Source organism: Triticum aestivum, chromosome 2A (genome assembly GCF_018294505.1).
Source record: "Triticum aestivum cultivar Chinese Spring chromosome 2A, IWGSC CS RefSeq v2.1, whole genome shotgun sequence".
NCBI classification, from domain to species: Eukaryota; Viridiplantae; Streptophyta; class Magnoliopsida; order Poales; family Poaceae; genus Triticum; species Triticum aestivum.
In genome coordinates, this window is record NC_057797.1 from 328,212,714 (window position 1) to 328,284,802 (window position 72,089).

Here is a 72,089-nt window from a genome sequence, read left to right on the forward strand (position 1 = left end):
CCGGGAAAGAAAGACGAGCACTTGAAACCAAGAATTTAATCATCGTGAACAAACTCCGGAAGAAAAGATTAACATATGGATGAAAACAAGAATAAGAATTACATTATGCTTAACCTTCACCAATTTAATTGATGACAAGCAACAGATTTGGTATACTACTTATTCTCGTAGAAAGGATTAAGATAGATATAGCGCAAACTTGAGAAGGTCTTCAACGAACCACCGGAAGGATTGAAAACAACGAATAAATTGATATGATAACGAATGACGATAACTCTTGAACGAACCACCGTAAGAATTAAAAATGAACGAAGAGAAGATAAAGAAACACCGGGAAGAATTAGCAAATGGATGAAGATGCTTGAGAGAATTTAGATACAAGTGAACAAAGAGATCACGAGCTGATTAGAGAATATTTGATCAATGCATGGGTATGATTTGGAGAACAATAGCTGACAACTGAGGATGAATAACCCGAAATGGTAGCCTTCAGAGAATCAAATTGAAAAGAATCTTGAATTGCTTGGGATAGGTGAAAAGAATTCTGACAATCAAAACAATTATGAGAGGATGTCATAAGACTAGCACCATGAATCTTGAAGAGAATGGAGCAAGATATGGAGGAAAACTCTTCTTCGGTCTTCAAATGTTGAGAATGATGATGAGAAACACCACCATGAATTGTTGAGATACTCCAGGATGACAAATTTAAAGGTTGAGCCAACGGTGAAGAATTTGGAAGACCTTGGTGAAAGACATTTGACTGATGATAACTCATTCTTACGTCAAACTTCGAAAAGAATTTGAGAGTAACTCCATGGAAGATTAGAAGAGTCAGGTAAGATCCTGGGAAAAGACCTGTGGGTTAGGGCCCACTCAAAAGATACACCGTTGAAGGATTTCTTGAAAAGAGAGATTGCATCGGTTGAATTAAATGGCTTGAATAAGATAAGACCTCGAAATAGGTTGAGCGGATCTTGGATGACAAGACGAGCCTTCTGAGATATCTTCAGCACTTCGGAATAATTGAATAGTGAGAAATGGATGATTAAGAGGTTCACCGGCATGGTAATGAGGAAAAGGATATGATCAAGAAAGCTCGAATTGAAACCACGAAGAAGAAAAAGAACAAAGAATGATGAACTTGAGGCTCCGTTAGTATCTTCAAGAGAACCACCAGGTAAGAACATTGATTGAAAAGAATGAAGAGAGTTCTCATCAATAACATGATAGTTGATTAAGAAATTCGAATCCTTGAAGGAAAAGGGTGGGAGGGCGGGAAAAAAACAAAGGCAACTTGGGACGGATGAAATAAGCACCGATGAGAAGAACTGAGAATTGATCTCGCGAATGTAGGAATGATCGGAACCACTTGAAGAGAGACACACCAGTTGAAAAAGAATTGACATGACAATCTAGATTATCATGAAGGATTGGTATTCACATCGGAGTATGAGAACACCGTTTAGAGAAGGTATGGAGTCAACATTTGACTTCGAAGCAACTCGAATACCACAACCCAAAACAAAAACGAAGGATTGGCTTGGAAAATAAGCCGGAACAAACATATGATAGAGATTTCGTTCGAAGTTTTCATGATGGGGCCTACACGGGCTCGATCGTACAGCACCATCATGTACAAGGCAGTGCACATGACATACGAAGCGTCCCCGAGTCGGCATAGCCAAGGACTCTTTAAGACACAACGAGACCACTGTAAAAACCAACCGTGGATAGGCGGACCACTAGACGTCGAACCCCAATTTCATATCATACATCTGTCGGAAAGATATCCTAAGAACTACTTGAATTCCCACCTATGAAACTCCCGAACCTTTCCGGTTATGCAATCAGGTGTTGGGGATACATGGGAAGCATAATATCTCACCCAACACTAGCAAATCCTACATCCAGCTGTATCCATCCTTCAACACATAACCAAGAAACCTTCGGAAATCGTTTACCCCAACCTTCGAAAAGCATCCGTTATACGAGTTATGGCAATACTCCCGAACTCCCGCCCCAGTACTAGGTGGTGTCGAGGTTATCTCACCAACAACTGCATAAAAGAGTTTTTCGATGTCGGCGAAACTAAACTCATGTATTCTAGAACTGCAACGATAAAATTGTGACGACAACACCTCGGAGCTCAACTCCCCGGGACACTGCCACAACCCCTAAATGTCAGGAGGCACCAAGAACAATGTTCTCGTCACAAAACCATCGGAACGATTCCAAGATACCCGCGTGATCCTAAAAAAAATTTAGTGAAAATTTGAGAAGAGAAGAGTCAAAACTCTACGTCAGGATGCCTCACCAGAGCGACGAAGGGACTGAGGAGTAAAAAGAATCCTATTCTCTGATATATATAATCCTAAATGACTCAAAACATTTTTCTAGACTCAACAACGCCAACGATTCGATCAAGCAGGGGGCTCCTAAGGTCGGGGAAGGCTCTGATACCAACTTGTAATGCCCTCGATGCGGCTATATCTCCCACGTGTCGAAGCACGACTTGGAGGCATAACTGCATTGAAAGCAATGTCGCAAGTGAGGTAATCTTCACACAATCCATGTAATACATAAGGGAAAGAGATACATAGTAGGCTTACAATCGCCACTTCACACAATACATGAATAAAGCATTACATCAACCAGATACAATCAAGGTACGACTACAGAACCAAAATAAAAGAAGACTACCTCAAATGCTACACAGATCCCCGATCGTCCCAACTGGGCTCCACCACTGATCAACTGAAACGAAAACAACACAATGGACAAGATCTTCATTGAGCTCCTCCGGAGCTCAGTTGCGTCACCTGCACGGTATCATCGACACCTACAAACTGGTTTTGGAAGTATCTGTGAGTCACGGGGACTCAGCAATCTCACACCCTCGCGATCAAGACTATTTAAGCTTATAGGTAGGGTAAAAGGTATAAGGTGGAGCTGCAGCAAGCGACTAGCATATATGGTGGCTAAAACATGCACAAATGAGAGCAAGAAGAGAAGGCAAGGCACGGTCGATAAACTATGATCAAGAAGTGATCCTCTAACAACCTACGTCAAGCATAACTCCAACACCGTGTTCACTTCCCGGTCTCCGCCGAGAAGAGACCATCACGGTTACACACGCGGTTGATGTATTTTAATTAAGATCAACTTTAGGTTTTCTACAACCGGACATTAACAAATTCCCATCTGCCCATAACCGCGGGCATGGCTTTTGAAAGTTCAAATCCCTGTAGGGGTGTCCCAACTTAGCCCATCACAAGCTCTCACGGTCAACGAAGGATATTCCTTCTCCCAAGGCAATCCGATCAGACTCGGCATCCCGGTTACAAGACATCCTCGACAATGGTAAAACAAGTCCAGCAAGACCACCTGATGCACTGACATCCCGATAGGAGCTGCACATATCTCGTTCTTAGAGCAACACCGGATAAGCAATCCTTACAACTAAAACCAGCCCTCGAGTTTCCCCGAGGTGGCGCTGCAAGGGTCTCTAGTTTGGACCAACACTTAGACAAGCACTGGCCCGGGGGGGTTAAAATAAAGATTACCCTTGGGATGCGCGACTCCCAAGGGAAAAGGGCTAGGTGGCGAATGGTAAAACCAAGGTTGGGCCTTGCTGGAGGAGTTTTATTCAAAGCAAACTGTCAAGGGGTTCCCATTATAACCCAACCGTGTAAGAAACGCAAAATCCGGGAACATAATATCGATATGACGGAAACTAGGGCAGCAAGAGTGGAACAAAACACTAGGCATAAGGCCGAGCCTTCCACCCTTTACCAAGCATATAGATGCATTAATTAAATAAGAGATATTGTGATATCCCAACAAAATATCCATATTCCAACATGGAACAAGCTCCCATCTTCACCTGCAACTAACAACGCTATAAGAGGGGCTGAGCAAAGTGGTAACATAGCCAAACAACGGTTTGCTAGGACAAGGTGGGTTAGAGGCTTGGCTTAACAATATGGGAGGCATGATAAGCAAGTGGTAGGTAGCGTAGCATAGGCATATCAAAAGAGCGAGCATCTAGCAAGCAAAGATAGAAGTGATTTCGAGGGTATGGTCATCTTGCCTGAAATCCTGCAACAAAGAAGAACGGGTCCATGAGGAAGACAAATGGACGTAGCCAATGGATCCTCACAAACGCAACGTTACTGGATAACCGAGAAGAAGTACACCGGAAAGAAACACACAACATAGTAAACAACAAACACATAAACAAGGCATGATGCACAAGCAATTTTGATGCATGTCTGGTTTAATGAGGCAAGGCATGGCAAAAAGCACAAACAACCCTACAAATTAAGTGGAGCTCGATATGCAACTCTGTTGCATATTGAAGAAACACCACGTGACTTATTTAGTTCGATCTTGTTTATGTACCCAACAAGGTTAAATGTTGTTATCATGGCAAGAGGTGAAGCATTATGAAACTATCTAATCTAGGCAAGTTTAAATGAGGCCGGAACAACAAAACAACAAGTCTGGAAACTCCTCATTTGCATATTTTAGGTTTGGTACTGTTCTGCCCTAAACATAATTTTAGATTTGTTAAACACGCTAGATGTGTGCATCACATTAAACTAGGCATTTTCCACCCCATTTACATATAAAGTTTAATATTTGGAGCTACAGTTATTTCGTTATGAATTAAATCATTTTAGCATGGCATAGGAGTAAATTAATGCAAACAACAGTTTAAGCATTTTAAACATAGATGAAAGTTGCAAATTATGAAACTAGATGAAATTCTAGACACATTTCATATAAAGTTTGTTTTAAACCGATGCACGATTGGTGAGTTATGATATGCATGGAGCTAAGGGGTTTTTCTGCAAATCTGTAAACTCTAGAATAAAAGATAAACTCGCACGCAGGAAAAAAATGAGATGGACCGAAGCTGGGGGCTGGCCCAACAGAACAGAAGGGCTAGAGGGGATGCTCACATGGGCTAGCAAAACGCACGGAACTGGGCCGCGATCTAGAGAGGAAGCGACCCACGGGGGGCGCTAGAGGCTGCGATGTGGCCCATCCGGGCGGCCACGCACTGATGATCGAGCTGGCAAGCGAGCTCCTCTGCTCGTCAGGAAGCAGAGCAGCGACGACTCAAGCAAGTAAAGCAGGAGAGCGGCAGCGCGATGCAGAGGGCGCGTCGCAGCGACGAGGACCTGCCAGAACTGGCAAGACGGCAGGAGCGCGGGGACGGCGGAGCTTGGCACGAATCCAAGGCGGCGATGTCTACCTGCAGAGGGCGCCGTGGCAGGGTCAGAGAAAAGGCAAGCGGGAGGGGAGGAAAGGAGCAGGGGCTCGTCGACGGGACCTGCTGGCGAGGTCCGCCGTGGCGAGGCAGCGGAGCCGGGCGGAACCCGAGACGGAGGGAGTCAGCGGTGGAGAAACTCCAGGGCGGCGGCTTGGCGACTCCGGCGAAGAGCTATGGGAAGAAGACGGTGGCTTGCACGCTAGACACGCAGCTGTCGTGGAGCCCTGGGGTCTTGGGTCGGCGACTCTCGCCATGGCGTTGGGGCAGGACTCTTGGTCTGGCGATCGCCAAGCTGGAGGCGGGAGTGGTTCGTTGGCGCCGGGGTGGATCCGTATCGAGGGGGCTGCAACGGCTTCCGGGCGAGGGAAAGCAAGGGCAACGGTCACGGCAGCTCAGTTCCCGACGACGCCGAACGGCGATGGCGAAGAAAAGGCGTCCGGAGGAGCTTCTCTCCTCTTGAATCGAGCAAATCAGGGGCGCGGGGATGAGGGGCACGTCGTCGATCACATCCGGATCGAGCAGAAGTACTGCAGGTTGGAGGCCGAAGGAATTTTGGATCGAGGGCGCAGGCAGCTGGATTGATGAGTAGCAGTGGAGAGAGCTGGTTGGTGGGTGGAGGAAAATGAGGAGAAGGAGATCCCGAGGTGGATCGAGACCGGGTGGCGGCGGCGGGATGGGACTGATGGGACAACTCCCCTAGATTTTAGGGTTGCTCTATTTATATAGTAAGTAGGCTAGGTTTAGCGGTATTCGGTCCGTACGATCGTAATCGGGCGGTCGAGAAAAGAGGCTAGGGAGTTTAATGAACAAATCGAAGATGTTTTGTAGATGTTTGGGGATGATTCAGATCCAACAGTAACGACTGTCCGTGTCGCGTCCGGGGAAGTTTCGGACACGCACGCGAGGGGTCGGTTGGAACTAGTGGGCTGTGCAGAAGGGCTCGAGATGAGATAAGAGAAGAGAGAGAGGCCCGGCGTCTATTTCCAGAGACCGAAAACGTCCGACGTGTGGCCGACTATAATGCCGCTATAGTCTAGCGGTTGGGCTACCAAACAAACTCCGAATGCGATGAAACTTTACAAGCGGTCTATCTACACTATAATAAGACCACATGCCAACTTTCATCCCATTCCAAGAACATTTTTCGGCCACTTATAATACTATTTCGGACATGCCGCGAGCGCGTGCAAGTGTGTCTGGGCTCAGAACGGACAACGGACGGAACGAGGAGACCGGGACGGAAGCAAGTTTTTAAAGCATGATGATGCAATGCACATGATGACATTGTAAGATGCAACACGCAAGCAAATGGCATGACAAAGACAACGAATAACAGGAAGACACCTGGCACATCGGTCTCGAGGCGTCACAGTATGCACCACGGCAACCCGACGACAGGCGTCCGTATGGCGATGAGCGAAGGCATCCAATCAACCCTAGAGAACCTGGATTCGATGCAAGATTAATTTTGGTACATGGTCTCGTCGATCGGAACAGAGCTCATAGAGAAGGACAAGACAGAGATAGACCAGCGAGCAGTCAAGTGCATGTATCAGGGCATGAGTGTTTCAGCAGTTCCATCAGAGCCACAGAGATCCCTCCCAACTTTAGGTTGGCGACTGGGGTAAGTAAGTTTACTGGTGAATCCAAACCTGACACTTGGTTAGAGGATTACCGAGTGGCTATGCAGATTGGCGGCGGTAATGATGAGGTAGCCATGAAACACCTTCCTTTGATCCTGGAAGGGTCGGCCATGGCTTGGTTGAATCAGATGGCTCCTGGCAGCATATTCAATTGGGAAGAGTTGGCTCGAGTGTTTGTCAGAACATTTGAAGGCACTTGCAAGCGGCCTGCAGGACTGACAGAATTGCAACATTGCGTTCAAAAGCTGAATGAGATGCTGAGAGATTACATCCAGAGGTGGACCACTTTGCATCACACAGTGGAAAATGTGTCACCACACCAAGCAGTCTGCGCAGCGTTCGGTACTGAGAGTTGAACCTGAAATTCGGTCGGACAAGAGACATGACTATGACCTGAATGATGGAGATAGCCACTCGGTATGCCAACGGTGAAGAAGCAGACCAACTCCGTAGCGGAAAGAGCAAACCAGTTGCCCAAGAAGCCGGGGGAGGTAATTCCAATTGCACTACAAAAAAATACACTTCCGTGATGATACGTGTTTGTCACAGTAGGTCACTTTTTTTTGTCATGCATGTACATCCATGACAAATTTATGACAGAATCAAGATAGTCATACATGTGCTATCGTAGAATTGTTCCATGACATTACCAAAATTATCATCACGGAAGTGTCCACTTCCATGACGATAAATTGCGCGTCACAGAAGTGCTTTCGTCAATGGTGACCAACACGTGGCATCCACTGTAACGGAACGCCGTTAAGCTATCGGGTCAGGTTTTGGATCCGATAACCCATTAACAGCCCCGACCAATGGGAAATTTCCACATGTAAAATTCTTATTGGCCGGACGAAACACGTGTCAGCTTGTCAGTGGGTCAGATAGGAGCCTATGATACGTTGACACGTGGCACGGCCCAACAGAGGCCCATTCCTGTGAAAAGGCCGGCCCGTTTGACTTGGTCAAAAGGTGGCAGGCCGGCCCATGGAAAGCCTGTTAACGACCTATTCACATATAGCCCATTTGCAGCCTGCTAACCCAAGGCCCGTTATGCCCTATCCGAATTAGGCCCAGTAGCGTCATCTGGACCATCCAATATGATTCCAGCCCATTTTCACTTCTGGCCCATGTATGGCCCATGACGTCTTTCGGCCCATATGATCGAGGCCCTATGTAACTCTTGGCCTATTAACGACCCGTGGTGAAACTGGCCCATAATGAATAGTGTATCACTTTATACCCATTAACGACCCGTCATTCCGTTCGGCCGTTTCCAGCCCATGTTATCTTTCGGCCTTCTCAGAGCCCATTTATTCTTGGGCTCATTTCCGGCATTCGTTTACTTACTACCCATTACTGTCATTTTCTGCTTGTGGGCCAAATTCAGCCCGTGGTAACAGTCGGCCCGTTTGTGGTCCATTAATACGTTGGGCCGTTTTCATAGCGTCATCAAATATGGCCTATTAACGATGGCCCGTTACGGTCGGCCCATGAATGGATGATTCCAACTCTAGCCCGTTTACGGCCATAATGCGGCCTGTTATTGGCCCATGTTTGGCCAATCGATCATACGGCCCGTATAAGGCCCATTGATGATATGGCCCGTAGAAGGCCCATTGTTTCTACGACCCGTAGAAGGCCTACTGTTTCTACGGCCCGTAGAAGGCCCACTGTTTCTACAGCCCGTAGGAGGCCTAGTGTCACTATAGTAAATATTAGCCCATGGTTATTGTGGCCTAGTTTTAAAAAATAGGTTATTGCAGCCACTAGTTAACCGCGGAAAAAGAACTGCAATGACTACAAGCAAACAAATAAACAGGACAACAAGGAAATAAATAAGCAAGCAACTAACACTAGGCTATCACGGCTATTACACATATTACATCCAATGGGCATCAAAGTTCGCCACCAGTGCAAATATATGGAACAAAGCAGCATATCATATACATTGGCCGTCAAAATTGGCCACCAGTGCAAATAAATGCGGCAGCAAAACAAGAGCATAACTGAAACAACTTCAGAAGAGCTCAAGAAACATTATCCTGGGTATCCATCATGCTGGCAATAAGCTTAGCAAGTTGACTAGCTTTGTCCTGTTTGGCGCTAAAATCCTCCAACGCTTGTTGTTGCACCAGAAAGTATGCATCTGAATGCTCCAGGGACTTCCTCAGTCCTTCCGCTTCTTGTCGCAACACAGCTGAACGATGTCTTTCAGCTTGTAGTTGAGACTCAAGAAACCGAACTGATTCAGACAGTGAGTTTGTATAGCTTGTGCAAGCGGTAGTGCCCAGTAACTCCAACACTAAACCAAGACATGATGTGTCACTATCCTAAACCTTATCTGCATTACTTCCTTTACCGTTTCTTAATAAGGCACTCTTCCCCAATATTCTGTCAGCATTCTAAAAGAAGAAACAAGAAGACACATAACAAGGTTAGCATGTACTAGTATATGAAACTCATTCCGGTGAACCAGTTCATTAGTAAGGTGGACAGGATTAAACTACGAAGTCTTCTATTGCCAAGTACTAGTACATAATAAAAGCATCAAACAAACATATATCTATGTCCTATGGTAGCAATGGAATCTTAAATTAGAACAGTCGTTCTTCAGGTTTAGGCACTTGTTCTACATGAACAGAGTACAGTAAGACGCAAGAATATAATGCTTAAAAATAGAAAATGAGCTCATAGACCATACCACATTCTTGGTTCGGGACAAGTACAGAACAAGGCGTTCCCAGTCATCATCCAGTAAATGTGTCTCAGGACAACATAAGGGAATTTGATGAGTTTCTTTGCCGGTGAAGTACGTTTTCTTTAGGTAATTCCGATACTGCCACCAAGCATTCTTGAAGATAGCAAGGTATTAGCACAGGTTACCTCATCCCAAGTTTCCAAATCGGTCCTTCTCTATAGAGAAAAATGGGAAAATTTGCTGTATTATAACCATCATGGAGGTAGGATGTATGGGACGAAGCAAAGTAATTGCCATGAATAACATTACTTACACATAACTCCTGGACAAACACCTGCAACTGGCATTTTCCTTCATCTTCAGTATAATGTTTCCAAGATGGGAAGATACGCACATACGATTTAACAACATCAAATGCGATAGATGCTAAACTACGACTAGCTGGTTGTGCTTCCTCCACAGGAATAGGCGTACTAACGGGTGGAGTTGGGGTTCGCCGCGATAGTACTGGCCCTTTGGGCACTGGAGCTGCCTTACTAACTGCTCTTGTTTGGGAGCTCTGTGGTGGAGATGGTGTTGTGTCAACAGGAACTGGGTTACTATCGGCTGGGGTTGGGGTTAGATTTGGTGAAGCTGGTTCTCTGTCCATCGTAGTAGGGGTACAATTTGCGAGAGTTTGGGTTATGTGTGGTAGGGCTGGTTCTTGTGCATGTACAACCGGGGTGCTATCTCCACCAAGAGGTAGCACTGTTTTATTTGAAGACCTTGTTTTTAGTCCGCTAGATACTGGCATCACTCGCTCCAATTCAAATGGCTGATAAATAGGAAACATAGTTGAATGTACAGACATTGTATGAGAGACAGATGCAATAGATAGTGTGGAAAAAAGAGCGCATGAAATAGTTGACATGTATATTGTTTAACTAAAACGGATAGCATGACATAATTTCACATATATGATGTCTATTTAAACTGGATAGCATAGCATAACATAATTCAAAGATATGATGAATAACTAAACAGGATTGCATGACATAATTCACCTACATGTTATCTAAGTAATCAGGATCGCATCATTTAATTCACATATGTGATTTATATGCTAAACAGAGGGCATTCAATATGATGTCCGAACTAAGAACATGGTGTTTAATATTGTGTATATGATGTCTAAACTATGAAATGCAAGACACCGTATGCATGATATGAGCAGTATAACCGTGCCAAGTTAGAGCATACACCTCAGTGGGGGAATAGGACTGGTCATCTGTCTCTGAATCCATCTCTGAGGAGCTATCGGGACTCAACAAGAAATCTGCTTCGACAGGTAGCACTGTCTACTCTGGAGGCCTTGTTTTCACTCCAGATTTTTCCATCTCCCACCCAAATGGCTGATTCACAGGAAGAGTAGTTTAATGTACAAACATTGTCGACGAATGGAAATGTAATGAAGAAAAGGATGGGCAAGATATCATTCCAATATATGATGTCTGGTTAAACAGGATGGCATTACACATTTCACATATATTATGGCTGGATAAAAGACATGAGGCTGCATAATTCCCATATATGATATAGAAACTAAACAGGTGGCATTACAGAACATGTCTAAACTAAGCAGATGACATATATGATGTCAAAAGTAGGCACTGCAAGGCAACATATGCATGATATGACTAACATCATCATGCCAAGGTAGTGCAAACACCTTGGGGGTAAATAGGAGTGGTCAGCGGCATCCGAATCCGCCTCAGAACAGATATCTTCCTCTGGATTACAATCTGGAGAGGGATGGGGAGGTTTTGCCATTGAACCCACCATGGAGCGATGTCTGCATGACATTGTATTGCCGCGCAAAACTCTTCTCTTTTTCTCTACATGTTCAGCATGACTATGTACAATATCTGACATGCATACGAAAAAAATATGGTGAGATTATGTAAGGAGAGCATGCAGAAATTTAGAGTGATGGTAACAACCAGTGGATCGATGTTTTTCCGTTGAACCAAAATAGCCCTAATGGATTGACATGAATGTATAGTAATATGTGATGCAACAAGTGTACATCCTCTTTGTCGTAGCCGTGTCGACCTCAGCATCATTGGGTTGGTCGCTGAAGTAGTTGAGGCAGAGGTGGATGTCGGAGGTGTGGAGGAAGATCTGAGGAATCTGTAGACGACGTCCAGGGAACTGCTCTGTTGTGATGGATCGTTCTGTCGTTGGAGCAGCTCGGGTGAGCCGTAAGACGTCAAGGCTGAAGCAGCACAAGACAAACATCATCAATCTCAAGTGGGATTCTAATAGCATCTCCAATAGATGATGTAAAATGGATGTAAAATTAACATCACCAAAAACCACCTGACTACAATAGATGAGGTAAAAACTGTTGACTCTGAACTTAAATGTCGAAACTGAAATTTACCGTGGAATCTAAATGCTACTGTCGAAACTGAACGCTATGGTAGCAGAGAGGCACTTGACATGTAGTTTAGGGAGGGCCTGCAGTTCATCTTCAACCTGCACCCCCCTGAGCCGCCAGCCACCACCGGCCGAACCACCGGCCCCAGCGCCGCCTCGCCGCCCCGAAACAACTCGCCACCGCCGCCCCGGCCAGCCCTCTAGGCCCCCCGCCCCCCACCCTGAACCCTAAGATAGATAGTGGGGTACCTCTCCGGCGAGCCCCCGTCCCCACTGTGGGTGGTTCTTACTTAACTCCGGTGAGCCCCCCCCCCCTGAAAATCGACTGACCCAAAAGTCGATTCAGTCAACAGAAGTGTGGCTTAATCGGAGCAGAGCAGCATCACGAGCGAGGGGGAGAGCAGCAGCAGCAGCTGGGCGAGCGAGCGATCGAGCGAGAGCCAAAGCAGCAACAGCAGATCCGGCTGGTATGGACGCTGCCGCCGAAGGGGCCTCGCAGTGGGGGAGAGCCACCATGGAGATGTCGCCCGCGGCGCCGGCTTCAAGGTAGCCGCTCCATGGGGGTGCAGGATGGAGCACCGTCGGCGCCGGGAGGTCGAGCTAAGGAGAAGGTGCGATGCCATGAGTGTACAACCTCTTTGGTGGTGCCGAGTAGGCCTCGGCTTCGTCCGAGGAGTCGGTGAGGATGTTGCGGTTCCGGTGGAGTAGGTTAAGGCGGCACTGTGGGGATGGAGCAGCCGCGATAGACGAGGCGATCGTCGGAGAAGCTCCTTGGAGGTAGAGGACGGGGTGGCTGAACCGGCGGGACGGCGAGATGGACGACAGATCCTCATCTGGGGAGGTGGACGAGGGACGTCGAGCTGTTGCGGTGGACGACGTCGTCGGGGAAGATGCTCCGGCTGGGCAGTGGTGACGTGGCAGACGGAGGAGGGTGGGGTTTCGCGGCTGGAGCGGAGAGGTTATGGCGGCCTGGGATTTCGAATGGCGAAAAGGGGGCGATGGGTGGGGTGAAGCATGACTTAGGAACGCGCTTGTCCAAAATGTAGGGTGTGTTACAAAAGTACCCCCCACCAATTTGAACTAGCGGCCCTTTCAGCTCAGGATTAGAAGGGGGGTTTCGCGCGTTGGGATTTGGCAGCTGGAGGGAGTTTTCGCGCGCATTGTAATTTCGGGATAGCAAGGCGCGGGTTGTGAAGGCGCCAGTTTTGGGAGCAAGATATCTGAATTTTCAGGATATAACAAGACGGGGTTTGAATTTTAGGGACAAGCCTAACATGTAGTAATATTGTACTTGTACGCACCAAATCAATTCGCACTTCCCTCAACCAAATACAAAACGAAAAAAATAAAACTATTCACAACACACAAAGAGAGAGTCTTGCCCCGTTTTACTATACAAATGCTATTCAAAGCTACTCCCTCCTTCCATCTATATAGGGCCTAATGCGTTTTTCGATGCTAACTTTGACCAAATATTAGAGCAATGATATATGACATGCAACTTACACAAAGCACACCGTTAAATTCGTCTGTGAAAGGTTCTTTCAATGATATAATTTTCACATTGTGTATGTCATGTACTATTAATCTTGTCAATAGTCAAAGGCGGTCTTAAAAATCTCATTACACCCTATATAGATGGAAGGAGGGAGTATGAATCCATGTTATGTCCGATCAAATTTTTTCGCTTCCTGTATAATGCATGTAACCTACTCATACCAACATTTTAGTGCATTCCAAATGTCTATACTACCGCCGCAATTCGAACTAAATTTGAATTCATTTCTCTATTTCAATAAGAATCTACAATCATGATTGGTGCCAACTTCAACCATCATAGTTTCCTTGCTATCCGCCAGATATAAATCAGACGGCCTATAATGCAGGATGGCAGGCACACCATCATCAACAACTCCGTTTTTTATAAGAGTAGAGATAAAATATGTTAAATGTAGTATACCATGTTCATAACCACACTATGTGTATCACCGTTATGTATATTCACACATCCGTCGGTTTGAAACACTATGATAAATTCTTCAAATATCCGAATTCTCTTTTTATAATGAAGTATATATGATCTCTATTCGTATTTTACACCCACACAACCCTCTTATCTTTGTAGCTAGCGCTAACTCTCTCTTGTGCATGCACATGCCCGCATCCCTCTCACCCTCCCTCAGCATTCTCTAGCTCCATCATGCAAATTCGTCTTTTCACTTTAGGTCGTTCACCCACGCTGTGTGTAGGCCCCCCAGCTCCTTCTTTACGGCACACATTGATCGATATGCCTCTCTAGCCAGGTGTGCCTAGCACAAACACAAGCTTCCCCTCTTCTCTTGTCACCGTCCATGCCTCACTCCCACCACTCTTTTCATCATTCTCGTACTCGCACACTCCTCCCCCTCGATATAGTATGCCTCTCGTACCACCTCCTACATGCATCCCTCTCTCTTTATCCTTCTCCTCGTGCCTCATTTGCTTCTAACACACACATGCATGTATACCGATCGATCTCCCAACATATACCTAGATCGACTTTAACTACCCCCCCCCATCGATCGACGTACCTCACAAGTTATGTCTCTCCTTTCTCTTACAAAGGGCGATTGATCTTCCTATGTAGTTACGTCTTCTTACCACAGCCACATCGTCCCCCCTCATCATTCGTGCATGCCTCCTGACCCGTCTCTCACATGCACGTGCATAGACAACAAGAATCCATCTCCTCTCTTATTGATATTGCGGGTGTGCCCTCCGTTTGTCTAGCAAGCCTATCCCACCATTTGTTAGAAGCAACTCCACTACCACCCCCTCCAACAGTCTAGCTCTGTCTCTCTCCCAACCTTATTCATCTCCTGCACATATGCATGGATGCCGATCGATCTCCCTTAATACATGAGGCAGACCGATCTCCTTAATACATGAGGTAGGCCTCTCTCCTCCTCCACACATATATCAGCCATTGTACCTCTATAGTTAATTGGGCCTCCCTCTTCCCCCACCACACACCGATAGTTGAGCGCTGCAGGTAGGTATCCATGCCACAGAGACAAACTGCACATGTCCCATCTGACGTTCCAGTAGGCCAGCCACTATATATCTTTGACGTGGGCAAACACAAATTTGATGGCACTCTTTATCGATCGCGCGTGCACGCACCCACACACATCATCCCTCTCTTCGATTCTATGGACAACTCAAGCCGATGATACCTCCACTCTCTTCTCATGGATAGCCCCTCTATATATATGTTATATCCAGGACTCTATTTCACACACATTGCATATGTTAAATATTTTGATTGACCCCCCCCCCACAAAAAAACTCTCAACAACCCACACACTATATCTCTCTAGGTTTGTATCTCTCTCACACAACACCACGTAGGTGGTGTACGTATACAAGAAGAGAATAGGTGCACCGTGCAAGTACTCACGTTTCGTGCCCAGCCACACCCGCGCGGGTACACGGTGGAGCTCATTTCTCCGCAGAAGCTGAATTTATTTTTGAAACATCAAGTGGCCAGAGACTTGAAAACATATTTGCCCATTAGTGACTTGTCAGGGCGGTGGATTTTAGTTTGTACGATAATGCTGCATCCACCTAAAGTAACGAAAGTTCTTACGTAAACTTCCTAGTAATTCCCTCTTCGTAGGTGCAGCATTACTCCTAACATTTGTAATATCAGTTTGAAACTTGTAATATTGCCGTGTCCTATTCCTGCGTTTTCAAAAACCTGCGAATCAAACAGGTCCTAAGTTGGTGATGATGTTGTGCCTCCCATCTTTCACCAATAGCCGTCAGATCTAGATCTGACGCATACAAACCAAGCTTCTCTGTTTTTGCAAAAAGATGCCCGCACTTGTTCCCTATTTACAAACAACTCCTTGTCTCTCACAATCAGCCTCATCTCCTCCCCACCACATCTAGGAGTAGAAGGCCGTGGAAAAATCTGGCGCGATGGCCGCTGCCGGAGCCGTCCACCCCCAATCTTGGTGTTCTGTGCAATGCACGGGCATCTACGCATGGGAAATTATGTCGAACAGGGCTAGTTGTAAGCAGGCTAGCTCTACAGCCATGATGATAGTGACTGCAGATGGTGAGGTTGATTATGGTATGCCGAGCACAGTGCCTATACTGAGGTGTCATCTCCGGCGCAGGGTCTTGTAACTTCACTGTGAGCAGCAGCATGCAATAATTTGACCAACGGGTAGTACAGTGCTAGTACTCCTACTACTACATTGGTACTACTACTACTAGTACTAGTAGCACCACCGTCTGAATTTAGGAGTACTACCACATCCATCTGGATTTTATTATTTGACTAGCAATATCTAGTAATGCATGTCACCAAAAATGTACTACTCCCTCTGTAAATAAATACATGGTGTTTTATTCCTATCGGCGAGAGAACTTAATATTTTTTTGCTACTCCTAACTAGAGTACTAATAGGATTACATGCAATGAACTAAACACTGCATGTCATGTTTGGTAGTCTCAATTCATTGAAAGCATGCACGGCCCACATCTCTCATTGGTTGATATGTCACGAAATAAGAAACAAGGAGGGAGTTAATGCGCCGTGCCTAAGTATTTTGGGATTATTTGGTTTTCGTAACGTGACTTACACAACATTTTTGTTTACATGCATTAACATTTTATTAGTTAAATCAAAGGTCAAAACTTGGCGCAAAATGCAAAGGGGCCAATAAACCAGTAAACATCAAACTTCTCTCGTTTGGCCCCAACTAGAGGTCCGGTGAGATGACTATACTGCACCGACACGGAGGTTGACGCAGCTTCATTGACTTATGGCAACTGCCTTTGGGTGAATGACACGTGGCCCCAGGGGGTGGCTGGCCCACCTATCATACAGCCAAAGGCAGGTGTAGTAGAGGGCCGAGGCGTAGTATGAAATCCTATGCACCTACGCACGCTAACCAAGGGCTGAGTGATCACTCGAATCGCAAGATCAGTTGACTAGAAGCTACGCTAGACCCATGGAGGCGATGAGCGCGAGCATCAGCCGGCTATGCCAGATGGTCCACGACGCCGGACTGCGGCCCGGCACCGAGGAACGTCTCCAGGTAGTATTGCTTGCGGCCTCCAGGGCGAGGGGCCACTTGGAGGACAACTTCATCTCCTTGTTCGACGAGGTCCTCGTCGGTTTCCTCGACAAGTTCACCATCGTCAAGAAGCTTGCGGACGACTTTGACGTAAGCCTCCAGCCGACGCGCCCAGGCTCTGCGATGCCCGCCACCCTCAACAGACACTATGGTAACAACCTCTTTGACACACTGGTGGCCCTGCGACTACCCGCCGTCGCGCCGGAGAATGTCCACCTCGAGGTCGCGCTTGCCGCGCAGCGCTGGAGAAGCCTCGTGGTTGTTGAACGTTGATGGATCCTTATGTATTTTTATCTTTCCGTCAAATACATGTAGTAGTATATGATGCTACAGTAATTATCTTACCTTTCGCATCAACTTCATAATTTTCGTACGTACTCCATGCATTAACGGTGCCAGAACCAAACTTCTCATTACTCTAGGCAAAATCGTTATTTTCTATCTATCGGTCGCGCCATGGAGCAGAACCAAATTTTACAAGTTACAAGTTCAAAAGGAAAAGCCTGTCGTGTTCACGTCCCACCCCCACACGGTTGGTCCGGCACGCCACTCAAGCGGGAATGCGTGCGGTGTTGCATTTTCACTTACATGTGGGACCGCAGTTGAGCAAACCGACTATCGGCAAACCCCCACCCCGCCCACCGCGTGATGGCTAAGAAAACAGGAGGGAGAAGAGATGGCTGTAGCACTGACTCCAAGAAAATTGGTGTCGGATGGGACTCGTGTGGGTGGCGTGTGCCGTACTGCTAGACGTGAATGCTAGTTATGGCCCATGCCACCCCACTATATCGAGCCTATATCGAGGTACGTAGAACAAATTTCCTGCAGTCCATGCTCAGCCCTCCTCTATCTCTCTTCTCAGCTAGCCAGCGGACGCGCGGAGCCCATCATCTGTTTGCTCACATGCGGCCCCACATGTCAGTGAAAACGCAAGAGGACCCACTGAACCTGCACATCTTTCACCTCGACGTGCTGGTGATGAAAAACAAATCCAATAAAGATCTTCGGTGGCCTCTTTTGGAGTTACTCAAGAGTACTAAGATTCTATTTACAGTTTAACCCAAGATGCACATCTCGTGGCTTCAACTACCACTCTATTTTCTTTCATGACATGACCTGGATGCTGGATGTCCCACGTGTCGGCAAAAGGAGGAAGAACCCGACCAAATCTTCGGTTCTGCTCTCGGATTAGACTAGTTATGCTAACTTAAAAAAATTATTGTGTTCCAAAATACTTGACTTCCATTTGTCCAAAAATGGATGTACCTATATACTAAGACATGTCTAGATACATATATATTTTGACAAATAGAAGGCATGTATTGGGCAACGGAGGGAGTAGAATGGATGCAAGTTTTTGTATTGGGAAGAAGAGTACATCCATATATTGACAGAGCGCAATTTAGTAGATGTTCTATCACTTTTAGCTAGCACAGACGCAAGATCGAGCCTCCGCAGATCAACAACGAATGCATCGAGAAGGCACTAATCCAACTTACAGGAGTAGTAAAATGTATTCTTGTGGTTCTTGTTTTCTTTGGTCTTGCTTTTCTAGTCAAAATTACTGTTGGAGTTCGTGCAAAACAGAGGTGCGTTTGGGGTCGTGTGTTGGAGTTGGCCTTACAAGTGGGACCGCAGTTAAGGAAACAGACTATCGGCAAACCCCCACCTCATCTGTCGCGTGATGACTGAAGTTAGAGAAACGACGAGGTTGAAGAGATTGCTCTAGCACAGGGTCCAAGAAATAATATGGTGTCAGATGGATGTCATGGTGGTGGCGTGTGCCGTACTCCTGGACGTGAATGCTTGTTCTGGCCCATGCCACCCTACAACTCCTACTACTTACTCCTACTATATAGTACTAGTATCGAGGATTCAAGGTGTTGGTTACGTACAGCGAACACATTAACATATGGCTACAGTAAAAACACTCGTCCAACGCGCGAAGCATGTGAAGCTAGTACAAATAGTGTACTACTACTATTGATTGGCCTCATCCGATAACCTGTTGCAATGCACGTACAATTATGTATTCGGAAAATATTTTTTGCCTCGTCGCACCACTCACTCAGAGAAGCGACTCGAAAGCCATTCATAAATTTAGTTAATTTATCAGAGGCATATCATTTTATTACATACAACAGGTCATCAACCCACATCGACAACAAGGATACATTATAAATACTAAAGTTTTCACCACACAACAAATAACAAGCCATGAAATGAACTTCAACTCAACCATTCCGCGGTGTTGGAAACACTTGCTTTGAACAACAAGTGATTCTCTGGGACGGGCCATCCGTTGTCGATCTGGAGACCAACGCATGACCGATCATCCAGGCTGAAGCGGCCTACTATATCAGTACCAGGGTAGGGAACCACCCAAATGTCCGAGGTATAGACACAGTTGCTTCTCATAAATGTGTCAACAGCAGTTGGATCGCCTTTCACCATCATCGAATAGTTTTGTCCAAGGAAGAGCGAGTTTTCTCCAAGACTATCAATTTTGTGCCAGGGAGAAGGAGTTGGCGCTAGCACACTTGTATCCATCCTGAATACCATGCAACGGGTGTTGGAATAGGTCCGGAGAGTGCGACCATGGGAGACACCTGCTTCCTTAGCAGTAACATCATCAGTGGCATGTATACACACAAGAAGAGGTGATCCATCGGAATTAGTTGCCAGGCGCCACAGAGTATATGGGCGCTGCTCGTGATCATCAACATCGGCATCTCCCCCTTGGTTATAAAAATTTCAAGTATAGGTGGTTGGATGTTCACAGGACCTTGGGAACACAAGAAGAAGGTTAATTAGTAAAGGGAAACTTGCTAACCCACATGCATGTGGATGAAACAATTATAATTACGGTGGAAGACAAACGTACCGAAACTACTAGGATGCCATGCAAAAACAGTGCCACGAGTGGTGGCAGCAAACACAAGGCCCTCATATTGAATTGCATCATAGTACTCATCCGTGTACACAAACTGATTTTTGAGCAATATCCATCGAGTCGAACCACGAAGGACGGCAACAAGCTTCTCGAAGATAGCAACAACTTGATAGTTGTTGTAATTCCAAGAGCGGTTGGGAACTCGACAAATTGCTATCTTCCATAGAAGACAGTCACCATGATCGTATTTGAACATGCGTAAATTACCGGTGTGCTCAACCTCTGGGCAGTGTGCTGAGATTTTTGGAAGTGGAACCCAATGACGAGTGTACACATTCACAAGTTCCCACTCGTAGTTGGATCCAATGTAAACAACCCAATCTCCATTTTCTGCAGCCCAAGACTTGCCCTCAAGCGATGGCATCTTAACATCATATGTATCATTATCAAGCGGAATCAACTGGCGCAAGGCGAGGCCTCCGTCGTACCGGCGCCAGTCATCAGGGTCACGGCGAAGAAGATAGGGGAGATCAAACCGCTCCTTGACTCTTGGGTTCTTTGTAATGATGTTATTAGTTGAGTCGAGAATGGGCTTGAACGAACCTGCCATGCTAGCCGAGGTGATGACGTTGCACCGATCAATGAGTTCCTCCACCACGTCATCTTTCAGATCGGGGCAAGAATAACGGGGTCGTTTCCGGCCTGTTCCCTCCATGGAGAAATGATCGAACAATGGCAGAAGAAAGGGTGAAGGGCTGAAGGAAAATGGAGGAGGGAGAGGAAGAGCGTACGACAACAGTTCCAAATCAAGAGGGAAAGGCGAAGAGTCGGTGGACGGTTGCGAGTTTGCCACGGTTCACAAAGAGGCGCCCCGGCCTACACGTCCGTTCGGAAATACTCCTATTACTCGCCGTCGTCTCACTGATATGTTGGAATGGGACCACATGTCAACGAAACATGGTGTGTAATTTCTCGTGCAAAATGCGATCTGGCCACGTTGGCCCGAGGTGCCACATTAGTTATCAACCTTTATTTTTTTAATGGCGTGCCGATCAGTTTTGAAGCACGACTAACTGGTACTGTACGTGGAGAGGATGACAGCAGGGACCCGCCAAGGTCATGGCAGTATGCAAGCAAGTGCCTCCTTATTTCAAGCCAATAAAAAATGGCTCATCCTAGTGGATTTCTGACATCTGGGTCCCATGCCATTGTCAACGTAGTCAGTAAACGAGAGAATTGCATAACGAGCGGCTGACACTAGGGACCCAATAGCTCACCCAGTTATTTTTGTTTTGGGTTAATTTGATAAATGCCACTCCAAATCTGGTGTATCCGAGAAATGCCACTGCAATTTCGAGACTTTGAAAAATGCCATTTCATGCCATTTCTAGTGGCATTTTTCGAAGTCTGGAGTGGCGTTTTTCAAAGTTTGCAAACTGCAGTGGCGTTTTTCAAAGTTTGCAAAAATTGCAGTGGCATTTTTTAAAGTTTGGAAATTGCAGTGGCATTTTTATGAATCGCCATAATTGGAGTGGCATTTATCTAATTTGTTTTTGAGACGGAAGCAGGGTGTCAACTGGGCTGTGTGGGACACTCTGGCCTGTCTAGACAGCCTTTTCTTTTATGTTACCACAGACCAGCCCAGTAGTTTTTTTTCTTTCTAAAAATGGCTAGCCCAGTTCTTTTGTGATTTGTCAAGTAAGTCACTTTATCAGGCCTGTTGGGCTGCAAATCTTTCAACACGAGGAGAGATTCATTGGGCTGGCCGAGAAAATGGCCTATCAGTAATGAGAAATGGGCTGTACGTTTTTAAAACACATCAAACCGGCAATTATTTTCGAATATCTTTTTTTCATTTCGAGATTTTAAATTGCATTGATTTTTATGCGTGGACAATTTATTGGATTTTATATTTATATACATTTATTTTCAAAATCAGTCTGAATGTGACTCAAAATTTCGGGATTAGAAACAGTTCAGACCGCACCGACATATGCAAAGTTTCGTATAATTTTTTAACCATGGCCACAATATGGGCTGTAATGCTAACATAAAGAATATGGGCTCCAAAAAACCCGTAAGAATTAGCAAATGGGCTGTAAATTATTTGAAATAATGGTAGATGGGCTGTATGCTGTTTTCCACAGATTTGAGACTTTCCACAGATGGCCTGTATACTGTTGGATGTCCATCCAACGGCCGTCGTGCTTCTTCAATCTCTGCTCTTCCTGCTCTAGCCGCTCAAACAAGCGCCGGTGGGACTGCATGCTCCCTCCTCCCCGCGGTCGGCTGTGCTGCCGCGCAGGCCTCACCGCCCCACTGTACTCCCATTGCTGGCCTAGCCATCCCTCTACTCACCCACACCTGCTGTTATTCTCTGGCGACGGCAGACGAACCAGTAAACCCTCGTACAGTCGTACTCCCCTCCACGTGGGAAACAAAAACAACGGCCGAGTCTTCCATGCCTCTGTGTCGTTCCCTTCCTAGGCCTCGCCGTCGTCCACCGCCCTGGTGCTCTCGACGTGGCGTGGTCAGCGTGGTCAACGACCGACATGCATCTGAAGTGGACTGTACGTGGAGAGGCTGACAGCTGGGTCCACGGCCGCACGCAAGGAAATGCCTCCTTATTACGCGCAAAATAATGATTTCCTCCACCTGACATCTGGGACCCACCGAAATTGCCTACGTATTTCGCGAAAAAAGGTTACCACCGCTGACAGCTCGGACCCACCAGCTATATCTTCGCACGCAAGGAAGTGCCTCCTTATTACGCACAAAAAATGAATACTCCCCCAGCTAGCTGGGACCCAGTATAGTGGGCCTACTAAGTTGACGGGGACGAAGGGCTTTGTCAACTTAGTCAATATGCACGATTATAGCTCGACTGACCGTACGATGTCCATCCAACGGCCGTGGTGCTTCTTCAATCTCTGGTCTTCTTGCTCCAGCCTCCCAAAGCAGCGCCGGTCGTGCCGCCTACTCCTGCCTCCCGTGGCCAGCTGTGCTGCCGCAGAGGCCTCACCGCCCCCATACTACTCCCACCGCTGGCCAGGCCATCCCTCCACTCCACTCACCCACACCCCATGTTATTCTGCAGCGACGGCAGCGCAGCCGAACCAGTGAACCCTCGTACTCCTCTCCACGTGGGCATCCACTGTCGCGTCTTCCCCGGCTCCGCGTCGTCCCCTTCCTGGGCCTCGCCGTCGTCCACCGCCGTGGTGCTATCGGCGCGTCATGGTCAATGTGGTCAACGACCGAATTCTATCAGAAGAATACTATACCTGGAGAGGCTGACAGCTAGGGATGGCACCCGCAGGGTATGGGTACGGGTGGAGCTACCCCATACCCTTACCCGTCCGCCCTGAGTTTACTCATCACCCATACCCATACCCGTCACGGGTACAATTTTTTCCCATACCCGTCGCCCGACAGGGTATATGGATACCCGCGGGTAAAAATACCCGCGTTTACAGCACATCAATTGAGTAGAAAATAGTTGTAAAACATATAATCATAAATTATTAATAGCAACACATTTTAAACAACAATGTATAACAACATATTGTAACAACAACATATTCTCATAAACAAAAATACTTTCCTATAAAGTGACATATAAAAATGATAAATAAGAACACATAATCATAAATAACAACACATATGCATACACTTTAAGTTCACGAAATCATGATAAATTATAGAGATAATTTGAATACACATTAGAGTTTTTACCTAGTGTGATTAAGAGGGGAAATGAATACATTGGGATATTAACGGAAACCCACCTGTTAACATTTTAGATGGGTACATGGGTACGCGGGCATGGGTTATACGATCTCATACCCGTACCCTCTCTACCCGATGGGTATGATATTTTCCCATTTAAGTACCAATGGGTAATTTTTTGTCCCATACCCTTACCCTAATAGGGTTTTTACCCACAGGGTACGCGGGTAATGGGTACCCATTGCCATCCCTAACCCACACCCCCTGTTATTCTGCGGCGACGGCAGCGCAGCCGAACCAGTGAACCCTTGTACTCCTCTCTGCGTGGGCATCCACTGCCACATCTTCCCCGACTCCGCGTCGTCCCCTTCCTAGGCCTCGTCGTCGTCCACCATCGTGGTGCTGTCGGCGCGTCGTGGTCAATGTGGTCAACGACCGAATTCTATCAAAAGAATATTGTACGTGGAGAGGCTGACAGCTGGGTCCACGATAGCCGCAAGGAAGTGCCTCCTTATTACGCAGAAAATAATTATTCCTCCACCTGACAGCAGGGACCCACCGGATGCCCACCAGTATATCGCAAAAAAACGTTTGCCCCTGACTGCTGGGACCCACCCGATGGGCCACCGTATTTCATGAAAAAAAACGTTCCCCCTGCTATCAGCTCGGACCCACCGGAAGTGCCTCCTTATTACACACACAAAAATGAATACCCCCTGCTAGCTGGGACCCACCTTGGTGGGAGGCTAACTTGTGGGCCTACTAAGTTGACGGGGACGGAGGGCTTTGTCAACTTAGTCAGTATGCACGATTCTAGCTCTAGTGACCGTACGATGTCCATCCAACGGCCGTAGTGCTTCTTCAACCTCTGGTCTTCTTGCTCCAGCCGCCCAAACCAGCGCCAGTCATGCCTCGTGCTCCTGCCTCCCATGGCCGGCTGTGATGCGGCGGAGGCCTCACCGCCCCCTACTACTCCCACCGTTGGCCAGGCCATCCCTCTACTCACCCACACCCCCTGTTATTCTGCGGCGACGGCAGCCTCACACCACAGCGAACCACTGAACCCTCATACTCCTCTACGTGTGGGCATCCACTGTCGCGTCTTCCCCGGCTCCATGTCGTCCCCTTCCTAGGCCTCGCCGTCGTCCACCGCCCTGGTGCTCTCGGCGCGGCGTGGTCAACGTGGTCAAGGAATGGCTTCCATCGGACGTGGACTATACATGGAGAGGCTGACAGCTGGGTCCACGGCAGCAGCAAGGAAGTGCCTCCTTATTACGTGCAAAATAATTATTCCTCCACCTGACAGTGGGGACCCACTGGATGGGCCACTGTATTTCGCGAAAAAAACGTTTGCCCCTGACTGTTGGGACCCACCAGCTACATCTTCGCATGCAAGGAAGTGCCTCACAGTCGGGACCCACCTGGTCGAAGCGTACGTAGCGTTGTCATTCTGGTCGTGAACGTGTACGTACAAATATACTGGTGGATGTAGAGGCGTGCACATGTCGTAGTAGAGGCGCACACGTAGCATGTACACATACGTATAGTTGCCAGGGTGCAAGAAACAAAATACGGCCACGTATGTGTACATACGGGCGGGGTCTTGAACGCCTACTCGCGCATACGTACGGCCAGGGCTCGTGTGCATGGCTGGGTAGGAACGGAGAAACAGCGTCATTGTCGTGTTCATGGGGAGGCAACGGAATGCATCGTGTTCATGGGGAGGCAACGGAATGCGTTGTGCTCATCGGGAGGGCTTGGACGGAACAGGCGATGGAAACGAGGCCTGGCGTACCGCAGAACGGAGGAAACAGCCTTGTGTTCGACCGGCCACGTTCGAAACGGGATCTTGTTGATTGGGAGGGGTCTGGCGTACCGCAAAACGGATGAAACGGATCTCCTACGGTCGAAACGGGGGTCCTATTCATCGGGAGGGGTGTGGCATACCGCAAAACAAAGGAAACGAACTTGTGTTGGAGCGCTACGGTCGAAATGGGGGTCCTGTTCATCGGGAGGGTTGTGGCGTACCGCAAAATGGGAATCCACGGGATATTGTTCATCTCCACCATCGACCCCCCTCCAGCCTCCATGAGCTACTGTTCATCCACCGTCAACCTCCTCCAGCCTCCACCTGCGACTGTTCATCCACGGGCTCCTGTTCATCCATCCTCCACCGCGCGCTACTCCACCGGCTACTGTTCAACCAACCCTCTCCACGGGCTCCTGTTCAACCACCCCTCCACGGGCTACTGTTCATCCTGCCCTCCACCGTCTACTATTCATCCTGCCCTCCACGGGGTGGTCCTGTTCATCCAGCCCTCCCCGGGGTCCTGTTCATCCATCCCCAACCGACTCGATCGATCGGGGTCCTGTTCATCCAGAAGCAACACCACGGGGTCCTGTTCATCCACCCCCACCGGGAACTGTTCATCCAACCCCCCACCCCCCACAACGCTCACTGTTCATCCAGAGGCAGCATCGATTGGCTTCAGTTAGCAGTAGTAGCAAAGGAATCACTTGATCGGGTTCAGTTAACAACCATCGATCGATCGCTCGGGTTCAGTAACGCGTAGCCTGCAGTGCAATCACTCGGGTTCAGTTAGAGCCCAACACCTTGCTCAGGTTTAGTTAGAGCCAACACCTCACACACACGCACGTACGTGTACGAGAGAAGCGCGCATCGCTCGGCCCCCGACCTCCCACCGTAACTGGGAACTCCCCGAAATTTTCCTCCCCCTCGCTTCTACCACGGTTTTTTCCATCATGGACGGCCCAAAGAATGTCATGCAGCTACGTCTCCGGCCCGCCCAGGACGAAAAGCCCATTTTATGTCATGATTTTTTGTCATAGAAGTAGGAGCCCACCACATCTATGATGATACCGGGTTTTGTCACAATTATCGTCATAGAAGTGTCATATGTATGACAGAAAAAAATTCGTTCGGCCCAAAATGTCATGGATGTGTCTTTTTTTCTAGTGTTGGAAACAGAAGCGCAAGGCTGAACCAGCCGCTCCTGGTGAAGCTGCAGCAGTTACTCAGGGAAAATTCAAGGGAAAACCAAAAGGACCATGGGTCCCCAAAAAGGTGAAGGATTCAGCAGGAAATGATGTGTTGGATCTGCCATGTCATATACACACGAAAGTGGATGAAGAAGGAAACCTGATTTGTCCCAAGCATACCACTCGACAATGTCGACTCCTTATTTAGCAATTCCAAGAGGGTCAGTCCAAAGAGAAAGAGAAAGAGTCTGATAAGGATGAAGACAAAGAGGAAGATGATGATTTCCCCAACATCAACGCCACTTTGATGATTTTCGCTGATGTTGAGAGCAAAAGTCGATTGAAAGTCATTAACAGAGAAGTGAACATGGTTGCTCCGGCAACGCCAACATATTTGAAGTGGTCAAAGACTCCCATTACATTCGACCAGTCAGATCATTCGGCATGTGTTGCTACCCCAGGGCGGCAAGCGTTGGTGGTCGACCCGATCATCGGAGGCACCCGACTGACCAAGGTTCTCATGGATGGTGGTAGTCGTTTGAACATTCTGTATGTTGAGACCCTCCAAGAGATGGGCATCCCGATGTCCAAGCTCAGTGAAAGCAATATGCGCTTCCACGGGGTCATTCCTGGTATAAAAGCTGATTCACTCGGCCAGATCACTCTTGACATGGTTTTCGGTGATTGGAAGAATTATCGCAAGGAAAAGTTCACATTTGAAGTTGTGGATTTTCACAGTGCTTATCATGCTATTTTGGGCAGACCTGCGTATGCTTGCTTCATGGCTCGACCATGTTATGTATACCTCAAGCTGAAGATGCCTGGGCCCAAAGGCATGATTATGATCACTGGGAATCGGCAGAGAGCAGAGGAATGTTTCCAGAAAGGCTCAAAGATTGCCAATGAATAGATGGCAGTTGTAGAAATGCAAGAGTACCAGAAGAACGCAGATCCGAGTGATTTGTTGCTTGCCAAGAAGCCCGTTTCAGAATCTTCATTTTAGTCGTCCGGTGAAACGAAACAAGTTCATGTTCACCCGACCGATCCTAATGTTGCTCCGACTCATATTTCAACAACACTCGATAGCAAATAGGAAGAAGCGTTCATCCAGCTCCTCCGTGAGAACTGGGACATCTTTGCATGGAAACCTTCTGACATGCCAGGTGTACCCAGGGGACTGGCTGAGCACTGTTTGCAAGTTGACCTGAAAGCAAAACCTGTCAAAGAGCATCTCCGTCGGTCCGCCATGGAGAAGAGGAAAGCGATTGGTGAGGAGGTGGCTCGGCTTCTAACAGCTGAGTTCATCCGTGAGATATACCACTCTGAGTGGCTTGCAAATGTTGTCATGGTCCCCAAAAAGGATGATTCACTTCGCATGTGCATCGACTTCAAACATATCAATCGGGCCTGCCCGAAAGATCATTTCCCTCTGCCCCGCATCGATCAAATTGTTGACTCGGCCGCAAGATGCGAGCGCTTGTCCTTTCTGGACGCTTGTTCCGGGTACCATCAGATCCGACTGTATGGTCCTGATGAAATAAAAATAGCTTTTATCACCCCATTCGGGTGCTTTTTCTATGTTACAATGCTCGTTGGTCTCAAGAATGCTGGTGCCACATTCATGCGCATGATTCAGAAGTGTCTGCTCACTCAAATCAGTCGGAATGTGAAAGCATACATGGATGACATCGTGGTCAAGTCACGTAAAGGTTCCAACCTACTGACTGACCTTGCTGAAACCTTTGCCAATCTGAGAAGATATGATATCAAGCTTAATCCATCAAAGTGCACATTCGGAGTCCCAGGAGGAAAGTTACTTGGTTTTCTCGTTTCTGAACGAGGGATCGATGCAAAACCAGAAAAAGTTGGTGCAATTCTCTAAATGAAACACCCAGCACGTGTGCATGATGTCCAGAAAATTACCAGTTGCCTGGCCGCATTGAGCCGATTCATTTCTCGTCTCAATGAAAAGGCATTGCCTCTTTACCGACTGATGAAGAAGTATGGCAAGTTCGAGTGGACTCCTGAAGCTGACACAGCGTTTGCAGAACTCAAAACCCTTCTTTCCACCCAGCCGATGCTTGCTGCTCCAATCAGCAAAGAGCCTTTACTGCTTTATATCGCAGCCACTAGACAAGTTGTCAGTACGGTGCTCACGCTCGAGTGGGAGGAAGAAGGCAAAGCCTTCAAAGTTCAGCACCCAGTGTGTTATATTTCTAAAGTCTTAACCCCATCCAAGCATAGATACCCTCATTATCATAAGTCGGTTTATGGGATTTATCTGACGACAAAGAAAGTTGCACATTACTTCTCATATCACTCGGTTTCAGTTGTCAGTGATGCTCCATTATCAGAAATTCTGAACAACAGAGATGCAACTAGTCGAGTGGCGATGTGGGCGATTGAACTCCTTCTGTTGGATATCAAGTTTGAGGCAAAGAAAGCAATCAAGTCCCAAGCAATAGCAGATTTTCTTGCCGAGTGGAGTGAGCAACAACAACCAACTCAAGTTCATTCAGAACATTGGACTATGTTCTTCGATGGGTCCAAGATGTTGAATGGTTCTGGTGATGGGGTGGTCCTGGTATCCCCACGAGGCGACAAACTCAGTTATGTTCTCTGAATTCACTTTGATTCCTCCAGCAATGAGGCAGAATGTGAGGCACTTCTGTACGGGTTGCGTGTGGCCATTTCACTCGGGGTCCGCGACTCAGATTTGGTGGTCAATCAAGTGATGAAGGAATGGGATATTAGGAGCCTAGCTATGACTGGCTATTGCAATGTAGTGAGGAAGTTGGAAAATAAGTTCGAGGGGTTAGAGCTCCACCACATACCCCGAGTCAAGAATCAAGCAACTGATGATTTGGCAAAGATAGGTTCCAAGCGTGAGTCTATTCCCAACAATGTGTTTTTGGAACATCTCCACACTCCGTTAGTCCAAGAGGATCCTTTCACGGAAGAGCCCCCGCAACTGAAAAGTTCCACCGACTCGACTGAGGTTGAAATTCTAGCCGTGGTCGACCTGATCATGGAGGTTTTGGTTATCACCCCATATTGGATGGTGCCATATGTTGCATACATTCTCAGAAAAGAACTTCCAAAGGATGAGGATGAGGCCCATCAGATCGTTTGTCGATCCAAAGCCTTCACTGTGATAGGTGGTCGATTGTACAAGGAGAGTGTGACTGGAGTTGCTCAATGATGTATTACCCCAGAGGAAGGTCAAATGATTCTCAATGATATCCACTCGGGGACCTTTGGTCACCATGTGTCCTCTCGGACAATCATTGCCAAAGCATACCGAGCAGGTTTTTACTGGCCACGTGCAAATGAAATGGCAAAAGAAATAGTTGACAAGTGTGAGGGCTGCCAGTTCTACTCCAACATGTCTCACAAGCCTGCTTTAGCTTTGAAGACCATTCCACTCGTTTGGCCATTCGCTGTTTGGGGGTTGGATATGGTTGGACCCCTGAGGACTGGCAGAAGTGGTTTCACTCATTTTCTAGTAGCAGTCGACAAGTTCACTAAGTGGATCGAAGCCAAGCCTATCAAGAATCTCGACTCAAGCACTGCCATCAGTTTTATCTGAGAGTTGACGTTCAGATATGGAGTACCTCACAGTATTATCATGGATAATGGCTCCAACTTCGATTCTGATGAGTTCAGAGCATTTTGCCCTTCCCAGGGTACTTAGGTCGACTACACATCTATCGCGCATGCGCAGTCGAATGGACAGGCAGAGAGAGCAAATGGTTTGATCCTCCAAGGGCTGAAACCCCGGTTGATGCATGACCTTAAGCATGCAGCAGGCGCTTGGGTAGACGAATTGCCTTCCGTCCTTTGGGGATTGAGAACAATGCCAAATCGGTCAACCGGTCGGACACCCTTCTTCATGGTCTATGGGGCTTAAGCCGTGCTGCCAAGTGACTTGCTCCACAACATTCCCCGAGTAGAACTTTTCTCTGAAGCTGAAGCAGAGCAAGCTTGGCAAGATGTTGTTGACCTCCTGGAAGAAGAGAGAGATATGGCTTTGATCCGGTCGACCATTTATCAGCAAGACCTCCGTCGATTCCATGCCAGAAATGTGAGAGATCGACCATTTCAGGAAGGAGACCTGGTACTCCGAGTGGATCAGCAACGACCTCAGAAGCTTGCTCCTGCTTGGGAAGGTCCCTTCATCATCACCAAGGTGCTCCACAATGGAGCTTATCACATTTATAATGTGGAACACAAGAAAGATGAGCCACGCGCTTGGAACGCAGATCTGCTCCGCCCTTTTAACACTTAAGCACTTGGGTCAGCGAGTTGTAATAAGAATCTGTCGGTGTTCTGGGAATGGGGGTCCCCAGACTTGCCTACCTGGTGCCCACGGCATGGCTTTGCTGGCAGGCCCGTACGGCCCATCTTCATCAACAAGGAATCAAGACCCTCGCGAGGGTCCAAGCCTCGCGAGGCGGACGACACAAGACCTCCTCAGGAGAGGCCTCACCAGGCTGGCTCGTGGGGGGCGGAGAGTTCAAGGTCGGGCCAACCTCGCGAGGTTCTCGTGATGTAAGCCATGACGATCAAGACCAGGCGGGCGCCAGCGGGTGCAGCATCCTTGTTTCCTCTTTAGTGCTAAGGGGCAAGCACAGGCACGGATGTAAGTGCATCTAGTGCCCCTTAGTGATTTTGGTGTATTGAAGACTTATAGGTTAAGGGACTGATGCGTTTGTGAGTGTACACAGGTCTATAAGTCTATGAGGAGTTTGATATTTACAGAGAAAGTCGACCCCTAAAAATGAAGTTCTTCGACTGAACACTTTGGATCTCTGAAGACTTTCTGAAGACTTTGAAAGTGAAGAAATTGGTGTGACCTTGAAGACTTGGTATTCATTCGAGGAACATGAAGCATGAAGAATTTTCTTTTTGTAGTTTCATTTTCTCTTTCTTGAGTCATATGAAACACCGTACTGTTAAAGGGGGTCGAGAAAATACTAAGGAAAAATTTCCATGTGATGCTCAACTCAAAGTCCTACCGCTACCAATCCCTTCGAGTGAAGCCATTGGAAATCTCATACAGTCCAGTCATATTCTTCAGTGACAGAGACGAAGTTCTTCTGGTCTCCGAGGAATTTGTTTTGACTGAGGAGTTAGGAATTCGCTAGTGCGGATTTCCTACACAGTCAGGAACATGATAGACCTGAGGATTTTGCTACTCAAAATTCCGCCCATTGCTGTGCTATGCGCCAGCTGTCCCAAAATATCTATCCACCAAACGGTCATATCATTGAAGGGCATTTATGTCTTATCATGTCGGGCTGCTCCCTAGGCTATAAATAGTCGCCCCCTACAACCACTAGCTGGTTGGCTGCTTCGAGAGAAACTGACACTTGTCATTTTAGAGCAACCCATCCTCCGAGGACTTTGAGTGAAAATCATCAAGTGAGGAAAAACCCAAACCCAAACACCTACAAACCCCAAGTGATTGAGCATCACTGAAGAGATTGATCCTGCGTGGATCCGACGCTTGTTACCTTTGAAGACTGTGCTTCTTCCAGACGGTTAGGCGTCATGGTCTAGAGCATCCAAGAGGAATTGTGGATCGCCGAGTGACCAAGTTTGTGAAGGTTCAGAAGTCACCTGAAGACTTACCACGAGTGATTGGACGAGGTCTATGTGACCTTAGTTCAAGGAAAATACTGTGAGGATTTGGTGTCCTGAGCTGCGTGTTCAGGACTGGGTGTCCGGGACTGTGTGTCCTTGAGCTTAAATACTCAGCCGCTCCAACCATACGTACAACTGAGATAGCAGTTGGAACTGGTCTATCAAATCATTGTCTTCACCAAGCTTACTAGTTCTATTCCCTCAACTCTTTCATTTCCTCATAACTGTGTTGTGTGTTTGTTCACATATGTGTTTGAAGACTTTGACTGAAGACTTTCTCAATTTCCTTAGTTCAATTTCTTCAGTCTGTTTGTCTTCATCCAATGTTATCATGTGCTTACGCTTCCTGTACTCTGTGCATGTCTTCATGTCATCATGATGACTATGCTTGTATTCTATTATGTTTACTTTTGAGTACTTATTCCGCTGCTAGTAGTTCTTCGCTAAGGAATTTCCTCACCGGCAAATTCCTAAGTGAAGAATTTCATAAAAATTGACTATTCACCCCCCTCTAGTCGATATAACACACTTTCAATTGGTATCAGAGCAAGGTACTCCCTTGTTCTGTGTGATTTTGGTTTAACCGCCTAGAGTTTTAGTTATGTCGACCGCAGGTATGATCAAGGTCTCTGCTGGATGACCTACCTTCGATGGGACGGACTACCCCTACTAGAAGAATAAGATGCGAATGCATCTTGAGGCAATTGATAACGATCTCTGGTATGTTGTGGAAAATGGTGTTCCCTCAGTCACACCTTCTCTGAATGCTACTGATGTGAAGAGATTCAAGCAACTCGATTCTCAGGCAAAGAATATCATATGTGGTCTTCTAAGCAAAGGACAGTATGGAAGAGTGAGTGCTTTGGAAACTGCTAAGCTTATCTGGGATAGACTGTCCAAAGTGAATGAAGGAGTCTCAACACAGCGTGACTCTCGAGTTGATGTTCTTCGCAATCTCTTCAACCGCTTCAAAAGACTCGATAATGAAAATGTTCAACAAACCTTTGGTCGCCTCACTGACATCTCAAATGAGCTTCAAGCACTTGGTGCCACTGACATCACCGACCATGAGGTGGTGAAGAAATTTCTGAGATCGCTTGATTCCTCATTTGACACTCTGGCATTGATGATACAAGAACGTGTTGATTACAAGTCACTTGATCCCGCTGATATTCTCGAGAGGCTAAATACTCATGAGTTCCAACTTGCTAAAAAAATAGATCTCTATGGTTCGAGCCATGGCAGATCACGTGCACTGAAGGCCAAGGCAGTATCTGAGTCCAAAGATGAAGACTCTGGTAGCACCCTTAGTGATCCTGAAGAACTAAGCCATGATCTAGCTCTGCTCGTGAAGAAGTTCCAAAAGTACTCAAGACATGGTCGCCTTGGAAGACCCTCAAGGAGCAATGATTCCTCATCCAGTGACTACAAGAGGAGGCTCTGTCACAAATGCAAGAAACCTGGACATTACATTCAAGATTGTCCTTAGTGGGAAAGGAATCAAAGAAGAAGAAATACAAGGATTAAAGTTCTGATGATGCGAAGAAAAAGAAGAAATCCACAAAATCTTCATCATCAAAATCCTCAAAGTCTTCATATCACAAGAAGAGCAGCTCCAAGAAGGCTAGGGAAATCATTGGCAAGGAAATGGACTCTGAGGCTGAATCTGAAGAAAATGAGGAAGAGGAGACATCTGAGGAGTCCGAATCCGGAGTGGCAAGCCTAGCTCTCGCTACTGCATTCGTCAGCAAGTCTATCTTCAACACTGAAGAAAATGACCTCACCAACAAGGCTGATGAAGGTGACGATGACTACGCCCCCACCTATTGCTTCATGGCAAAGGGTGCCAAGGTACTCAAATATACCTCCTCTGAATCAAGTGAGAATGAATCTGATGAAAACCTTAAGCCCAGCTATTCTAAACTTACTAAGATTGTTGTAAAACAACAAAGGGCTTTTGAAAAGGTTCAAAACATGCTAGACAAAAGTGATGATATGTTGGGTGAAGAAATGGATCGCACTGAAGCCTTGACTGAAAACCTTCAGAGACTTCAAAATAGGTTTTACAATCTTCAAGGTCATCATAATACTCTCTTATCTGATCATGAGAAGCTTTCTTATGAATTTCTTCAAAGAAAGCAAGACCTTGACAAGCTAAGAGTGAGTTATGAAGATCTTCAGAAGGAGCGCGATTCATTACTTGCTCAACAAATCCGTGCTTCTCAGGAATAATTTGTTCCTCCTTGTTTGAAATGCCTTGAGCGTGAATCTGCTAATTCTTCACCTGAATGTTCAAATGCCACTAATGTTTCAAATTCTTCACATGCCTCTGCTATTACTAATTCCTCATCTGAGGACACTACTAGTATCACTGATGATGCAGGGCTGAAGGAATTGTACATGACAGGCATGTACAAAAGCCTCAAAGGGCATTCGACTCTTTGTGATGTGCTTAAAAAGCAGATCCTCAACAGGAACCCTAGGAAAGAGGGTATTGCCTTTGAGAGGAAACTCAATGCTGATGGTACATATTGGAAGCCTGAGCAGTACCCCAAAACTACATGGGTTGCTGCAAAGGGACCTCCAGTTGATCCATCTAACTTATCTGGATTTGCATGTGAATCTCCTCGTTCTGATGATGAGTCATTTGACTCCAACTATAAATTGTTCAAAAATAAAAATGGTGAAGTATTTGCTAGATATGTTGGCACTAACTGCAGGAACGGTCCTCCTATGAAGAAAATCTGGGTTCCCAAAAGATGCCTTGAAAATCTTCAGGTGAATGTCATCATGACGCCACCTGTGAAGAATAGGAACCCCAGATCAAATTCTTCATATGGACCAAATTCTTCATATGGATCCAAGTCCTCATACGGACCAAACTCCTCACATGGATCATATTCCTCAAAAGGATCAAAGTCCTCATATGAACATCATCATGCTAACCCGTCTGTTTCACAGCGAAGATCTAAGGATTATGGATATGTGCATTATTCTTCAAATCATTATGTCCATAAGTCCTCGAAGAATTTCTCTGCTAACTCTTATGCTTACTCTAGCCCCTCTTATGTGAAACAAAATGGACTGGTATCTATGCCACCTTTCTCTTATGGAGCTCACAGAATGATGAACTCTTTTCCACCCCTTCAGATGTGGGTGGTGAAGAAAAGGAACTAATCTCTTCTGCAGGGTCAGGTCTCCAGACGTACGTAATTGTCTGAAGAATTTGCTGGAGACCTGAGCATGCCTGAAAGGACACTGGCTAATCATGAAGAAATGAACTTTCATTTCTCACGTCCTCATACTGCTTTATCTGTTCTTTTGCTTGATGAAATTGATCTGATGAATTGATGTCATATTCTTCACTAATGAAGTATATGAGTTTGTAAGTTGCACTAATTCATCTACAGGATGATCAACCCAAAGCCACTGAGTGGGTCCTTGATAGTGGATGTACAAATCACATGACTGGTGACAAGACTGCTTCTGCTTAGTCTTCACCAGAAGGTGGATCAAAATCATAAATGGGTTAAGCGTCAGTTTGGTTCATTTCTTCACAACATGACTGCTACACAAAATGCAGTGAAGAAAAACTATTACTACCTCCATGAAGTCTTTGGTCGCACCTGGGCAATACTGTCACATCTGTATAGTGAAGAAGATCTGAAGAAAATGGGTCTCAAGGAAGATTTTGACCTGTCTGCACCTCCACCGAAGAAATTCAAGAAGGTCAAGGTTCCTTCCTTGGTGGCCAGCTCATATTCTTCATCGCGTGACACTGATGAGAATGAATATTTGGACAACACTGCGGCAGGCCCTACTACGACAAATGACCCCAACAACGCAGGCGCTCCTTCATCAACTTGTAATTCTTCAGGGGCGTTAGTCCTCATATTCAATCCTTTTGGTCATTTCATGACAAAGGGGGAGAATTTTGAGTTAGTCTTCAAGCGGGTCTTTCTATATGGGCGTTCCTTTTAAGTTACAACTCTCGTTCTTCTGAGACTTTATTGGATCGAGTTGTAAACATAAACCCGATGGTGCTCTGATACTTTTGATATGGTTTTCTGCATGCTTATTCCTCATATATGCTAATGCACGCATGGTGAATTACATCAGTCACCATATTTCATCATGCATTTCAAATTCTTCACTGTTATATGTCAAATGCGTGTATGAATTACAAGATATAGGGGGAGATCTCCATGATTCAACTCTTCAAGTGTGCATTGCTTCAAAAGCAAATTCCTCACTATGCACATCTTCAGGGGGACTTCTTCTATATCTTGAAATCAAATTCCTCAATATCAGTACTTACACTTCATATGTTTATCCCCGTTGAAAACTTCACCTATATTGTCATCAATCACCAAAAAGGGGGAGATTGTAAGTGCATCTAGTGCCCCTTAGTGATTTTGGTGTATTGAAGAGTTATAGGTTAAGGGACTAATGTGTTTGTGAGTGTACACAGGTCTATAAGTCTATGAGGAGTTTGATATTTACAGAGAAAGTCGACCCCTAAAAATGAAGTTCTTCGACTGAAGACTTTGGATCTCTGAAGACTTTCTGAAGACTTTGAAAGTGAAGAAATTGGTGTGACCTTGAAGACTTGGTATTCATTCGAGGAACATGAAGCGTGAAGACTATTGTTTTCGTAGTTTCATTTTCTCTTTCTTGAGTCATAGGAAACACCGTACTGTTAAAGGGGGTCGAGGAAATACGAAGGAAAAATTTCCATGTGATGCTCAACTCAAAGTCCTACACCTACCAATCCCTTCGAGTGAAGCCATTGGAAATCTCATACAGTCCAGTCATATTCTTCAGTGACAAAGACAAAGTTCTTCTGGTCTCTGAGGAATTTGTTCTGACTCAGGAGTTAGGAATTCGCCAGTGTGGATTGCCTACAGTGAGGAACATGATAGCCTCGAGGATTTTGCTACTCAAAATTCCAACCGTTGCTATGCTATGCGCCAGTTGTCGTGGTTCTAAGTCTGACAGCAGTGTAGGGGGTAAGTATGGAGAGGCAAGGTCTTAGCTATGGAGAGTTGTAAGAACGCAAGGTTTACGAGTTCAGGCCCTTCTCGGAGGAAGTAATAGCCCTACGTCTCGGAGCCTGGAGGCGGTCGACTGGATTACGAGAGTATGAATTACAGGGGTGCTAACCCTTTACACTGAGGAGGGGGGTGGCTTATATAGAGTCCGCCAGCCCCTCCGGCCCTCAGTTATGCAGGGTTTTAAGTACATTAAGGTCGGGCGTTACTGGTAATGCCCCTAATAAAGTGCTATGATGACCATAAAAGCTACTTAATGACCGACCGTTAGCGTGCGGAGTGACTTTAGGTCTCCTGGCCATCGGGTGGTTGGATCTTGGTCGAGTGTCTTCAAGTCCGTCGAGTGAAACACCGCCATGTCGATTGAAATGTGATTTCTTCTGGAGGTGTCCTTGGGTAGGTCAGTTTGGACAGGTCCATGACCCTACCCTAGGTACATAACTTCATCATTAGCCCCCGAATGGATCGAGGTTTGAGTGGGAAAGGGTTGGAGCACATCTCCGACTCATTTTTCATGTCGTGAGCATACCTTGTTTCGGATCAATGGACCAGAGTGATGACAACAACTTTCTTTCCAGTCGCCTTGATCCATTCTTAGGTTTTGTCGAGCGAGTTCTTATACTTGAAGAGTTCTGAGTGACGGTGCGGAGGAGATCTTCGGTCCGACGAGTTGTTCTGCTGCCCGCGGATTTCGTGGGATCCAAATTTCGGGAAGCGCGCGGGACAGGAGAGGCCGCAGTAAACGGATGGGATAGTGCGGAGCTGCCTCGATCCCCGTGCCACCTTTTTCACCACGTATCGTGCGCGCGATCGCCACAGGATTTGGCAGGGCCATCCGGGCATACCAGTCAGCCACTCGGAAGCAGCCTCATATAAGGTGTTGGGCCGGGGCTCTGTTCCGCACGCCACCATTCTCTCTCTGTTTTCTCCCGATTTCTCCGCCACCCTTGCTCCCGTCTCGTCGCCGGATCTCTGCTCGAGCTCGAACTGGCACCATTGGTAAGGACAAGACGGCGGCGCTGGAACGTGCGAAGAAGGCAACCGCGAAGGCGAAGGGCAAGCGGACCAACCGGGCGGATCCTCGTCGAGGTCCGGCCTGCCGGCGGGCTGGATCCAGGGCGACTGGATCCTCTCGGCAATCACGCAGGATGACCTCGACGACCTGGTGGAAGGGGGATTTATCCCCCATGAGGGAGTCCTGGATTAGGGGGTGTTCGGGTAGCCGGACTATACCTTCAGCCGGACTCCTGGACTATGAAGATACAAGATTGAAGACTTCGTCCCGTGTCCGAATGGGACTTTCCTTGGCGTGGAAGGCAAGCTTGGCGATGCAGATATTAAAGATCTCCTACCACTGTAACCGACTTTATGTAACCCTAACCCTATCCGGTGTCTATATAAACTGGAGGGTTGTAGTCCGTAGGCAATCAACTCCATATACAACAATCATACCATAGGCTAGCTTCTAGGGTTTAGCCTCCTTGATCTCGTGGTAGATCTACTCTTGTACTACCCATATCATCAATATTAATCAAGCAGGACGTAGGGTTTTACCTCCATCAAGAGGGCCCGAACCTGGGTAAAACATCGTGTTCCCTGCCTCCTGTTACCATCCGGCCTAGACGCACAGTTCGGGACCCACTACCCGAGATCCGCCAGTTTTGACACCGACATTGGTGCTTTCATTGAGAGTTCCTCTGTGTTGTCGCCTTTAGGCCCGATGGCTTCTTTGATCATCAACAACGATACGGTCCAGGGTGAGACTTTTCTCCCCGGACAGATCTTCGTCTTCGGCGGCTTCGCTCTGCGGGCCAATTCGCTCGGCCACCTGGAGCAGATCGAAAGCTACGCCCCTGGCCATCAAGTCAGGTTTGGAAGCTTAAACTACACGGCTGACATCCGCGGAGACTTGATCTTCGACGGGTTTGAGCCACGGCCAAGCGCGCCGCACTATCTCGAGAGGCATGATCTAGCTCTGCCTTTGGACAGTGTCGTGGAGGCCGCACACGCATCGGTTCCGACCCCTAACTCAGAGCCTATTGCGCCAATCGAGGATGAGCGGTTGGACGTCACCTCGGGGGCTTCGATCTCAAAGGAGATCGAGCCGAACGCTAGCCCCGCACTCTGCATGATCCGTGACTCCGAGGATCCGGACTCCTTTCCGAACTCCGAACCCCCCGCGCCTCTGCTGATCGAATCCGATTGGGCGCCGATAATAGAGTTCACCGCCGCAGACATCTTTCAGCACTTGCCTTGTGGCGATATCCTGAACTCTCTCAAGTCTCTCTCCTTATCAGGAGAGCCCTGGCCAAACTACGGTAAGCGAGGATGGGATACGGACGATAAAGAAATTCAAATCCCACCCACCACCCACTTGGTAGCCACTGTCGACAATTTAAACGACGTGCTCAACTTCGACTCCGGAGAGAAGGACAACATGGATGACGATGCAGGAGATACTGACGAACCAACGCCCATAGGGCATTGGACAGCCACCTCATCTCACGATGTGTACATGGTGGATACCCCTAAAGGAAGCGACAACGAGGAAAAAGGGAATGGGACGGGAGATCAACCCCCCGAAAAGCAATCAAAGCGTCGCCGTAAATGCCGAACCAAGCCCCGCCTCGACAAAAATCCCAGCCATAGAGCAGGATGAGCCGGTAGACAACGAGCAGGCCTTAGAGCAACCATCCGAACAGGGCAACACGGATAGAGAAACCGAACATCCCTCCTTCGGCGAAAATGGCATTCCGGACGACCTCACGCCGAATAAACCTATGGAGCGGAAGAATCTCCACGAGAGGCTCGTTGCAACTGCACGCAGCCTAAAAAAGCAGAAGCGGAAGCTAAAAACAGCGGAAGATGCACTCCGGATTAGATGGAGCAAAGTAATCAATACAATAGATAAGTACGGTGACAGTCGCCGCACTAAAAGCTATCCGAAAAGAAAGCTACTGCCTGAATTCGACGAAGAGGCCCTAGAGCCCTCGCATTCAAAAGATGAAAAAGCCACATGGTCGGATAGACGACCCCATAAAGCGGCAAGCATCGACGCACCTAAATCGGCATGCGATCCACTTAAGGATTCACATCATGGCCCAGTCAGGTCCATTTATGGGCGAAGAAAGCAAGCTCTCGTAAGCAATGCTATGAAGCCATCATCAGAATCCGGCACACCCAAATACAGGGCCACCGCACACCCCCTATGTTTCACCGATAAGGTCCTGGACTATGAATTCCCAGAGGGATTCAAACCCGTAAACATAGAGGCATATGATGGAACAACAGACCCTGGAGTTTGGATCGAGGATTATATCCTCCACATACACATGGCTAGAGGAGATGATCTCCACGCCATAAAATATCTACCCCTTAAGCTTAAAGGGCCAGCCCAGCATTGGCTTAAAAGCCTTCCTGAAAACGCAATTGGAAGCTGGGAAGAGCTCGAGGATGCTTTCCGAGCAAACTTTCAAGGGACCTATGTCCGCCCTCTGGATGCAGACGATCTTAGTCACATAACTCAACAACCCGGAGAGTCAGCTCGGCAGTTCTGGAATATATTCCTCACTAAAAAGAATCAGATAGTCGACTGTCCGGACGCCGAAGCCTTAGCAGCTTTCAGGCATAACGTCTGAGACGAATGGCTCGCCAGACACCTCGGCCAAGAAAAGCCAAGAACAATTGCCGCACTAACAAGCCTCATGACCCGCTTTTGTGCAGGGGAGGACAGCTGGTTGGTAAGGTGCAGCCCAGCGACCCAAGTACATCCGAAACTAGGGACGGAAACGGAAAACCACGACGCAACAAGGACCGTCGCTGGACTAAGGACAAAAGTCTGAAGAGCATGGCAGTCAATGCCGGATTCAAAGGCTCACGACAAAATCAGGAAAAATCGCCCCCCAGGATAACAGGGACGATCCATCCAACCTAAATAAAATCTTGGACAGGATATGTCAGATACACAGTACTCCAGGGAAGCCTGCTAACCATACCCACAGAGACTGTTGGGTTTTCAAATAATCTGACAAACTCAATGCCGAACACAAGGGGCTCGACACACCAAGCAAAGACGAGGAGGAACCCCAAAAGCAGAGCACCAGGAAACAAAAGAACTTCCCACAAGAAGTAAAAACAGTGAACTCACTTCACATAACAAAACGTGTGGTGCCCGTAAAGGTACGCACCACACGGCCCATCCCCAAAGGGTCCTGCCACTGGTTGTCAAAACCGATCATCTTCGATCAGCTAGATTATTCTAGGAATATCAAGAATGTAGGCTGGACTGCCTTGATACTCTATCCAATAATTGGCAGACTCCAGTTTTCAAATGTCCTTATGGACGGCGGCAGTGGACTAAACCTGATATATCAGGATACAATCCAGCACATGGGGATAAACCCAGCACGCAGCAAAACCTCCTTTCAAGGGGTAATACCTGGTTCGGACACCCATTGTATGGGTTTTCTCCGGCTCGAATTCATATTCGGCTCTGCCGATAACCTCCGCCGCGAAAAGCTGACCTTCCATATCGTCCCGTTCTCAAGTCGCTATCAAGCACTAATGGGACGCGAAGCTTTCGCTCGCTTTAACGCAATACCGCATTACGCATCTCTTACGCTTAAGATGCCCAGTCCACGAGGCATCATATCTTTGAAGGGGAAGCACTAAAGTGCGCCTCCCCAAGCGGAGGACTGTGCGGCCGCTTTGACAGCCCCACAGCAAAATGGCCTCACCGGCCAAACAACTTCGAAATAGGTCATTCAAGACCACGAACGCGGATAGACGAGTTCGGTGCAAAATCATCATTGATGCAGGCCTAGAAGCCATATACCCCTGCACTAGGGGCTCCACGCACATACAATAAGAGACAATAAAGCTCAATCTTATATATCTTACTTTATACTTTGCTTATTTTAAACTTTTTCGGCACGACCCGTTTTCAACTCAGTTCCTCTCTTTTACAGATGAACGTCGTGCGGCGCCCGTCCAGGATACGGCACAATGGAGACACAGGCATAGACGTGCAGTAGGGACCCGTCCTAAAGGATTCTTTTTAGATTAAGACCCTGCGTAAACCTTTTTTACTGTCTCTTGTTGCTACACATCCCCTGGTTTTTTCTTTCTGATATAACCAAGGAGGAGGATGGCGTCTTGGCATGTGGCCATGTCAGAATTTTTGCACGTACCTGGACACTAGGGGCTTTTTTAATAAAGAGTGTTGTTTCGCCCGCACTCATAAAGACCGAACACCTTAGGGAGTGTTCGGCGTCGCGAGTTTTGGCATTATATGCATCAGCTCCGAATCATGTCTTTGGTCAAATGTTGGGTTTTCCGGCTCCTGAGTTCGGCTACATTACGTTCCGCTCTATCGGCTAAGGTAGCACCAGGAGAACTACTGCGATTGTGCCCCGGTTCGGCCGGGCGAGCACCTCAGTAGAGAAAGTCGAAAAGTGACTGTCATGATGTAGCGTGAGACTGGTCAGCCACTCGATGACCTATCGGAATCTATCAGATTCCTCAGCTTTAACGAAGGGTGGCTTCCCGGTCAGGCACATACGCGCCCCGAACTCGGACAAGCGCAGTTGCCACCAAGGGGCTACCTAGATAGTCTCACTGTCAAACTCCTATGGCTAAGTGAAAGTGTTAAAGCATTATAGTCCGGTTGCCTGGCCCGCTGCGCTATCACCTCCTTTGTAGGACCAAGACGTTGGGTTAAGTGTGAAAATGCGTCTTCTGCGAGCACCCCCGCACTATGTGCGTGGGGGCTGAAGCCAACGACTTCCATCTTTCAGATTCTATATATATATATATATATATATATATCTTAAAACGGCCGCACAGGAGGTGTTCCCAATACTTGGAGGCACAAGTATAAAAAAGGCCACTACAGTTTATCAAAATATTACTTTATAATTACATATGCTATCATAACATAGCATCTTTCGGGCACTGTGTCTCTATTACACGAGCGCCTTCAAGAACTTCCTGAAAATAGTGCTCGGAGGGTACTCGGCTTTTGTCCGAATCTCAGGACGCAACAACGGTGGTCTCCATCTTTGCCCAGTATGTATTAACACGGGCAAGAGCCATCCTAGCGCCCTCTATGCATGCCGACCTCTTCATTGCATTTATATGCGGCACCGCGTCAAGGAATTGCTGCACCAAGCTGAAATAACTCTTCGGCTCCGATCTCCCCGGCCACAGGTGACCCATGACGTACTTCATGGCGAGTCCAGACAACCTATTTAGTTCGGCCCATTGAGCCAAACGATCATCCACTGCCAGTGGACGCTCTGGATTGTGAAACTGTGACCAGAAAAGCTTTTCCACTTTGCGATCTTTCTGATCTCAAAAGTGTTCGGTCGCATCAGCAGCACTCGCTGCCAAGTCCAGATAGTATCCTCCACACTCAACATCCGGTCCAACGGAGCAAACTTCGGATCACAAAATTTCCTTCGCAGCATAAAGGGCTTTCCAGCCGCAATCTGTTCGGCCTGACGTAGCTCCTCCTTCGCAGCTCTCATCGCAGAGTGCGCGTCCTTGGCATTGGCAACGACCTTCTCTAAGTCCGTCTATTTCGCCTAGTCTTCTTTTTCAAGAAGTCTGCAACGGTCTGTAGCGCTTTTTAACTTTTCGGCCATTTCGGCCATCTCTTCCTTGCATCGGCAATGAGCAGCATGTTCGGCTCTCAGCTCTTCAAGGGCTTTCCTGGTGGCCGCATCACTTTTGCTGGCTTGTTCTTTACCTCGGGCAAGTTCTGCCCTAAGACTCTCCACGGCGGCCGCACCATCTGCGTCAAGCACACACATCGTAAGACACAGGCATAAAACTGTTCTTACCTGATGCCGCCCGAGGAATTACATACCTTGAGCCTCATCAAGCCGCTTATTCACAAGCGTGATGTCGGCATCTTCCACGTCCAGTTGCCTCTTTAGTTCGGCAAAATCGTCAGTTCGGCTCGATTTTGGACACCCTGCCACCTACATTCAAAGGCGACATCTTAGACCTGGGATTATGATCCTCCGCGTGCCGTCATTTCTTGACGACGCGTAGAGTCTCAGGGGCTACTATCTACACAGGGCGCATCTTACTCATGCGTAACTGACAAAAGTATACATTATCTAATGTACCTCGAAACCCGTCAGTAAACTTTTGACGGCCTCATATAATCCGCTCTCTACGGATGAAATCCTTTCAATCACCGTGCCCATCAACGCGCGGTGCTCCTCTGAGATAAAAGCTCGCCCCAGCAGAATCTTTAGCTCCTCTGGCCGAGCACCAGACGGTGTCGGGCTCATCCCATGACCTCTTTCGAAGGCCAAACACGGAGAACCTCGGGGGGCCGCATAGCCACCTTCCGCCCCTGTCGGATTTGGAGAAACCCTCCGCGACGACACCTCAGGGTCGCCCGCCTCGCTAGGCGGCACGGCAGGGGGAGGCGTCCCGCTCTCGATCATCTCCGGAAGGAGATCCCCCGAAGACGAGCTCTGCTGAGAAGGGCTGAGGTCCGAGCTACAGGATAAAGGTTTGGTTAATCTTCTCAGATATAAATCAAGGACTTCCCTCATCCCTCAAAAGGAAAATATTTTCTCCACTTAAGGCTCGCTGGAGGGCTGATCCCCTTGAGGGCGTAGTCCGGCCGAGGAACTCCCCGGCGTCAGACCCTCTGACGAGGATTTTCTCCCCCGTTTCGAGGCCATGGTTTCTGGGTCGTCAGAGGCGGCTCCCTTCTTCCCCTTAGGAGAGGAATTGTCGGTTCCTCCCTTCGGAGCAGCCTCCTTTGAGGAGGCCATAGCTTCCTTGTCCTCCCCTCCAAAGGCATTATCTCCAGCATCCTGACCAGCACAGGATCCGGCCTGGTTTCAGGAAGGGGAGCCGGACACCTGATCAGCTTTGCCTTCGCTATCCACTCCTGTTTAAAAGGACGGCTCTTTTAGGGGCAAGGTTATGACAATTATACGGATAGAAGGTCCGGGCACAAGGTTGCTTACTTGAGTATCCGGGCGATTGCAGCTTAGGCCTACATCCTCGGTTAAATTCGGACACATCACTTGTGATCCGAAGAACAGTCTATACATCTCTGCGGGCGTTGCGCCCATAAAGTTCTGGAGAGCTCGCGGTCCCTCTGGATTAAACTCCCACAGGCGAATGGGGCGATGTTTGCCAGGCAATATTCGGCGACTCAGCATGACCTACGTCACCTTGACCAAGCTGAGGTCTCCTTCCAAGAGATCCTTAATTTGGCCCTGTAACAGGGGCACGTCTTTGGGCAAACCCCAATCTAACCCTCAGTTAACCCATGACGCTAGCCGTGGTGGGGGACCCGAGCGAAAGGCAGGAAGCGCCACCCACTTGGTGCTCCGGGAAGCGGTGATATAAAACCACTCTCGTTGCCACAAGCCTAGCTCCTCTTGAAAAGAGCCCTCGGGCCATGGAGCATCAGCATTTTTGCTTATAACGGCGCCTCCGCACTCTGCGTGCTGTCCCTTGATCATCTTCGGCTCCACTTTGAAAGTCTTGAGCCATAATCCGAAGTGAGGGGTAACACGGAGGAACGCTTCGCATACAACGATAAATGAGGAGATATGGAGGATGGACTCCGGAGCTAAGTCGTGGAATTCCAGCCCGTAATAAAACAGCAGTCCCCTCACAAAGGGGTCCATTGGGAAGCCTAACCCCCGAAGGAAGTGAGACACGAACACTACGCTCTCACCGGGCTGGGGACTGGGGATAGCCTGCCTTTGAGCAGACAACCTGTGCAAAATTTCGGCGGTCAAGAACTTAGCCTCTCTCAACTTTAGCACGTCCTCCTCCGTCGCATCCATCGGCCTTGAAGGTCGGAACCGGACATTGTCGAAGGTCTGAGGCGCCCGGAATCTGGAGCCTAGGGTGTTGGAACTCGAGGAGATGGGCGAACTTGTTTTGGGATTGGGGAAAAGGAGTAAGGCCCTGGTCTCTTTATAAGAGGTTGAATACCAGGAGCCCTCCCCGTAACCGTTTGGGACTCGCCTTTAATCGAGAAAACATGCTAACGGGCACGATTGGGTTACCCACGTCCGTATTGATGAGAATCCCGTAAAAGGGGGGCACACGATCTCTGCTTTGACAAGACGTGCCAAGGAAACCGCCTCGCAAAACACGCTGAGGTGGAAAAGTGAAAACGATTCGAGTGAAGGACTTGGCTGTAGTGTGATGACGCACTGCGGAATACGTCAGCAGATTTGATTTGTGTTAATATTATTCTCTCTATGGCAATATGTGGAAGCTTGTTTTGCAAAGCCGGACACTACTCTTGGTGTTTACAATCTTCTATGAAGGACTTGGAGGAGGAACCTGCCTTGCAATGCCGAAGACAATTTGCGCGCCAGACTCGTCGTCATTGAAGCTTGGTTCAGGGGCTACTGAGGGAGTCCTGGATTAGGGGGTGTTCGGGTAGCCGGACTATACCTTCAGCCGGACTCCTGGACTATGAAGATACAAGATTGAAGACTTCGTCCCGTGTCCGGATGGGACTTTCCTTGGCGTGGAACGCAAGCTTGGCGATGCGGATATTCAAGATCTCCTACCATTGTAACCGACTTTATGTAACCCTAACCCTATCTGGTGTCTATATAAACTGGAGGGTTGTAGTCCGTAGGCAATCAACTCCATATACAACAATCATACCATAGGCTAGCTTCTAGGGTTTAGCCTCCTTGATCTCGTGGTAGATCTACTCTTGTACTACCCATATCATCAATATTAATCAAGCAGGACGTAGGGTTTTACCTCCATCAAGAGGGCCCGAACCTAGGTAAAACATCGTGTTCCCTGCCTCCTGTTACCATCCGGCCTAGACGCACAGTTCGGGACCCACTACCCGAGATCCGCCGGTTTTGACACCGACACCCCACAAGTCGGCTCGGCTCCCGGGAGACGAAACTGAGCCGCAGCCTAGAGAGGGTGAGTGCGTCCTCTTAGCAACTCACATAGATCATGGGTTCTTGTTGCCTCCCCACCCTTTCTTCCGGGGTTTTTTGAACTTCTTTGGGGCTCAGCTCCACCATTTTACTCCAAATATCATAGTCTATCTGGCCGCTTTTGTGTCTATGTCCGAAAACTTCTTGGGCTGTCGACCGCACTGGGGGCTCTTCAAACATATCTTCACTTGCCGTTCCCAGTCGGTCCAAAAGACCAAGTCGAGTGACGAGAGGACTCGGGTGATCCAGATGTGCGGTGGTCTGGGGATCCAGATGAGGAGCAAAAGTACTTTCCCAGCGATGATCCTTCCTGACTCGGTCCGGGGCTAGCAGTCGACTTGGTTTTACTGCAAGGATCAGCCGACCCCTGGCCAGTCGACTGGGCTTCCTCCTTTCTCCTTGGCTCAAGTGGAGAAGCCTGCTCCCCTGAAGATAGTTCCAGAAGAGAAGGCACAGGTCAAGGAGCTGGTCAAACTGGTCGTCCAGCTCGTCCGCGATGGAGTGACCGGGATGGATCTGCTGGAGGTCTTTCTCGGTCGACGCATCCAACCCCTTCAGGCGCGCGATCATCCGATGTGGATGTATTCTGGGCTCGAAGATACCACTCGGATCCACCCGGAGGAGGTCAGTGAGGATAACTTGGAGAGCTGGTTGAGAGGAATCACTGGCAACAAAGACAACCCTCGGGGATCCAGGAGGGTGATTCCATTCGACAACTCGCGTCAGCCGGAGCAGGTATGTTTCTGTAAGTAACTTTCCGACTCTCCATGTGATGTCCCGTTTGCGGTCGACTGAATGTCTTTTGATTGTTATCTTTTCAGGCCCTCATTGAAATGTACTCGATGCCCAATGGAGAGCAAGGGCAAGACTTGGAAGGCGAGGCGAGCGGCGGCGACAGTGGCGAGTGGACTTCTGATGGTGAAGAGGATGGAGAAAGCGAAGATTCAAGCGACGAAGAAGAAGTCGAGTCGCCTCCTCGCAGGGAGAGGCGATCCAAACTTGCCCAAGAACGACCGAGCGTCCGTGAAAAGGCGACTGCTCAAGCTGGTCAATCTTCGAAGGGTCCTCGGATCTCTTCACCAACCCCAACCGAGAAAGCGCCCAAGCACCCCAAAGTTGCGGAGCCGAAAACCCGAAAGGTGTTGCCAAAGATTAAGATTGACATCCCCGTCGCTTCTGCGTAAGTGTCTTCCTCTGTATACACTCGATGCTCAGCGCCGTTTGTTTTTCTTGTTTTAACCAGACGAACTTTGGAACTGCCAGCGCTGCCACTTCTAGGACGTCAGCTTACAGGGATGATGATGAGGTGATGGAGGATGCAGTCACGTCAAAACTGGGTATGACTCCTGCCATACTGTCTTTATTTTGGTCGATTCAACTGCAACGTGTACCATTGGGTGATGTGATTTTGACGATTGAACTTTGCATAGCTCCCAACGTTATTGACCTCCCTGATGATGATGAAGAGCCCGAGAGGCCTTTGACGAGGAAAAATAGGCAGGCTCCTACAAGCGAGGCGCCACAGTCGACGCCAAGGACGGAACCAGTCGTTCAGGACACTGGCGACGCCAATCGGGGTTCTGTTACCTTTGCTGTGCCACTGTCGAGTGCCTTGCCCTCTTCGTCGACTGCTCAGGCTCCCGTCGACCCACCTTCAGTTTTTGCGACCCATCATGTCCCGGAGGACAAAGCGAATGCTGCCAAGGAAGCCATACGTCAGGCGGGCATCATGATGGAGAAGATGAGGATGGTGCGGGACGCCAGTCAGGCTGCCTATGACGCCAGCTCGGCCCTCCAAAGCAATGTTCAGGTTAATTGGTCATTGCTTGTTTTGTTAGGATATGTTATCTGAAGACTCTTTTCCGAAAATCTTTGCATCTGTACACCCACTGGGTGTGTCGATTTGAAATTTTGAAACCGGTGGGGGCACGCTGAGTGCACCCACTAGGTGTAGTCCCCGAGACTATGGTGGACTGCTGGCAGTCGACTGTAGTCGTTGTATTTTTTCGAATGTATAAACCAAACTGGTAGTTTGTCTCTTCCACTAAGTCTGGACTCGACTTCGGCGGGCCGGTCGAGTGGGATCAGAACCGGTGGGGGCACGCAAAGTGCACCCACTGGGTGTACTCCCCGAGACTACGGTGGACTGCTGGCAGTCGACTGTAGTCTGAGTTCTACTTTCTCTCATTCTGCCTTTTTTTTATTTCTTGGACTCGACTTTGGCAGGCCGGTCGAGTGGGATCAGAACCGGTGGGGGCGCAAAGTGCACCCACTGGGTGTAGTCCCCGAGACTATGGTGGACTGCGGGCAGTCGACCGTAGTCTTAGTATTTATTGCCTTTGTTGTTTTTCTCTATAAAATAACTTCTCCTCTTTGATTGCAGAAATCTTGTGATCTGGGAGCTCGCTTTGCTGATTTGGAGAAATAGCAGATCCAACTGAACCTTGACTTGGAGCTGGCCAAGACAGAGCTGCAAAAGGCTAAGGATGGCGCCAATGGTAAGACGAGTTTGTCGACTGGTTTGCCTTGGGCTTGAGTACCCTTCTGCTCTTTCTAAATCAAGCACCATTTCTTTGCAGAAAAGCTGAGAGAAGCTCTGGCAAAGAAGGACCAGGATCTGGCTGCTCCCCGAAAGGAAGCTGACGACAGAGTCGCTCTGGCCAAACAGAAGCAGGATTCGGTCGGCCAGTTGGAAGAAGAGAATACCAAGCTGAAGTCTGCTCTGAATGACGCCAACAAGGAGTGCTCGCGCTGGAAGAAGGCGAATCTCATCCAGGGCGAGAAAATGGAAAGCATTGCTCAGAGGAGGGATGATCTGGAGAGCTATCTGAGAAGTCTTGCCAAGAAGTTGTTCATCAAGCTTGAAGGTGCACATTCTGTTCCGACTGATTTTTTTTGTGTCGACTCAGTGTACAAAAATTCACTTATCCTTGGGTCGTGGATGTAGAGTTTTGCCAGAACTTTGAAGAGGAGACTGGGCGGATCGAACCGGGTTTGGATCCAATCAACTCTCCCGTGAAAGATGAAACTGCCATGAATCTGCTCCGACTGGAATCTCGCATCGACGGTGCCGTGGACTACTTGGCTCGACTGAAGGTCGCCATGTCACAGATTGACCCGGCACTTTGGCCAGAGGCCACGCTCCAAAACAATCTTGAGTCCCTCATGACTCGACTTAACGGAATCCCTGACCGAGTGCAGGAGTGGAAGAAGTCTTCTGTTCGGTGTGGCGCTGATGTGGCTCTGTCTTTGGTTCGTGTCCACTGCAAGGAGGTGCGACAAGATAAGCTAGCCGCAATCAAGGTCGCCAACACCCATAAGCACGACTTCTGAACTTTTATGGAGACTTTCATTGCTCCTGCCACTCGGATTGCCGATGGCATCGACCTGGACGAGTTCGTCGAGCCTGCCAGCCCACCTCCTGCAGAGTGAACAAACTTTTATTCCACACCTTAAATTTGCCTCAGAATGCCGAGTGGTTTTTGTAACCGTTAAACTCTTTAGGGCTGAATGCCTGAGCACTTTGACCTGTGGTCCGGACCCTTTAGGATTTATCTGAACTCGGTTTATCATTGAATATCTTTATGAATCCATCGTCGAGTGGAAATAGTTCTTCTTTCGAGACAACTTCTTTGTACTTGTGGCGCGGCTCCGAAGGGGAAGGTAGCAGTCGACCTGCACCTCGTTACTGCAGAGCAGGATGGAGTGCATGTTGTATTTGTGGCGAAGCTCTCCAAGGAGGAGGTGGCCGTCGACCTGCATCTTGTTACTGCAGGGTAGGATGGAGTGCATGTTGTATTTGTGGCGAAGCTCTCCAAGGAGGAGGTGGCCGTCGATCTGCAGCTTGTTACTGTAGAGCGGGATGTGTTTCGTACTTAGGCGAGTACCTGACCGCAGCTAAGTCTTCAAATGAGGAAACTTAGGCAAGTACCGGACTGCAGCTAAGCCCCCGAGTGGGAGGACTGCTCTCCACTTGGTAGGATTTTTCAAACTTAGGCGAGTGCCTGACTGCAGCTAAGTCCTCAAGTGAGAGAACTTAGGCGAGTACTGGACTGCAGCTAAGCCTCCGAGTGGAGGCTACTCTCCACTCGGTAGGATTTTTTGTTTTTCAAACCCTGGCGAGTGCCTGACTACAGCTGAGTCCTCAAGAGAGAGAACTTAGGCGAGTACTGGATTGCAGCTAAGCCCCCGAGTGGGTGGGCTGCTCCCCACTCGGTAGGAATTTTTCAAACTTAGCGAGTGCCTGACTGCAGCTAAGTCCTCAGAGAGAGAACGTTAAGGCGAGTACTGGACTGCAGCTAAGCCCCAAAGTGGGAGGGCTCGCTCTCCACTCGGTAGGATTTTTCAACTTAGGCGAGTGTCTGACTTGCAGCTAAGTCCTCAGAGGAGAGAAACTTAGGCGAGTACTAGACTGCAGCTAAGCCCGAGTGGGAGGGATGCTCTCCACTTGGTAGGATTTTTTCAAACATAGGCGAGTGCCTGACTGCAGCTGAGTCCTCACGAGAGAGAACTTAGGCGAGTACTGGATTGCAGCTAAGCCCCCGAGTGGGAGGGCTGCTCCCACTCCGTAGGATTTTTTCAAACTTAGGCAAGTAGCTGACTGCAGCTAAGTCCTCAAGCGAGAGAACTTAGGCGAGTACTGTACTGCAGCTAAGCCCCGAGTGGGAGGCTGCTCTCCACTCGGTAGGATTTTTTCAAACTTAGGCGAGTGCCTGACTGCAGCTGAGTCCTCAAGAGAGAGAACTTAGGCGAGTACTGGATTGCGGCTAAGCCCCCGAGTGGGAGGGCTGCTCCCCACTCGGTAAGATTTTTTCAACTTAGGCGAGTGGCTGATGCAGCTAAGTCCTCAAGAGAGAGAACTTAGGCCGAGTACTGGACCTGCAGCTAAGCCCCCAAGTGGGAGGGCTGCTCTCCACTCGGTAGGATTTTTCAAACTTAGGCGAGTGCCTGACTGCAGCTAAGTCCTCAAGCGAGAGAACTTAGGCGAGTACTGGACTGCAGCTAAGCCCCCTAGTGGGAGGGATGCTCTCCAATCGGTAGGATTTTTTCAAACTTAGGCGCGTGCCTGACTGCAGCTAAGTCCTCAAGAGAGAGAACTTAGGCGAGTACTGGACTGCAGCTAAGCCCCCGAGTGGGAGGGCTGCTCTCCACTCGGTAGGACTCCGAGTGGGAGGCTGGCTCGCCACCCGATAGGAAATCGTTTTTATAAACTTAGGCGAAGCGGATTCGCAGCTAAGCCACCCACTGGGGGATTTCATACATAAACAAAAACAATAATAATCACTGGGAAAATTATAATGCTCTTGTCTTTGATAAATAAGCTACAAGATTTTTTTCTTATTACATCTAATCTGGATGATAACTCAAGTATAAACGGGGCGGAGTAGCTCCGCATTCCAGGCTCGTGGCTCATCAATCTGGCGATCGACATTGTAGAGGTGGTATGCTCCATTGTGGAGGACTCTGGTGACTATGAAGGGGCCTTCCCAAGTAGGAGCGAGCTTGTGTGGTTTCTGCTGATCCACTCAGAGGACTAAGTCTCCTTCTTTGAAGGCTCGGCTCTTCAGGTTTCCGGCATGGAATCGACGCAAGTCTTGCTGATAGATGGTCGATTGAATCAAGGCCATTTCTCTTTCTTCTTCTAGGAGGTCGACTACGTCCTGCCGTGCTTGTTCTGCTTCATCTTCAGAGTAGAGCTCGACTTGGGGAGCATTGTGAAGCAGGTCACTCGGTAAGACTGCCTCGGCTCTGTAGACTAGAAAGAATGGGGTTCTTCCGGTCGATTTATTCGGGGTTGTTCTTAATCCCCAAAGGACCGATGGAAGCTCGTCGACCCATGCACCTGCTGCGTGCTTGAGATCGCGCGTCAATCGGGGTTTCAGTCCATTGAGAATCAGGCCGTTCGCCCTTTCTTCTTGCCCATTCGACTGGGGGTGAGCGACCGAAGCGTAGTCGACTAGAGTGCCCTGAGAGGCGCAAAAGGCCCTGAATTTGTCGGAATCGAAGTTTGACCCGTTGTCGGTGATGATGCTGTGTGGAACTCCATATCTGAATATCAACTCTCTGATGAAACAGATAGCGGTGCAAGCATCAAGATTCTTGATAGGCTTGGCTTCAATCCATTTGGTGAACTTGTCGACTGCTACCAGCACATGAGTGAAGCCGCTCCTGCCTGTTCTCAGTGGTCCAACCATGTCCAGCCCCCAAACAGCGAAGGGCCAGACGAGTGGAATGGTTTTCAGGGCTGACGCGGGCTTGTGCAGCATATTGGAGTAATACTGACATCCTTCACATTTGTCGACTATCTCTTTTGCCATCTCATTGGCTCTTGGCCAGTAGAACCCCGCTCGGTATGCTTTAGCCACAATGGTCCGAGAGGACGCATGATGACCACAGGTCCCTGAGTGGATATCGTTAAGGATCATCTGACCTTCTTCTGGTGTAATACACTTCTGGCCGACCCCAGTCGCGCTTTCTCTATATAACTGTCCCTTTATGACTGTAAAGGCCTTGGATCGACGAACGATCTGTCGAGCCTCTTCTTCGTCTTCTGGGAGTTCTTTCCTTAGGATGTACGCGATGTACGGTTCTGTCCAGATGGGAGTGATAACCAAGACTTCCATGATCAGGTCGAGCACAGCTGGAACTTCAACTTCAGTCGGATCCGTGGCGCTTTTTGGCTACGGGGCATCTTCAGTGAAGGGATCCTCCTGGACTGATGGTCTGTGGATGTGTTCCAAAAACACATTGCTGGGAATGGCTTCTCTTTTGGAACCTATTTTTGCCAGATCGTCAGCTGCTTGATTTTTCAGTCGGGGTATGTGATGAAGTTCTAACCCCTCGAATTTCTTCTCCAGCTTTCTCACTGCATTGCAATAACCAGTCATGGCTGGACTTCTGACGTCCCATTCTTTCATTACCTGATTAAACACCAAATCTGAGTCGCCATAGGCCATGAGGCGACGGACACCGAGTGAAATGGCCATGCGCAACCCATATAAAAGTGCTTCGTATTATGCCTCGTTGTTAGAGGAATCAAAGTGGATTTGAAGAACATATTTGAGTTTATCTCCTCTGGGGGAGACCAACAGCACTCCGGCGCCGGAACCATTCAGCATCTTGGAACCGTCGAAGAACATGGTCCAATGCTCTGAGTGAACCTGAGTCGGCAGTTGATGTTCAATCCACTCGGCGACGAAATCCGCGATTGCCTGGGACTTGATAGCTTTCTTTGCCTCAAACTTGATATCCAGAGGAAGGAGTTCAATCGCCCATTTTGCCACTCAACCAGTTGCGTCCCCGTTATGCAGGATCTCTGACAACGAAGCATCACTGACGACTGTAATGGAATGATCAGAGAAGTAGTGGGCAACTTTCTTTGTGGTCATATAGATCCCATATACAAGCTTCTGATAATGAGGATATCTTTGCTTCGATGGGGTCAAGACTTCAAAAATATAATACACTGGGCGCTGAACTTTGAAGGTTTTCCCTTCTTCTTCCCGCTCAACCGTAAGTACCGTACTGATGACTTGTCCTGTGGCTGCGATGTAAAGCAGCAAAGGCTCCTTGCTGATTGGGGCAGCAAGCACCGGCTGGGTGGAGAGCAGAGCTTTGAGCTCTGCGAACGCTACATCATCTTCAGGAGTCCACTCGAACTTGTCAGACTTCTTCATCAATCGGTAAAGAGGCAATGCCTTTTCACCGAGACGAGATATGAATCGACTTAGGGCGGCCAAGTTACCAGTAAGCTTCTAAACATCGTGCACTCGCACAGGACTTTTCATTCGGAGTATAGTACCTACTTTTTTTGTATTGGCGTCGATTCCCCGTTCGAAAACGAGAAAACCGAGTAACTTTCCGCCAGGAACCCCGAATGTGCATTTTGATGGATTAAGCTTGATATCAAACCTTCTGAGGTTGGCAAAGGTTTCAGCAAGGTCAGTCAGCAGGTCGGAACCCTTCCGTGACTTGACCATAATATCATCCATGTACGCCTCCACATTCCGACTGATTTGGGTGAGCAAACACTTCTGAATCATCCTCATGAATGTGGCTCCGGCATTCTTGAGGCCGAATGGCATGGTAACATAACAGAAGCACCCGAATGGAGTGATGAAAGCTGTTTTGATCTCGTCAGGCCCATACAGACGGATCTAATGGTACCCGGAATAGGCGTCTAATAAAGACAGTCGCTCACATCCCGCAGTCGAGTCGACTATCTGGTCAATGCGGGGGAGAGGAACATGATCTTTCGGGCAGGCCCAATTGATATGTTTAAAGTCAATGCACATGCGAGGTGACTTGTCCTTCTTGGGGACCATGACAACATTGGCGAGCCACTCGGAGTGGTAGATTTCTCAGATGAACTCCGCTGCTAAGAGCCAAGCCACCTCTTCGCCAATGGCCTTTCTCTTATGGACGATGGACCGTCGGAGATGTTCCTTGACAGGTTTTACTTTTGAGTCGACTCTTAGGCGCTGCTTAGCCAGCTCCCTGGGAACACCCGGCATGTTAGAGGGCTTCCATGCGAAAATGTCCCAGTTCTCACGGAGGAACTAGATGAGCGCTTCTTCCTATTTGGAGTCGAGTGTTGTCGAGATATGAATTGGAGCAGCGCTGGGGTCGGCGGGTCGATGTGAGCTGTCTTCGTATCGCCAGTCGACTGAAAAGTTGACTCTGTAGCGGGCTTCTTGGCTCGCAACAAATCACTCGGGTCTGCAGTCTTCTGGTATTCCTGCAACTCCACCACTGCCATCTGAGCATCAGCGATCTTCAAACCTTTCTGAAAACATTCTTCCGCTTTCTTCCGATTGCCCGTAATAATGATCACACCTTTGGGGCCAGGCATCTTCAATTTGAGGTACACGTAACATGCTCGGGCCATGAAGCGTGCATAATCCGGCCTCCCCAAAATAGCATGGTAGGCACTCTGGAAGTCTACAACTTCAAATGTCAACTTTTCTTTGCGGTAATTTTTGGAATCACCGAAAACCACATCAAGAGCAATCTGGCCGAGTGATTCAGCCTTCTTCCCAGGAATGACTCCATGGAAACTCATGTTGCTGGCACTAAGTTTGGACATCGGAATGCCCATCCCTTTCAACGTCTCAGCATACAATATGTTCAAACCACTGCCACCATTCATCAGGACTTTGGTCAATCGAGTGCCTTCAACAACTGGGTCGACCACCAAAGCTTGCCTCCCAGGGGTGGCGATGTGTGTTGGGTGGTCGGACTGGTCGAATGTTATGGCAGTCTGAGACCATTTCAGGTAACTAGGTGTCGCCGGAGCGACCATATTCACCTCTCGGTTAATAACTTTCAGTCGAATTTTGCTTTCAACATCTGCAAAAATCATTAGAGTGGAATTGACCTGAGGGTATCTGTCGTCACTGTCTTCCTTGTCCTCGACCTTGTCCGACTCCTTTTCCTTACCTTTGGGCTGCTTGCCCTAGAACTGCTGGATCAAGAGTCGACACTATCGAGTGGTATGTTTCGGGTAAATGAAATTACCCTCTTCATCTTTCTTTGTGTGGACGAGACATGGTAAGTCCAACACATCATTTCCGTCTTGGTCTTTAACCTTTTTGGGGTTCCAAGGTCCTTTAGGTTTCCCTTTAAACTTTCCTTGGGTAACAGCCAAGGCTTCCCCGGGAGCCGCTGGCTTGGCTTTTCGCTTCTGTTTCCGATTGGAATTTCCTCCGGTTTCTTGGGCGACTGACTTGAGCTTGCCACTCCTGAGTCGATCCTCATTTTCACCATTAGCATACTTGGTGGCAATCTCCATCATCCAATTCAGGGACATATCTCCAGTTCGACCGAATTTCAAATTCAGTTCTCTGTACTTGACGCCTTCCTTGAAGGCACAAACTGCTTGGTGGTCAGGCACATTCTCCACCGAGTGATGTAATGTGATCCACCTCTGGATGTAATCCCTTAAAGTTTCATTCGGCTTCTGCACGCAAGACCGCAGTTCCGTCAGCCCTGCCGGTCGCTTGCATGTGCCTTCAAATGTGGTGATGAACACTCGGGAGAGATCTTCCCAAGTGTAAATGCTGCTAGGCGCTAACTGGTTCAACCACGCTCTGGCCGAGCCCTCCAACATGAGAGGCAGGTGCTTCATGGCCACTTCATCATTGCCGCCGCCAATCTGGACGGCCACTCGGTAGTCCTCAAGCCAAGTATTGGGCTTGGACTCGCCAGTGAACTTACTGACTCCAGTCGCCAACTTGAAGTTGGGAGGAATCACAGCGGCCCTGATGGCTCTACTAAAGCACTCTGGCCCCGAAACATGTACTCTGCTGCTGGTAGGTGCATCTCTGTCGTGACCTTCTCGGTGAGCCATGTTCCTGTCGACCAAACCTTGGACGAGAATGGATCTCGCATCAAAGCCTGGCCCTCTGGGGTTGACTGGAATCCTTCGCCCACCACTATGAGGGCGCCTGTCATCCTGTTGGTGAGGCACATACGACCCGCTCCTCGGAGGAGGCATGGGCACTCGACGCCGACCGTCACGATCGACTCGGTGATCATACTGCTCATGGTTCCCATACTGGTCACACCGGTCTCCACGTCCCTCACGCCTCGGGGGCGATCTTGGGCTATGAGCCGATTGGACTGTGTCCGCGGCAACAGATCTGCTGTGAATCCTGTTCCGCGACTGAGAAACAGCGGAATTCTAGTCTCCTGCTGCCCAGAGTAACACTCTGATCTGCAGCAAGCCTCTGCCAGCCTCCGACTAGGAAGGCTGAATCGACTCTGCTATACAGGCCGCAGCTGCTAAATTCTGAATCGGAGTTCGATATACCTGCGGGGGAGGGAAGAGCTGACGTCGACTAGATTCGGGAACCCGTTGTCGCGCACGCTCATCGAGTGCTGCTGGAGGTTCTCCAGTCGAGTGTGCTCGGCCTAGTTTGCCAGGCGCGCGTCTTCCAAGGCGCGAGCCTCGGGGGTTTCTCCAACGATAGGAGTGTGCAGTGCATCCATGTTCCGGCGGCGAAGTTCTTCTCTCTGCAGCGACGTGAGAGGCTTGGGAAGATACTCCTCATGTGGACGCGACGGGTCGCCTCCACCCACGCCTCTGTCGGTGCGGGGAAAACCGGGAGGACTGGGCGGTCCATCGACCATCAGAACCTCTGCCGCCGGATCGCTGCTGTCGCACTCGGATGCGGTCTCTACGGAGCCAGTCAAACAGGCCGTAGAGGGATTCGTCGAGCTCGATCGCCACGACTTGAGGGGTGGCCGACTGATGTGCCACCGCGTGTCTCACCCACCGCTGAAGTCTCGACCGACCGGAGCACTTGCGTCGGCGAGAAACGGGGAGGGAGGACAACACAGGAACCGACCGGTAGGGGGTCGACAGTTGCCGCAGGAGAACGCCGTGGACGCACGCGCTAAAGTGCGTTACCCCGCGAACCGGGAGTGCGTCCACGTCGAGCGGAGCCTCCTAAAGCCAAGCAGAGTCGTCGACGATGAACGTGAGCGCACCGAGACGGATCTCGCAGCCCTCCACCAAAACTCCGCCGAAAACCATGATGATTCGGGTCGGAAAAGGTTGCAACTCCTCCAATAAACGCTAAAACACCGACCCCACGGTGGGCGCCAACTGTCGTGCTTCTAAGTCTGACAGTAGTGTAGGGGGGTAAGTATGGAGAGGCAAGGTCTTAGCTATGGAGAAGTTGTAAGAACGCAAGGTTTACGAATTCAGGCCCTTCTCGGAGGAAGTAATAGCCCTACGTCTCGGAGCCTGGAGGCGGTCGACTGGATTATGAGAGTATGAATTACAGGGGTGCGAACCCTTTACTCTGAGGAGGGGGTGGCTTATATAGAGTCCGCCAGCCCCTCCGGCCCTCAGTTATGCAGGGTTTTAAGTACATTAAGGTCGGGCATTACTGGTAACGCCCCTAATAAAGTGCTATGATGACCATAAAAGCTACTTAATGACCGACCGTTAGCGTGCAGAGTGACTTTAGGTCTCCTGGCAGTCAGGTGGTTGGATCTTGGTCGAGTGGTTGCTTCTTGGTCGAGTGTCTTCGAGTCCGTCGAGTGAAACACCGCCAAGTCGATTGAAATGTGATTTCTTCTGGAGGTGTCCTTGGGTAGGTCAGTTTGGACAGGTCCACGACCCTACCCTAGGTACATAACTTCATCACCAGCTGTCCCAAAATATCTATCCACCTAATGGTCATATCATTGAAGGGCATTTATGTCTTATCATGTCGGGCTGCTCCCTAGGCTATAAATAGCCGCCCCCTACAACCACTAGCTGGTTGGCTGCTCCGAGAGAAACTGACACTTGTCATTTGAGAGCAACACATCCTCCGAGGACTTTGAGCGAAAATCATCAAGTGAGGAAAAACCCAAACCCAGACACCTACAAACCCCAAGTGATTGAGCATCACTGAAGAGATTGATCCTGCGTGGATCCGACGCTTGTTACCTTTGAAGACTGTGCTTCTTCCAGACGGTTAGGCACTCATGGTCTAGAGCATCCAAGAGGAATTGTGGATTGCCGAGTGACCAAGTTTGTGAAGGTTCGGAAGTCACCTGAAGACTTACCACGAGTGATTGGACGAGGTCTGTGTGACCTTAGTTCAAGGAGAATTCGGTGAGGACTTGGTGTCCTGAGCTGCGTGTTCCGAACTGGGTGTCCGGGACTGTGTGTCCTTGAGTTTAAATACTTAGCTGCTCCAACCAGACGTACAACTGAGATAGCAGTTGGAACTGGTCTACCAAATCATTGTCTTCACCAAGCTTACTGGTCCTATTCCCTCAACTCTTTCATTTCCTCATAACTGTGTTATGGGTTTGTTCATATCTGTGTTTGAAGACTTTGACTGAAGACTTTCTCAATTTCCTCAGTTCAATTTCTTTAGTCTGTTTGTCTTCATCCTGTGCTTACGCTTCCTGTACTCTGTGCCTATCTTCATTTCATCATGATGACTATGCTTGTATTCTGTTATGTTTACTTCTAAGTACTTATTACGCTGCTAGTAGTTCTTCGCTAAGGAATTTCCTCACCGGCAAATTCCTCAGTGAAGAATTTCATAAAAATTGCCTATTCACCCCCCTCTAGTCGATATAACGCACTTTCAGCGGAGTACCGAGGCATCAAGCAAAGGTTTCCATATTGGTGCAACGAGACCAAGACCAGAAGGACGGCAAGAGGGAGGTCACCATGGAGCCCAGGACGGTGTCACCGCCAGAACCTTTGGCAGGCAAAGACCACCTTTTGTCAGGATAGCTTGTACTAGCTGTCCCCTTTCAAAGTAGCCGTTGTTGGATCCCTTCCCGCTCAATATTTGGGGAGAGGACCAGGGCCTCTATAAATAGGACTAGCCACCACCATAGGCAAGGACGGATCATTAAGATCACCCTCAGCCACACAAGTTCACCAAGCACAAGAACACCTCAACCTCAGGAGGCTGTTCTTCCCCTTGTCCTGTTCCTCATCAGCCCAAGAGGCAATCCACCACCACCACACTGGAGTAGGGTATTACACCAGAATGGTGGCCCAAACTAGTATAAATCTTGTGTCATTTGTGTTGCGAGTTCGTCAAGTTAGTTTGTGAGATCCAGGCTAAGTTAGGACGCGGATCGGTACGGGGGAGATCTTCGCGCGCACCCCGGTGTTCAAACCTTAAGGGTTTTGTCGGAACCCGTGATCTGACATTTGGCGCGCCAGGTAGGGGTGCGCTGAAGCTTCTTTTTCGCCGCTCCTTATCACGTCGCCCCATCATCTCCATGGCGGACGCACGTCGCACCCGTGCCGAGCGCCGGGCTGCCCTCGCCACCCGCGTCGCTCAGACGGCCCCTCTCGGCGGGACATCCCGTCGCTCTCCGTTGCGTGCCGCCAACGCCGCCACTGGCCCGGCGGGGAACGAGTAGAAAGCATCCTCGCTGCACCCCTCGGTGCGGCAGGACGGCCGCACCGCCACTCCATCGCTGACTCCCGCTGGTTCATCGTCTGATGCTCGTCGCGTTCCCACGGACGCATGAGCCGTGCTCCTCATGGCACACGAGCTCCTGTGATACCGCCCAGTAGACGACCTCTACGAGGACTGGCTTGACCGCATCACTGAGCTTGTCCATGCCGCAGGGGGCTCCCCTACGGTGTCCCACTCTCTGCCTCGCCCTCCGCCAGCCACGGGCAACACAGCTCATGAAGCACCTCCACCACCTCTGCCCCAAGACGGCGCCCTAGCGCCAAGACACGCGGATCCACTGCGCGACCCACCGTGTCCGGCGCCCGCGCGTGAAGAAAGAAGTTGTCAAGAAGTCCCTCGACCGCAGGAGAACGCTCCGCCACTCCTCGCTCCGTCGCGCCGTGATCATTTGATGCGGCAAGGCCCCGCGCCGCTGGCCGTAGCAGCGCGCGGGCGCCAAGGCCAACCTCCACCTCCAAGGTGGGCCCCGGTGACCACGACCGGTTGCCGTGCCTTCACCCCTGAGCTGCGCAGCGTCGCCTGGCCGGGCAAGTTCAAGCCAGATCTGCCTCCTCGCTACGCCAGCACCCCCGACCCCGCGGAGTTCCTGCAGCTCTACGAGCTGAGCATCAAGGCGACCAACGGCGACGAGAAAGTCATGGCGAACTGGTTTCCCATGGCTCTCAAGGATGGCCCCCGCTCCTGGCTCCTGAACCTGCCGCCAGGCTCAATTTCCTCCTGGGACGAGATGCGCAACAACTTCATCGGCAGCTTCCAGGGTACTCGCGACTGCCCCCCAGTCGCGAGCGACTTGCGCCGCATCAAGCAACAACCAGGAGAGACCCTGCACAAGTACATTCAGCGCTTCAACAGTGCGCGAATCAAGATCCCCAAGGTGACTGACGAGGCCATCATCTCAGCATTCTCCGACGGTGTCCGCGACGTCAAGATGAAGGAGGAGCTTGCCATCCACGAGGAATTGTGAACGACCTTGGAGTTGTTCAACATCGCGACCAAGTCTACGAGAGCTGAGGAGGGGCGCCTCTCCCTCCTCGAGCTCCTTGCTGCAGACCCAGAGGAGAAGAAGACCAAGGCCAAGGAGGTGAAGCGCAAGGGAGTAGCCGTGCTCGCAACGGAGCCACACACCAAGCACGACAGAGACTAGCCCGAGTCATCCAAGGGCAGCCGACCGTTCTGCGCCTTCCACAACCTGCATACCCACAACACCAGCGACTGTCAAGAACTCAGAGCCATTCGAGAAGGACACTTCGGTCGACGCCCCGAGCGCTGTGACCGGGGCTGCGGCCGAGGAGGTGGACATGGTGGCGGACACTGGGACGACCGGGGCCCGCGCCAGGAGTGGCACGACCGACCTCGTGAGGACCGCTGGCAGGATCAGCCTCGCGAGGGCGCCTGGAGGGACTAGCCTCGTGAGGCTCGTCCTCAAGGCAACGCAGGCCTTCCTCCGCTACCGCCACCACCTAGAAGGAATGACGACCACCATCAAGACGAGGGGGTTGGGGACTTCCAGGAGCCATGCGCAATCGCCTGCATCTTGGGCGGAGCTCAAGCCCCAGCCTCACAGCGTATCTTCAAACAATTTTCCCATGAAGTGAATGCAGTTCTCCCCAAGATCGAGGCCACAGGCCCGCTCAGATGGTCCAGGCACCCCATTACATTCAGTTCGGCAGATCAGCTCAAGTGCGCGGCTACTGCAGGCATCCTCCCAATGCTCTGTTCGCCAGTCATCAGCAACATGCAAGTTACCAAGACCCTCATCGACGGGGGCGCAGGGCTCAATGTCATGTCCATCGACACGTTCGACAACCTCCAGATGCCATATGACTAGCTTCAGCCTACCAAGCCTTTCTCAGGAGTAACCGACAGCTCTACTGCCCCGATCGGGCAGGTCCGCCTCCCCATTACCTTCGGAGAATGCAACAACTACCGCACCTAACTCATCGACTTCGATGTCGCCTACATCCACCTGCCATACAACGCCATCCTCGGGTATCTAGCCCTGGCCAAGTTCATGGAGGTGACCCATCACGGCTACAATGTCCTCAATATGCCGTGAAGCGGCGGAATCATCACAGTACCATGTGAATAAAGAGACGCGGTGTGCTCCCTCGAGCGTGCCTTCCAAGCTGCAGGAATCGACGACCCCAACAGTCAGGGCGAGTGACCTCCTGAGGCCACCTCCAAGAAGAAGCAGCTGCGCCAAGCAGGGCCTCAGGTAAGCGGCGCCTCGTCAGGATCGGCGCCCGCGCCTGGGGTGCCTCCCTCCATCGCATTGGAAGGCGCGCCCAGCGCCCCTCTTGGGCAGGGCTCGGGAGCTCTCTTCTAGACGGCCTTAAACTTTGCCAACATCACGAGGGAGGCGCTTGGGAACCACTTGGAGGCGTGCTTCGCGGCATGTTTCCCTCAGGAGAACACAGGGCAAGGAGTGCCCACTGCTCAGGAGTTCATCACCAAGACCGCTCAGGAACTTCAAGACACACGGGCCATGCGTGGCGGCCGCCGCTCACCAGGCGCAACTCCCCATCCAGGCGAGGATGCCGGTGTGACACCCCAATGGTTAAGCTACGGTAAACCCTTGCTAATCATGCCAGGTCATCATATTTAAACTTTTGCTAAACCTCACTTGTTTCAAACCGAGATCAAATTCAAATTCAAATTCAAATTTAAAGTCAAAAATTCAAAATTGTCAAACATGGAAACTAAAATGTTCAAAGTGTGGAAAATGATCCCTGGATATTTGTCATGTTGAAACCACATTTTTATAAAGTTTTTAAATGCTCCTAGATGAATTAAACAGGGGCTAAAACAATCATTAAATACTTTTAAATAATAAACAATTGTAAAACTATTTTATTTACTGCCAAATTAATTGTGAAAATGGCCAAACTAATAATGCTAATTGAGGGACTAAGTTGGTATATTATAAAACTAAATATAAAGTAAAACTAAAAGAAACGGAAAAATAGATAAACAGAAATAAACAGAAAATGAAAATGAAAAGAAACAAGCACCCCCCACTGGCCGGCCCAGCTGGCTAACGTACCCCCATGGGCCAACCAAGACGCCGGCCCACCTCTCAATCTCCTTATCCCCTAGACCCGGTGACCTAAATCGAGTGACTCCCCCCCCCCCCGCACCACACGATCCACTCCCACGATCCCCATCTCTCCCTCATTCCCCACCTTGCGCCGCACGCACACACACGCACACATCGTGCCGAGGAGAGGAGCTCCTCGCGCCATCCTCTGCTCGTCGGAGGGCCATGGCGCCACCGCCTCCCCTGCTTGGCCTCCTCCAGCAGTGTTGGAGCAACCCCCTCCCACTCGTCGTCCATGCCGGCACCCAAGCCTGGTGCCCCATTGCCCTCTGACCGCGCCTCGCCGCCAACTAGAGCAACCTCACCGTCGCCCGAAGCCACCTCGCCGGAGCGCTTCCTCGTCGGATCTCCTCCCCTACGGAGCTCGTCCCCATCCTCCTCCTCGCCGGACGCCATCGAGCCACGCCCCCCCTTCCCTGCATCAAACGTGAGCACCACCGCATGCTCTCTCTCCCCCTGTGCTAAACGCGCCACGCTCGCGCTCGTCGCGCTCACCGCGGCCTTGTCCCGCCCGCGCTCGTACGCCGCGCCTATAAGCGTTGCGCCCGCGACCACCCGTGCACCCATGCGCGCTCACCGCACCGAGGCCGCGCCCCGTCCAGCCGATGCTGCTGCTGCCTGCTGCCGCTACCTCCTACTCCTCCCGCCACCGCACCTACTCGCGCTCGCCGCCTGCGCCCAGACCACGCTCCGCCTCTGCCTGCAGCTTGCCCCTGTGCCCCCCCCCCCCGCTCTGCCTGCTACCGCCAGGCGCCGTCGCTTCCCCTGCTACATGCTGCTGCTGCCGGCATCTGCCTCTCCGTCGGCCGCCACGGCCACCACCACCTCCCCCTGGCCGGAGCTTCCCCGCGCCCCGGCGGCCTCGTCCCGCCCTACGGGCTAGTGCCCGCTCGGGTGGGCCTGCACCCGGCGCCTGCGCCCGACACCCTGCGCCCGTTTGGCCCCTATGGCCAATGACAAGTGGGGCCATCCCCAGAACGTTTACAAAAAAATGGGAGAATTAAAAAAATGAATAAATATATATATATAATTAATTAATTAACTAAATTAATTAAGTTAATTAATCCTAATTAATTAACCTAATTAACCTGTTAGTTTAATTAATTAGTAATTAGTTTAACTAAACCCTAGTTAACCTAACAGAGTATGACAGGTGGGTCCCACTAGACCCACACGTCATGTTGACCAGGTCAATGGTCAACGTTGACTGCTGACGTCATGCCGATGTCAGCAAACACTATTCTGGATAATGTTGGATTTAAATATTTAAATAAATCCTAAAAATGATCTAAATCTTTTGAAATTAATATAAAATGAACCGTAGCTCGGATGAAAAAACTTTGTACATGAAAGTTGCTCAGAACGATGTGACGAATCCAGATACGCAGCCCGTTCGTCTGCCACGCATGCCTAGCATAGCAAACAAGCAACTTTCCCCCTTTGGTTCGTTTGTCCGAAAACGCGAAACACCGGGGATATTTTCCCGGATCTTTCCCCCCTTCACCGGTACCACCTCTTACCGCGTTAGGGCACCCCTAGCACCGCTACTTGTCATGTCATGCATCGTCATGAATGTGTTTGCTTAATATTTATTGTTTCTTCCCCCTCTTCTCTCGCTAGACACCGAGACCGACGCCGCTGCTACCCAGTACGACTACGGTGTTGACGACCCCTCTCTCTAGCCAGTGCAACCAGGCAAGCCCCCCTTGATCACCAGATATCGCCTATTCTTCTCTCTACTGCTTGCATTAGAGTAGTGTAGTATGTTACTGCTTTTTCGTTAATCCTATTATGATGCATAGCCTATCCTTGCTACTACTGTTGTTACCTTTACCTGCTATCCTAATGCTTAGTATAGGATGCTAGTGTTCCATCAGTGGCCCTACAGTCTTGTCCGTGTGCCATGCTATACTACTAGGCCATGATCACTTCGGGAGGTGATCATGGGCATATGCTATATACTTTATACTGATACATTACTTATGATACTGTTCAGAGATGGGGGCTGAAGGGACAGGTGGCTCCATCCCGGTAGAGGTGGGCCTGGGTTCCCGACGGCCCCCGACTGATCTGACAAATGTTATCTCCTTGTTCACATAGTTGTGGAAATCCATCTTTTGTTAATCTTGATGAATTGTCGCTGATTCTATCAGCCACCTCCTCATTCTCTCCTTGATTTAATGATGAACTCTTGTTTCGGAACTCGCTTCCATAGTTCAATCCCCGAGAATCTTACAATGTAATCTCGACAATTTGTGTTGCACCTTTCTTCTCAGGCATCCCGAGTCTGAGTTGTCCTGACACCAATCAGATTTGAAACTTGTCAGATATGATGTTTGGGACATATTTCCAAGAGTTATAACATTGATCTTTTATGACCCGGTAAGGTGATGTCATGCCCAGCACACCTGGCCGGAGGACCTATTGTTATAGTTTCCTTTTGGCAAGGTTAGTCATTCTTCCATGAGGAAATTGTAAGACTTATTCTATAAGTTGTTCCTGATGGATCCTTTTTGTTTCCAAAGTCTGATCTTCACCAGATGACCATGTCAATGCTATCTCGAAGCATGTCCATGGTACTCTGATTTTCAACAGGAACATTTGAAGCCCAATGTTAAATGTTTCCTTCTCAATTATCCAAACACCACTGTATGGATAATGTCATGAAAATTCTCTCTCATACCTAAAGAGTTTTCTACATAATATCTTGTCAAGGATATCATGATCTGCTTGTCCTTGGGAAGGATATACCCATGAAATATGTGTTTAAACACATTTTCCTTTCCATTATTCTGTTTAACCTGATAATCACTTTTCCTTTCCATTGATTTGTTTAAACCTTCTTGTGATCTATATTATATAAGCAGTAATATATCCCTGCTTATGAAAACATCTCGTTGTACCACTCTGTCAGAAAAACCCGGTTACTTTTGTTGATGACATTCCGGTAACCATCGATGGGCGAGAACTTTGCCTATAGGTCCGCCTCGTTTCAACGAGTAGGAAAATGGTTCTCTTCGTCCCTCGCCCTTGGTACTGATTTTGTTGCCGACATAACTGATAGTCTATCCACTAACATACCTTGCTTACATGATCGTGCAAGACGTCATCGCCCTTCCTACTTTTAACCCACATGGTGGGCCCATAACCCACATGTCCCAGGATCGAAACCTGACTCTCCTATACACCTTGTTAACAAAGTTATCCCTTGCTCTTGGTTTCGTAGGTAATTCGCGAGCCACCTTCCTAGTGCTCCATTCTGGTATCAGACGCAATACTTACTCTCGCTGCTCTGAACCCTTTCTCACTATGGTTCAGACTTTGAGCAACTATCTAACTGCTTGGAACCTCTTATTGTACCTTCGTACCTTACTCTCGATGTACTTTATATGTTCAACTCAAGAAATAATCTTATGCTCATTTCATAGGTTAACCCCAGATTGTTTCCCTCAAAAGCATTCTGTCGTAGCTGAGCTGCCCCTTACCTCTTCATAAGTACATTGGAGTTCCCGAAAAAAAGGACGACTTCACCATGAAGACCTGAAGCAGAGAAATGAAGACGTCAATGTAATAGATCGACCTGTTCGAGAAGAGCAACCAAGACCGAGAAGATCCGTTAGATTTTCGTAACCCAATCCCTCCCCCCTTACTCCCCTCCTAAATCTCGGGACGAGATTTCTTGTAGTGGAGGAGAATTGTGACACCCCGATAGTTAAGCTAAAGTAAACCCTTGCTAATCATGCCAGGTCATCCTATTTAAACTTTTGCTAAACCTCACTTGTTTCAAACCGAGATCAAATTCAAATTCAAATTCAAATTTAAAGTCAAAAATTCAAAATTGTCAAACATGGAAACTAAAATGTTCAAAGTGTGGAAAATGATCCCTGGATATTAGTCATGTTGAAACCACATTTTTATAAAGTTTTTAAATGCTCCTAGATGAATTAAGCAGGGGCTAAAACAATCATTAAATACTTTTAAATAATAAACAATTGCAAAACTATTTTATTTAGTGCCAAATTAATTGTGAAAATGGCCTAACTAATAATGCTAATTTAGGGACTGAGTTGGTATATTATAAAACTAAATATAAAGTAAAACTAAAAGAAACGGAAAAATAGGTAAACAGAAATAAACAGAAAATGAAAATGAAAATAAACAAGCAGCCCCCACTGGCCGGCCCAGCTGGCCAACGTACCCCCATGGGCCAACCAAGACGCCGGCCCACCTCTCCCTCTCCTTATCCCCTGGACCCCGTGACCTAAATTGAGTGACTCCCCCCCCCCCCGCCCCGCACGATCCCCTCCCACGATCCCCATCTCTCCCTCATTCCCCACCTCGCGCCGCACGCACACACACGCACACATCGTGCCGAGGAGAGGAGCTCCTCGCGCCATCCTCTGCTCGTCGGAGGGCCATGGCGCCACCGCCTCCCCTGCTTGGCCTCCTCCAGCAGTGTTGGAGAAACCCCCTCCCCATCGTCGTCCACGCCGACACCCAAGCCTGGCACCCCGTTGCCCTCTGACCGCGCCTCGCTGCCAACCAAAGCAACCTCGCCGTCGCCCGAGGCCGCCTCGTCGGAGCGCTTCCTCGTCGGATCTCCTCCCCTACGTCGCTCGTCCCCATCCTCCTCCTAGCCGGACGCCATCGAGCCACGCCACCCCTTCCTTGCATCGAACATGAGCACCACCCCGTGCTCTCTCTCCCCCTGTGCTGAACGCGTCGCGCTCACCGTGGCCTTGTCCCGCCCGTGCTCGTACGCCGCGCCTATACGCGCTGCGCCCGCAGCCACCCGTGCACCCATGCGCGCTCACCGTACCGAGGCCGCGCCCCGTCCAGCCGATGATGCTGCTGCCTGCTGCCGCTACCTCCTACTCCTCCCGCCACCGCACCTGCTCGCGCTCGCCGCCTCCGCCCAGACCACGCTCCGCCTCTGCCTGCAGCTTGCCCCTGTGCCCCCCTCCGCCGCTCCGCCTGCTACCGCCAGGCGCCGTCGCTCCCCCTGCTGCACGCTGCTGCTGCCGGCATCCGCCTCTCCGTCGGCCGCCACGGCCACCACCACCTCCCCCTGGCCGGAGCTTCGCCGCGCCTCGGCGGCCTCGTCCCGCCCTGTGGGCGAGTGCCCGCTCGGGTGCGCCCGCACCCGGCGCCTGCGCCCGACACCCTGCGCCTGTTTGGCCCCTTATGGCCAATGACAAGTGGGGCCATCCCCAGAACGTTTACAAAAAAATAGGAGAATTAAAAAAATGAATAAATATATATATAATAAATAATTAATTAAAAATAAAATCAATTAATTAATTAACTAAATTAATTAAGTTAATTAATCCTAATTAATTAACCTCGTTAACATGTTAGTTTAATCAATTAGTAATTAGTTTAACTAAACCCCAGTTAACCTAACAGAGTATGATAGGTGGGTCTCACTGGACCCACACGTCGGGTTGACCAGGTCAACGGTCAACGTTGACTGCTGACATCATGCTGACGTCAGCAAACACTATTCTGGATAATGTTGGATTGAAATAATTAAATAAATCCTAAAAATGATTTAAATCTTTTGAAATTAATATAAAATGAACCGTAGCTCGGATTAAAAAACTTTGTACATGAAAGTTGCTCAGAACGACGAGACGAATCCGGATTCGCAGCCTGTTCGTCTGCCACGCATCCCTAGCATAGCAAACATGCAACTTTCCCCCTCCGGTTCGTCTGTCCGAAAACGCGAAACACCGGGGATATTTTCCCAGATGTTTCCCCCCTTCACCGGTACCACCTCTTACCGCGTTAGGGCACCCCTAGCACCGCTACTTGTCATGGCATGCATCGTCATGCATCTGTTTGCTTAATATTTATTTTTTCTTCCCCCTCTTCTCTCGCTAGACACCGAGACCGACGCCGCTGCTACCCAGTACGACTACGGTGTTGACGACCCCTCTCTCTTGCCGGTGCAACCAAGCAAGCCCCCCCTTGATCACCAGATATCGCCTATTCTTCTCTCTACTGCTTGCATTAGAGTAGTGTAGTATTTTACTGCTTTTCATTAATCCTATTCTAATGCATAGCATGTCCTTGCTACTACTGTTGTTACCTTTACCTGCTATCCTAATGCTTAGTATAGGATGCTAGTGTTCCATCAGTGGCCCTACACTCTTGTCCGTCTTCCATGCCATACTACTAGGCCGTGATCACTTCGGGAGGTGATCATGGGCATATGTTATATACTTTATACTGATACATTACTTATGATATTGTTCGGAGATGGGGGCTAAAGGGGCAGGTGGCTCCATCCCGGTAGAGGTGGGCCTGGGTTCTCGACAGCCCCCGACTGTTACTTTGTGGCGGAGCGACAGGGCAGGTTAGGACCACCTAGGAGAGAGGTGGGCCTGGCCCTGGTCGGTGTTCGCGGTTATTTCAGGATAACACATATAACGAGATCTTGGTATTTGATCTGAGTCTGGCCACTGGCCTATACGCACTAACCATCTACGCGGGGACAGTTATGGGCACTCGACGTCGTGGTATCAGCCGAAGCCTTCATGATGTCAGCGACTGAGCGGTGCGCGCCGGATTGGAACGTAAGCCTGCTCTTGTATTAAGGGGGCTAGTTCTGCTTCCGGCCGCCCTCGCAACGTGCAGGTGTGCAATGGGCGATGGGCCCAGACCCCTGCGCCATAGGATTTAGACCGGCGTGTTGACCTCTCTATTGTGCCTAGGTAGGGCTGCGACGTGTTGATCTTCCGAGGCCGGGCATGACCCAGGAAAGTGTGTCCGGCCAAATGGGATTGAGCGTGTTGGGTTATGTGGTGCACCCCTGCAGGGAAGTTAATCTATTCAAATAGCCGTGATCTTCGATAACAAGACGACTTGGAGTTGTACCTTGACCTTATGACAACTAGAACCGGATACTTAATAAAACACACCCTTCCAAGTGCCAGATACAACCCGATGGTCGCTCTCTAACAGGGCGACGAGGAGAGGATCATCGGTTAGGATTATGCTATGCGATGTTACTTGGTGAACTTACCTTCTACTCTCTTCTACATGATGCAAGATGGAGGCGGCCAGAAGCGTAGTCTTCGATAAGGACTAGCTATCCCCCTCTTATTCCGGCATTCTGTAGTTCAGTCCACATATGATACCCCTTTTCCATTTGATACCAATGCATACATATGTAGTGTAGCTCCTTGCTTGCGAGTACTTTGGATGAGTACTCACGGTTGCTTTGCTCCCTCTTTTCCCCCTTTCTATACCCGATTGCTGCGACCAGACGATGGAGCCTAGGAGCCAGACGCTACCGTCAACGACTACTACTACTACTCAGGAGGTGCCTACTACTACATGCAGCCTGCTGACGACGACCAGGAGTAGTTTAGGAGGATCCCAGGCAGAAGGCCTGCGCCTATTTCGATCTGTATCCCAGTTTGTGCTAGCCTTCTTAAGGCAAACTTGTTTAACTTATGTCTGTACTCAGATATTGTTGCTTCCGCTGACTCGTCTATGATCGAGCTCTTGTATTCGAGCCCTCAAGGCACCTGGCATGTAATATGATGCTTGTATGACTTATTTTATTTGTAGGGTTGTGTTGTGATATC